Source organism: Pimephales promelas, chromosome 7 (genome assembly GCF_988280905.1).
Source record: "Pimephales promelas chromosome 7, fPimPro1.hap1.1, whole genome shotgun sequence".
Taxonomy (NCBI): Eukaryota; Metazoa; Chordata; class Actinopteri; order Cypriniformes; family Leuciscidae; genus Pimephales; species Pimephales promelas.
This window is the reverse complement of record NC_142775.1, coordinates 41,496,533-41,568,621: the sequence shown is the minus strand read 5'-3', so window position 1 is coordinate 41,568,621 and position 72,089 is coordinate 41,496,533. Positions and strand designations below refer to the sequence as shown.

The following is a 72,089-nucleotide window of genomic DNA, read 5'->3' as shown; positions in this document are numbered from 1 at the left end:
TATTGTTTGCAACAGCAGTAAACTAACATAATGCCTTTCCAAAAATATGTCCTTAAAAACTCATTTATAATAGCGTTTAAAAAAGTGGAAATGTTCAGTTAAATGATTTAATTTTTACAGTGAAATATAAAACATTTGGCATATTCGAAGGTGCCCGACTCGAGCATTTCCACGTTGTTGTTTTTTTTTTCTCTGCGACATTAGAGTCGAAGGTCTCCGCTCCTCTAAATCTCCTCTTCCCTCTCTTTTCTCGGCTCCGCTTCTCCGGGAAAGAGGCCCGACTGAAAGAACTTTGTCTCCCTTCACAGGAGCGTTTAGACAGTCGAGGAGGTTTTGTCTGGGAACAAACCCTGAGTTGCGAGGCCTTTGTGAGCCTGTTGTTTGTTGAAGTGGAGCTCAGCAAAAAGCGCCGGCTTTCTCTCATTGTGCTTAAAGCAATCAGTGGTATTTGGAAAACTGTTAGCATTGTGCACTTCTTCTGTGTTCATTGTTCAGGATTTCTTTTCACAAGGTTTTTTTTTCTTCCCCCCTTTTTTCCGAGCGCTCCAGCTGGCCGAGTGAATGGCGCTCGATGTGAACGCGCTTTGTCCCGCGAGTCCTTCAAGTAGCCCACACTGAATAGACTGAGTTGACACTGGATGACAGTGAAACAACATAATAAAAAATACATGAGCGCATGAATGGAGCCGGCCGCATAAATAAATAAAATGGGTGACCAAAACTGGATAAACTGAATGACAAAATGGTGAAAGGGGAACAAAAAGATATTTAACACGGCAGATTAGCATTAGAAAGCCATCGACAAAGCAGAACAATTGATGAATGCGTTTACAGGCCAAGAAAGGAATGAACTAAATGGCTTTTGAATAGATATATGCTTCTTGTTTCTGGAGAGCAGATCCAGTGGGAAAGGTAGAGGACAGCTTCTGCCGACTGGAGGAATGTTTGCAGACGCAAAGGTCACGAGTGTAACCGGGGTAAGTGTAGAAATGTGTAGAAATATTCAGCTTTTGCGGGTTAATACTCAGTGTTCCTCGTCCGGTCTGTCCAGCGTTATTAAAGCGAGCTTCACTGGTTTGGTCAGAAACACAGTATTAGAGAGACGGGATTTGTCGGTGTGTTTCACAGAACAGCGATGGTATCGGGAGACACGAGGAAAGCCACGGTCATCCTTTGAGGAACTCAACACGGGCGATTGCTCTTAAAGCGCTCATTGATTTTTAGAGATTTGATCCTTTTCAGCCTCAATAAACACTCCAGCCGTGATAATAGGAGTTTCCGCTTATGACCCAAAAATCGTCCGACACACACAGATCAGTTTGATCATGGTGTGTGTGTGTGTGTGTGTGTGAGAGAGAGAGAGATTCAGCGACTCGAGGAGCCGAGGCCTGAGACGGACAGACATCACCCGACGGCGAACCAGCAGCCTAAGATCACGCAAATATCTACATCGGATTAAATTTATCAAATATTTGCTGCCGAACATTAACTCAAGAACAACATCCTTCTGTCCTCACCACACAATAGCATTATTTTAAAATACTGATCGCTTTAAACTAGACAACTGAAGACATAATGACAGAGAGTGCCATTATTCTCATCAACTCAGTTCAGGGACGATTCAGTAAAACTCATAACAATAATGAACAACAAAGTTTATCATTTGATGAAACTGATGTGAACTCGAGACAAAACTGTGAAATAAACTCCAGGTGTATCGGACGGGAAATAATATAATAAATCGTATTGCCTATTGAACAAATAATAACAAAAAATTCCTTTATAATGGAATGTAAAAATAAGAGAACGACATTTAAGATGTTCAATTGTGCCTGATTGACAGATCCCGGATGGACTCGAGTTCTGCTCGATAACTCGGATCTCCGGAACCGGTGATGATGTAAGACCCTGTCACTTCCCTGAGAGAGAGAGAGAGAGAGTTTACCCCCTGTGACCCAGGCTCACTCCACCAGCTCATTTAGGGCCAATTAAAGTGTGAACGAGTGTGTCCTGCAGGCCTCGTGTGTGCGCGTGCGCGTGTGTGTGCGCGCGCGTGTGTGTTTATGGCCCGACGGACTGCATTACCTGTAATCTCAGACACATTTCCTTCCTCCGGTTTGAGGGCAGAAACCCTGAATGATCCCGCTGGAGTGAGCCGCACATCTGGACGTGTCGAATCGCAGCTCCACAACTGTATGTGTGTGTGTGTGTGTGTGTGTGTGTGTGTGTGTGTGTGTGTGTGTGTGTGTGTGTGTGTGTGTGTGTGTGTGTGTGTGTGTGTGTGTGTGTGTGTGTGTGTGTGTGTGTGTGTGTGTGTGTGTGTGTGTGTGTGTCGCTCAGCCCTCGGTCACGAGCCCGAATCACAGATGCGCTCGCAGAAACACTTCTGAGAACACTTTCAACAGCAAGTGTGTGTTCAGGTATTGAACAGGATAATCCACGGACGGCCGCAGAAACACTAACGGGACACACACACACACACACACACACACACACACACACTACCGGGAAGCAGTGCATTGTGGGACGCTCTAGCCTACACATACTGGTGCTTTTAAAAATCAAAAATGACCAATTGATAAACACATCAATATAATAACAGCATGCCCATACTCATCGTCAGGCGTGAGATGCATTAAAACAATAAATATTAATATTTACACGGCTCTATAGAACTCTTGAATGATTGCAGAATAATGTCATGTTTAAAATGATCTGTTTAATTAATATAATCAATTTAAAATAACAATGAATGAATTAAAACTAAATGCTTCTGTAAATGAAGCGTCTTTAAAGATGAATCTAAGATGCTGAGTTCAGGAGGATCAGGCCTTCGCTACTTAAACAACTCAAACGCCTTGATTTTAAAGACAGTATATCGAAGTATTACTGACAAAAATCAATCATCTCGATCTTCAACTTCTCAGGAAAACTGCAGAATATTTGCAGGATGTTGACACTATATTACGTTTACATTATTTACACAATAAAGGCTTTTTGAAAAAGCATCTTTTCACATGTTTATTACACAGATCCTCCGTGCGAGAGACTCGAGGTCTTTCCAAACGAGTGTGTAATATTGGGGAACACGTGACGGGTTAGTTCTGCTGGCGGAGATCAGATGGAGAATCAGACAAATACAAATAATTCTATTTGTTCTGTTCCGAATTGTAAAGTTCTGGCCCGAGCTGGAAGAGTCCGATGCGCACCTGCTGTCGTGGAGAATATTCCCATAATGATCCCGCAGGCCTTCATCATCATCATCATAACACTGATTATTATTGTGGGTGCAAAAAATCCTCACTGGCTTCAATTTGTACGGCTTCATTTATTCATATTTCTACAGGATTATTGAACACAGCCTGCTCTGAATCCCACATATCATCACTTACATACGGATAGAAACGTGGATTTGCCCTACAGCCTTTCTTAATGCTAATCTCTCACGGCACACACTATATATATATATATATATATATACACTGTATATATGTGTGTGTGTGTGTGTGCGCGTCATAATATATATTTCAGCAATATGGCCAGCAAAGCCGAATTTAGTCACATCTAAAATGTGTCTCATGATCCTATCCTAGTATATCATATCTAATCCTATTCAATCATATCATATATATTATATAATTTATTCTATCATATAATATCCCATTCTATTCTATATTATCCCATGTTATTCTTCTATTATAGTGTATATAATTTTCTTCAATTCTATTCTGCTTTTTCAAATATTCTATCATCATACCATATCCTATTCTATTCTATCAGATCATCTCATATTCTTCTATTCTATTCTATTCTATTCTATTCTATTCTATTCTATTCTGCTCGTCTGTGACCCAAAACTGCTTATCATCACAAATAATAAAAGGTAATCACACACTTTATAAATAAGCAAGCAGGGTGGAAAATACTTCCAGTTGTGTCCGTCATATATATATATATATTTAGCCGAGCGCTTGGAACCAATTCACCACTGGATCAATATATTTGAATATTTTTTTAATTATGTGAAAATCTACATATATAGCATTTAATAAAATAATATGCATCTCATATATTTAATCTGTAGGGTAATTGAGCTTGCGGTCTCTTAAACACTCTAGTAAATGTCATTCTCCAGCAGATGTGCAACACTGGCACACACTCGACTCGAGTAACACACTTAATCTATTAGGAACGCTGAATAATGTCCATACTGGGAATCACAACACACACACACACACACACACACACGCGCGCAAGGATAATTGCAGAAATACCAGAAACACTGATTAAAAACACACTTCAGTCCAGCGCCGGCGTATTGATTGACAGAGAAACTGCAGGTTATTAATATGAGGATCATAGGAATCTCTCAACATCGTTTCACAATTACAGTGTGTGTGTGTGTGTGTGTGTGTGTGTGTGTTTCCACACAGAAGATCACGAACCTGTTCGCTTTTCTCGACTCGTCAGTGTGTCAGACAAACTTCTGCAGAAACTTCTCCATCACACACACACACACACCAGAACGCAGAGTCTCGTATTGATCTTCAACTCTTCTCTAACTCAAGTGTGTTTGAAACCTGGAATAACCTTCAGCCCTTTCCAGCACACACTCATTCAGAAACACACACACTCACTTAAACTGGATCATTAGGATGAAACCAGCACAGAAATATCCTCGTGTGTGTGTGTGTGTGTGTGTGTGTGTAAACGCAGTCATTAGGCTGTTAATGTCAGACTCATTGCTCCGCACTGTCACTCGAGACACTCCTCCTGATATTAGTTTAACAAACACAGTGTGATGCAGGATAGATAAATGTTCAAGCGCATGTTCAGGTATTGAATCTCGGCACATCTGTGTGTGTTTCGCTAATTTGATTTACAATCAGAGGTGACAGACTGGTGGATCCGGTCGAGATAGACAGAGGGAGAGAGAGAGAGAGCGCGAGAGAGATAAAGAGAGAGAGAGAGAGAGAGAGAGAGAGAGATATATGAACACTTCTTCAGGTTTGATGATCCTCCGGTTTAGACTAACAAAATGACGCTATTTATATATTGTAAAAGTATTGAAATGTGTATTGAATCTTGTAAAGTTCCTGTGCTGAAATATCTATATTTAATTACAGATCTGACGTGCGTAACACCAATCTGAAGACAGTCGGAGAATACAGTTAAAAATATGTTAACTCTGTTAATCTATTAAAACTCAAAAACATACGATTTCTGATGTTCTGACACTACGTGTGTGTGTGTGTGTGTGTGTGTGTGTGTGTGTGTGTGTGTGTGTGTGTGTGTGATGATGTACAGTCAAACCAAAAGTTACTCACACACCTTCAACATTCCTCCACTCTTAAAATGCTTTGGGTCAAATATGGACAAACCCAAACGTTGGGTTAAAAATATAATTAAAAAATGTAACCCAATGGCTGGGTTTGTCCATATTTGACCCAAAGTTGGGTTAAAACAACCCATCATTGTTTAGAGCGTCAGATCATCAGTGTATTGGCTATTGTTATGAATATGAGCAGAACTCAGTGGATATGTGACTGGTTTTGTCCGTCCTTCTGTTGGACTCTCACACATGAATTATGTTGAATATCTGTCAGCTGTAAATTGAACTACAGAATTAGATAATACCAGTTAAGCTCAACCAGTGACCAAGCAATGCTTCATGTTGTTCAGTGTGTGTAAAAAGAGCATTAGCAATTACAGAAAACACACTTCAGCTCAAAGTGGAGGAGTCGTTATAGTTTATTAATGTTATGACGAGTTATTGTGTATAATATCTCTACAGAACTACAGTGTCCCGATCACACCAGAGGAACACGATCTGCTGTCGTAAGGTTTGGTTCGCCTGTATGTACTTGTTTGCATAATATAATCTTTTTATGGGAATTTTATAGAGTTGGCTCTATATAAATATAGTTTAGTTATTACGGATTTAAACAGCCGGATCACGTGCGCCGCTTCTTCTCAGCGCTTGTAAATGCTGAAGAGAGAATAGCAGCGAGTTGGAAACGGATCTCAGTTTTCTGGAGGGGAAGCGCAGAATTAAGCAGCACATACACCTACATGTGTGTGTGTGTTTCCAGGAGAGAGAGAGCGCAGTTTGGCACACACGCGTGACCCAGATCCTCTAAGACTTCTCCCGCTCGAGGGCCGGCGGATGGTGCCAGTCCTCCCATCGCACGCTTAATGAAGATCAGACGCCAGTATAAGTCTTTCTCACAGCAATAATTAGTGCGGATCGACTGCAACACTAATACCAGCCAGATTATGAGCGCTGGCACACACACACACACGCCGTCGCAAACACAGGAGCTTGACATCACATTAGCACTCGGTCAACGAGTTACAACCTCACACTTCATAATCTGCTTTCCTGCACAATTACTGCCGCAATAAGTGTGTGTCACGACGTGTGTGTGTGTGTGTGTGACACGGAGACGCTGAGATTAGGAGTCGCTGCGGGTCCCCAAGGGCCAAGCGTCTCACTTACCTACAGATGAGCGAGAGTGTGTGTGTGTGTGTGTGTTCTGAAACTTCAATATCACTCCTGAATTTGAGCTGAATGCAGAGTATAATTTACGGAAGAACATTTAAATATAAGGAATTTAAAGATTTTTTTTTTTCGTATTTTAAATTCATGTTAAAAAAACTCTTTTATTTACATATATATACAAATTTTAATTGCAGTTAATATTGTTACATATACTATTTATTTATTTATATATATTAAATGACATATGAAAATATATGTTGTATAATTAAAACTCACATAATAAAGACACTTACATTCTGGCCCCTAAAGAAACAATGCATATAAATATATTTAATTATTATTTTTAAAAGAATTATACCTGTATAAAGTGTATGAATAATATTTAACACTGTATTTATAGATAATGCGAATTGTATTTCATTTGTATTACATGAATCCTCTTTTTTTAATTGTGATGTAAATAATAGTTGATTATATTAGTAAGTATAGGCCACCTGAGGACTCGTGTTGAACGGATGACATTCCCAATGTTTCGGGATTCCAGGAGAATCCAGAGCCGAAACCCAGCCGTTCTCTCCGACACGAAGAGCTCCAGGAGAGAGAATGTGGAGAAGAATGAGACGACGAGGAGCGTAGACACACACACACACACACACACACACACACTCTCTCTCCCGGTTCCATTCTTCCGCTCGGCGCTGGCAGCACGGAAAGGCTAAGCTGGGAGCTGTAATGTCATTAAATTGCAAATGCTTTTTTTCCTCCCCTGCCGACACACACTGTTTACTTATCTGGCAAAAACATATGTTGGAAGGAATCCGTTAAATTCTGCCCATTGCCGTGGGTGAAAGTGCAATAGAAACGGACCCACTGAGCACCTTCAGTTGTCTCCGGTTAGCACTTCTTCTTATCTACAAGGCCGCTTAGCAGCAAACCAGCGCGTTCAATGAAAACTGAAGATACAGCGCCAGATTAGCCAGAACAGTGAGGGTCATCCCGGCACAAATCATTCCCACTCCCTCTTTTTCCATCTGCATAAATGACTGTTTTTAAGGCATCTCTCGCGCCTGTATATTTTTCCCACTCTGTCACACATTTAATTTCACGCCCCGTGTTCTGAATATGCTTAAATGCATATCTGCGATGCACCTTTAAGCCCAGGGAAAGAGGAGTCTGGGGGTGCCGAGAGATGCCGGGAAGGACTCGCCAAAATTAAAGATAAAATGGTGTGATTTGCACTACAAGTCTATTACTTTATGGCATTTACATAAAGTTTACCTCTGCAATTCCACCAGTTTTTCTTCCTCTTCTTCCCGTCGATCGAGCTCCAATAAATATGTATAAATCTTTGTTTGGATTCCCGAATCGACGGAAAGTTTGAAGGGCGTGAGCGAGGATCTGCACGTTACCCACAATGCCCTGCGGTCCGACTCGATGTTATTGATCCGATCGGAGAAACAGGAGCATTTTAATCTGAGCTGTTCTGATCCATTTATTTATTTGTTAATGTGTGTGTTTTTGGTTTATGATGAAATGGGATCTTGTATTTTCTGAGGAGTTTATTGATTGACGGATTTTTTAATTGATTGAAATATTTTTTTTTATTTCTGAAAAATATTAATTTAGTTGTTCTCTCCCTAAAATATTGTTATTCCTAATTAATGGATGTTTTTTTTTGTTAATGTGTAATTTTTTTTGTGTGTTTTTTTTTTTTTTTTGTTTTTTAATGTGTAAGTTTTTAAAAAAATATATTTTTTGAAAATGTTGACTTCATTTCGATGGGCCATTTTAGACGTCCTACTAACTAAGCTCTGAGCAAAGACAGAGTAAAGGTCAGAGTTGGGCTTAAGGTCAATGTTAGGGTCAGGGTAAAGGTCAAGATAAAGGTTGCATTGGGGAGGACGAGAGATTGGGAAATTCGGATCACGCTGCTCTTATTGTCAGCATACAGGTCAGGGTTAGGGTCAGGTCAGCATAAAGGTTAGGCTTAAGGTCAGGTATGAGTAAAGGTCAGGGTTAGGGTCAGGTCAGGGTGAAGGTCAGGGTCGGGTCGGTGAGGAGAGAGATTGTGATATTCAGATCATGCGGCTCCTCTTATTGTCTGGGTAAAGGTCAAGGTTAGGGTCAGGTCAGGGTAAAGGTCAGGGTTAGGGTCAGGTCAGAGTAAAGGGTAGGGTAAAAGTCAGGGTAAAGGTCGGGTCGGTGGGGAGAGAGATTATGATATTCAGATCACGTGGCTCCTCTTATTGTCTGGGTAAAGGTCAGGGTAAGGGTAAAGGTCAGGTCAGGGTGAAGGTCAGGGTAAAGGTCGGGTCAGTGGGGAGAGAGATTGTGATATTCAGATCACGTGGCTCCTCTTATTGTCTGGGTAAAGGTCAGGGTAAGGGTAAAGGTCAGGGTCAGGGTAAAGGTCAGGGTAAAGGTCGGGTCAGTGGGGAGAGAGATTGTGATATTCAGATCACGCGGCTCCTCTTATTGTCTGGGTAAAGGTCAGGGTCAGGGTAAAGGTCGGGGTCAGGGTGAAGGTCAGGGTAAAGGTCGGGTCGGTGAGGAGATTGTGATATTCAGATCACGCGGCTCCTCTTATTATCTGGGTAAAGGTCAGGGTCAGGGTAAAGGTCAGGGTCAGGGTGAAGGTCAGGGTAAAGGTCGGGTCGGTGAGGAGATTGTGATATTCAGATCACGCGGCTCCTCTTATTGTCAGGGTAAAGGTCAGGGTTAGGGTCAGGTCAGGGTAAAGGTCAGGGTTAGGGTCAGGTCAGGGTAAAGGTCAGGGTCAGGGTGAAGGTCAGGGTCAGGGTAAAGGTCAGGGTAAAGGTCGGGTCGGTGAGGAGATTGTGATATTCAGATCACGCGGCTCCTCTTATTGTCAGGGTAAAGGTCAGGGTTAGGGTCAGGTCAGGGTAAAGGTCAGGGTTAGGGTCAGGTCAGGGTAAAGATCAGGGTTACGGTCAGGTCAGAGTAAAGGTCAGGGTCAGGGTAAAGGTCGGGTCGGTGAGGAGATTGTGATATTCAGATCACGCGGCTCCTCTTATTGTCCGTCTGATCCGCGTATGAATACTCGGCCTCCTGCTTCCCCACAGATGAGAAAGGCTTAGGAGCCGCACGCCTTTCTCTCCACTCGCTTTTTATTTGCAATTAAATGCATTTCAAATGGAACAACTCTACAGAAAGCAATTTCGATAAGAGAAGAAAAAGCCATTGCTTTTCCCACCTCCATTGTTGGAGTTTCTGCATTTCACCCGCATTCTGCCATGTGAAATTGCACAATCAAAAACATATCTGGACAGTGGATGTGCCTCAAAAATTTAATAGTCCCATATTGAAAATTAAATTGCATCTTAGAAATCATTTAAGCCCTTTTCTGGTTTTCTTTCATCCATTCCTGCGCACTTTTCCCTTTGGCTTTTGACTAGCAACAAAGGTCCTAATTGTATTTCGCTAAAACTGAAACGTTATATTTTCCGCCTTGGCCTGATGGATAAGGTGAGGATATTGGAGTGAGTGGCATCTGGTCACGTCGAGCCGTCGCGTGTGTGTGTGTGTGTGAGAAACGCCGAGCCGTCGCGTGTGTGAAGCGTCTCCTCCCCGATTGCAACATCTTTGAGGGATTTCTGAAGCTGTAAATATCTCCAGCCCTCTCTCACAAGCTTTACCCCGCAGCACTTAGTAAGTTATCGGCTTGCCTTGTGCTCCTCTGTGGCATTATGCTGAAATGTAAATCTCTAAGCTGGAGATGTGGGTGTGACGGTGGCGCTCCGGAAAGCCAATCCTGTGTGCATTTCTCGGAGCCGTCGGAAAAGCTTCAGTTTAGCGACGCAGGAATCGGCCTCTTCCAGGTCCAAGAAATGTGATTTTAGTGCTGCTGATTTCCCCTTTACTGAAGAAACTCCCAGCGGGAGAGAAACAGTGAAACAGCGTTTTCTCCACTATACAATTTAAATATGCGTTACATTTATATAAATAAGTATCCAGCTTTTATTAATATGATATTCTAATATCAATCTTCTAGCTTACTGCAATGTGCAACAAGTACAGTAACGTTTTTATGACATTACTTTTTTTTTTGTGTTTTCTGTATCAATAATTTAAGTATGATTGTTTTGAGCAAGTCAAATTCATCAGATAAAGTGACCAGAATATGAGTAGTAATTCAACACTCGTGGCAGTTTCATCAGAATGAGATAAAATCATGCTATTTTAAGAGATTCAATGAAGGAAAGTTCAGGGAAGAAAGAGAATGCTAAACTTAACTTCAATTGTAAAATAAACATGAAAAACAGCAGCGGCGACTGCGGCATACACTCTAAAAAATGCTGGGTTGTTTTAACCCAATTTTGGGTAAAATATGGACAAACCCAGCCACTGGGTTACATTTTTAAATTACATTTTTAACCCAATGGCTGGGTTTGTCCATATTTTACCCAAAATTGGGTTAAAACAACCCAGCATTTTTTAGAGTGTACACATATAATAAACACACCATGCTTCGTAACACAGTAACATTAATAAAACTTCATTAAATTAACTCAAAGTGCTGTTGGATTGATTAATAAGTAATAAATATTTTCAATATAGAATCAAATATATTTATATAGCACTTTTCACAATATAGATTGCATCAAAGCAGCTTCACAGTATCAATCAAAACATAATAATGTTCATTTCTTAGTGGAAAAACATCCACGATTGGTAGAGCTGATCAAGGGGATTACTGATTGGTTAATATGGAATATGACTATATTAATATAACATATGCACACTACTGAGTAATAGTGTGGTGTCTGTAAGAAGTCTCTCTTCTGCTCGGCAAAGCTGCGTATAAAATACAGTAACAATCTTGAAATATTATTCCAATGTAAAACTATTTTTGGAATAAAAAAATATTATTCCAATGCAAATCAGCTGTTTTCTGTGTGAATATATGGTAAAATGTAATTTATTCATGTAAATCAAAGCTGAATTTCAAAAAGAAATCTTTCAAAAATACTACTTGCACTACTTATATTACATATACATATCTTTATGGCATGTGCGCTGCACGAAATGATATCCAAAGCAAGGTGATTATACTATAAATGATCAGATTTGTGCCACTGAGTGTCAGTCATGAAGTCAGTGTGTAACAGAGTTCTGCTGCCCTCTAGAGGCGGGGTGTGTGTGTGTGTGTGTGTGTGTGTGTGTGTGTGTGTGTGTGTGTGTGTGTGTGTGTGTGTGTGTGTGTGTGTGTGTGTGTGTGTCCTCTACACTCCAGGGTCCCTGACTCATTAACATCTACATCAAATCGCTTCTATAAGTAAGATTTCTTAAAGGATTGCATAATACTGTCATGTTTAACGGTTTATTTCAATTAATTCTAGTGATATATTCATAGTTTACGAGTATGTTTGTTACGAGTATGTCAGTATGTTTACGAGCTGCTTAATTCATAAAATAGAATTTAGTTAAACATGAATTAAAACTAAATCCATAAAAGGAACTCCTAAAAGGTTTTGCATTCGGAGCCTTTACAGGTCCACATAGAGCCTTTTCTGTGAGAGAGTCAGAATTTTATGTTGCCCACTTTTTACATGCGCATTAAATAACACAATACTAATGCGTCCTACAATCACCTGGTGCCCATTTCTAGTCAAGAATAAATTAGTGAATAATAAACTTTCTGCACATTTGAACTGATTGGCTAAATGCTACGATTTTATATCTAAACATAATAAAATTTAAAATTCAAAATATAAAAATAAATAAATCCTCTTGTCCGTAAACCCGGTGCCGGGGTCAGCACTGCGTTATACGATTGTCCTTTAATATTTATTGGTCCTGATGATCATTAATGTGACATCATTACAAAACTTAGACACTCTAGCCTACTTTTCACACAAAACCATGATTGTTTTATTAATTTTACATATCACAGCATTTTAATGTTTAATTTCCAGTTTCCATAACAAATACCGATTAAAAAAAACGCAGGACAAAGATTTTGCATATTTTTTCCAATATCATTCATTTTTGACTAACATAAGCAAACCAACTATCAAACAAATGCTTTCATTCTGAAGATCATTATTTTGTTGACATAATACAACAGGTCAACTGATTACTGATTGAATCGCGAAATACAGCTTTGAGCTTTTGTAAACTAACTCAGAGAATCTTTAAATTTCAGCTCTTACCTCCTCATCATCATCATCATCATCATCATCATCATCATCATCTCTGCGCTAAAAGGTGTCAGAATGATCCGTAGACTTCGACGCTGTTTGGGTTCAAAATGAGTCCAGTTTGTGAGTTTCGCTCGGTAAATCATCCTCCATCTTGTCGCACGCGAGCAATTCGTTCTGCATATCTCGTGAAAACACGTGCGCGATAGCGGATATCCGGTTGATGACGAATCACGATTCAAATAAAAGCTGATGATTAGCATTGCTCAGATTTGTAGATCTTGCCTCTAGAACCAATCAAAAGTTGTTCTGCGCGCGATAGAGGCGGCAGGCACGCGGAATAAACACACGACAGTTCAGATCACAGAGCTGTGAAACAGCGAAAATGGCAACAAATTAAAGTTTTTGTCAGTGCTAAGGTTGGTTTTGGATAAATGGGAACCTTTCAGACTCCCAAAAGCCCTTTTGCCTCACTTTACTTTTATAAAAATAACTTTTGGACCCGACATGATATGATTTTTTCCAGTCATTGCTGCCATCTGGTGGATTAAAACTAAACTTGCAAAAGAATGCCAGAGCACTCAGAGCCTTAGATGTGCACTTTCAAAGATAAGATCCCAAAACAAAAATACCAAAAGTGTCCAGGTTTTTATATTTTGGAGACATACATTAATATTACATTACATTACCGTTCAATAATGTGGGCTCAAGTCTCACCAAAACTGCATTTATTAGATAAAAAATACAGTAAAACAGCGAAATATTACTCCAGTGTAAATCATCTGTACTCTATGTGAATATATATAGTAAAGTGTGTGATCAAAGCTGAATTTATCATTATTACGCCAGTCTTCAGTGTCACATGATCCTTCAGAAATCACTCTAATATGAGGATCTGATGCTCAAGAACACACTAACACACATTCGACCATCCTTCTCTCTACTTTCAGAGGCATAATTCTCCAAACTCACCCATTCCAATCGGCCTACCAACTGTCCGCTTGATCCTATTCCCACTAATCTACTTCAAGCCATCTCTTCCTCAGTTGTACCCACACTCACGCACATCATAAACATCTCTCCACACACTGGTACCTTTCCCACAGCATTTAAGCAGGCTCAGGTAACCCCACTGCTTTAGAAACCCACTCTAAATCCAGCACATCTGGAAAACTACAGACCGATATCCCAAGAGTTGCGAAAACACTTGAACGAGTTGAGATCTCTTCCTTTCTTGCACAGAACAACCTCCTGGACAACAACCAGTCTGGTTTCAAAAGCAGACACTCAACTGAGATGGCCCTGCTCTCGGTTACTGAAGCTCTGAGGATCAAGAATCAATGGTTCAAGTCTTACCCCTCAGGGGTGGGCAGGTGAGGTATCCAAGATCCATTATCTACTGGAGTGCCTCAGGGCTCAGTGCTGGGACCGCTTCTGTTCTCCATCTACATGACATCACTAGTGTCTGTGGGGGAAAAAGTACACATACTGTATTAGATTAAACTGGGAAGGGTCATAGCGCTTTCATATTGTTCTATTGTTAGTTGTACAGCATCTATTGTTCTCATTTGTAAGTCACTTTGGATAAAAGCGTCTGCTAAATGAATAAACTGTAAATGAAAAAAAAAAAACATTTTTAATTATTCCATCAGGTGACCCAATGGTGTCCTAAAACTCCATCAGGCGACCCAATGGTGTCCTAAACTTCATCAGGTGACCCAATGGTGTCCTAAACTCCATCAGGTGACCCAATGGTGTCCTAAACTCCATCAGGTGACCCAATGGTGTCCTAAAACTCCATCAGGTGACCCAATGGTGTCCTAAACGTCATCAGGTGACCCAATGGTGTCCTAAACTCCATCAGGTGACCCAATGGTGTCCTAAACTTCATCAGGTGACCCAATGGTGTCCTAAACTTCATCAGGTGACCCAATGGTGTCCTAAACTCCATCAGGTGACCCAATGGTGTCCTAAACTCCATCAGGTGACCCAATGGTGTCCTAAACTCCATCAGGTGACCCAATGGTGTCCTAAACTCCATCAGGTGACCCAATGGTGTCCTAAACTCCATCAGGTGACCCAATGGTGTCCTAAAACTCCATCAGACGACCCAATGGTGTCCTAAAACTCCATCAGACGACCCAATGGTGTCCTAAAACTTCATCAGGTGACCCAATGGTGTCCTAAACTTCATCAGGTGACCCAATGGTGTCCTAAACTTCATCAGGTGACCCAATGGTGTCCTAAACTTCATCAGGTGACCCAATGGTGTCCTAAACTTCATCAGGTGACCCAATGGTGTCCTAAACTCCATCAGGTGACCCAATGGTGTCCTAAACTCCATCAGGTGACCCAATGGTGTCCTAAACTCCATCAGGTGACCCAATGGTGTCCTAAACTCCATCAGGTGACCCAATGGTGTCCTAAACTCCATCAGGTGACCCAATGGTGTCCTAAACTCCATCAGGTGACCCAATGGTGTCCTAAAACTCCATCAGACGACCCAATGGTGTCCTAAAACTCCATCAGACGACCCAATGGTGTCCTAAAACTCCATCAGACGACCCAATGGAGAAAAAAAAAAAACCTTGGGCGAACCCAGGCTCAGTCGGGGTCAGTTCTCCTCTGGCGTTTATGAACTGGAGGCCGGATTTACAGTAACTGTACGGTAAAAATGTATATGAATGTCTCTAAACAGACTTTAAACTGAGCCTGTGATAAACGCTGATGGCGTTCACATGCGCATTAAGAATTGATTCTATAGTTTTGTGCATTTGAAGAAATGTGCGCAGGTTTGTAATTCCCTCCAAAATCATGCCTGAACAAACTACTGGTCTATAAATTTGATTCAGAATTTGTTTTATCACTCATATGCAAGACTCAGCATGTCATAATTTCGACTCTCATAATTCTGACTTACCAAAGCCTGATTTTTGTTTCTTAATGTGGCAGAAATGGTCATCCGTATCACAGACACCATTTTAACATCAAATACATGTATTTTATCCAAACTAAGACACAGGGCGATTTAAAGGCAGATTATCCAGAGCCAGTTTGACCAGAAGCAGAGCGTCTTTGTGTTTTAATATCTGAGGGAAACCCTGAACCATGGCAAACGTGTCATAATGCCAGACCAATCCACGCTTCATTTAAAACATTTTACATTTTCTTCTCTGAAGCCTTGTGCTTTTGAAATGAAACTGAAGTGCTCTCAATTACAATCTGAAAGGCAGCCTTTCTCTGAATCGACACATTAGGTTCCCTAAAACGTGTGCGGTCCGGAGAGCCATTAGCAGGACTGATGCGTTTCCATCAACATCATCATCATAATAACAATAATAATACGCCGTTGCTTGTTACACAGAATTAAGCATCACCTTCATCTGGATGTCCCTTTGAAATGTTATTAATCGAGAATTTCTGATTGTGGCCGCTTCAAAGGATAAGCGGAGTCCTCAGCATATTTCATCTGTTTTTCATCACTAAAACAATAGTGTTGTGAGCGAGGCTTCGGCGAAGTGCTCTTTATGCCTCGGCTCATTCAGAGACGCCTGAAGCGTAGGCCACTCACACCGCAGCAATTAATGCAACTTAAATGAGTCCCATTAGCGGGCTCTCCAAACACACACACACTGTCAGGCAGACACACACATCTGTGCGCTTCATCACTGACTGAATTAGTAATTCTATTGTGTTTCACTCTATGTAGTGCTGGGAAAAAATAGGATTTAAAAAAAATGTAGTCTATTCATAATCTTGCATATATATATATTTTTCTAATTAAAAACATCATTTACTTGTGATGGTCCCCAACCCTGCTCCTGCCGATCGACTGTCCTGCACAGCTCATCTCCAACTCGAATCAAACACACCTGCCTTTAATTTCCGGGTCATTCTGAAGACCTCAATTGGTTGCTTCAGGTGTGTTTGAATAGGGTTGGAGATGCCTCTCGGTCAGTTTGTGAATAAAATAAGCTAAAGTAATTTAAAAAAATTAAAAAAAAAAAAAAAAAAACATTTTGTCACAACTTTGTGTTCAATCAAACGAATATTTCTATAACTGAAGTTTACTTAATTGGTGTGAAAACTACATGAATCATTTTTGATGCTTTTTCATTCCAGCATGCTTTGCAAGAGACTGCATTAAAGGGTAAATGTGGGGATTAAAGTGTTGTTTTATGTGTTTTTCAGTCTAATGCTAATGTTCAGTCATGTTTTTGAATTGTGTGGTTGTAATAATGCAGAAGAACTGTGTCATTATTCACTATACTGTTACGCATTAAAGGGGTCGCACACCGGACGAGAAGCGCAGCGTCGCGTCGCGCAGTGCCACGTCTTTAAAACTCGAACACATTATTGAGTGAACACACACACACACACACACACACACACACACACACACACACACACACACACACACACACACACACAGGAGGATAAGCAGCTTTCCTCACAGACCCTGGAAGTGCTGCTCCACAGGAGGACTGCACTGCAAACGCTGGCCGACTGCGAGAGTCATGTGTTCATCCACAGGGCAAACGTGCACCGAAGACCCTGAAGCCCATCAGATGTGGCTGTGCATTAGATCTGTACATTCCACAGGACATCACGCGTCTCATGATCATCAGTGTTATATACAGAACCAGTAAACTAGTTGGAACCAGCAGAATTGTTGCTACTGGTTTTCTCCAGGTCATATTTGTGCAGTAGTTGTGTTACTCACCGTATGAACTGGACGTTTGTACTGGTTACATAACTCTGGTCGGGGCAAGCTGTGACTCTTGTTAAAAAGATTTAGTGTTGAATTGAAGATAATCTAAAGAATATTTGCAACCTCTTTCACAAGATGTAAACAACACTGGTCCAGAAGCACTTCACGTTTCATTTTGTAACTGTTTTCTTTATTTCACATGTAAAGAAAACATCTTAAAGATGTTGTTTAACTTTTTGATTCAGTTTTACATGTTCTGTTGGTTGTATTTTATCCCAGCTTTTGTGTAGAGTTAAAAAACTGAAACAGGAAGTGTTTCTGGACCAGTGTTGTTTACATCTTGCAAAATGGTCTATACAAACATACACTCAAAAAAAGACGAAGCTAAACAAACTTAATTAAATCAAGGAAAACTTTTCCTCAAAATTGAATTATATTTTCCCCAAAAAATCTAATTGGTTTGAAATGATTTGTTGTAATGTTGTTGTATGAACTTAAATTTATTTATTCAAGACTACTTTTAAAAATTTCTACTAGATAAATTTTGCCTAATAGAGATAATTTTGTCAGGTTAACTATGTTTTGTCCTGCCTTGATGAAATTGCCAACATTATAATTTTAGCTGACCTGACTCTATACAGTTACTTCCAATGAAAGTAAAAATTGGTTCAATTAAATTAAAACCACTTTTTACATACTAACGCACACCGGACGAGAAGCGCCGCGCCGTCTATAGGACAACTCCAGCTATCGCACACCGGACGCGCACTTTCTCATCAGTTTCTCATCTTTCTCATCAGTGTATGGCCAGCAATATTGTTATGTTTAATGACATGAAATGAAGATAATGTCTGTTCTATGTTATGATTGTACTGTACAATTAAATACAATCGTTGCTGAGTCTGCGGTCTGAAAACTTTCCCTCAGATCATCCGTTACTGAATGAATTGAGAATCTCACCTAAAAAATCCAATAACAGCACTTGTCATTCAAGCAGCCGATTTCTGTAAATGACTGCAAAACTAAATGCATATCGCAGCATAGGGCGAAGTCAGGATCCATCAGCAACGATTTGAGACAAAAATAATTTACATTTTATATAAAACTATGTAAACGGCGCTCTGTGGCGCAGCAGGGTTTTGAACACGGCCCTGAGCCGGTGTGTGTGTGTGTGTGTGTGTGTGTGTGTGTGTGTGACGAGTGTTGCTGAGAGCATCCGAGTCTGAGGACTAAGAAAGGCTTTGGTCAGTGACCCGGTCAGTCACGAGAACGACCCGCAGAGACCCGGAGGAATTCAGAGAGCAAACACCCCCACACACACTCTCTCTCCCACACACACACTCTCTCACCCCCACACACACTCTCTCTCCCACACACACACACATTCAATTCAGCTCAGTTCAAATGAACAGTTGTACAGTACCGCCAAAGCATTGGGCATTACATGGGAAATGAAGAAAATAATGATCATAGACCCCATCAAATATGAATAAATCAACAACACGAATAGATTTTTTATAAAGAAGAAAATAATGCATCTGAAATCTGTTTCTTGTTCCAGACTGAAACTGGATCATGAGTTGCGCAGAAAGCCCTCTCACCGAACCACAGAAACACACTGTGACACCATAAATCATAAACATCTGAAACATAAACTGTGGTTATTTGCTCCTGAAGAGTTGAACCCATTGAGGAACAGGCTTCCCCCCGGGGCTTTAGTGTCAGGTGACGGCCACGGGACGGCGAGTAATCCCGGCGCACCGCGTATAAATGCAGTGACGGGAGAATGAGCATGTCATGTGTGTAATGACGGCATTATACGCGTGTTCTCCTTAAACACACACTGATTGGGTGTGCTTGTGCTCGCTGTGGGGTCTGAAGCTGCAGAGATGAGGAGATGGCTCGTGTTGGCTCTGTTGGGTCTGGGATGGATGAACCTGACGGAGGCTCAGTTCCCCCGGGTCTGCTGTACCGTCGAGGGAATCGTGTCTAAAGAGTGCTGTCCCGCGCTGGGATCCGAGCCGGAGAACCGGTGTGGAGTTCTGTCGGGTCGGGGAAACTGCAGTGACGTTCCCATCGACTCCCGACCGTGGGGAGGACCGTACCGGCTGAGGAACGTGGACGACCGGGAGAAGTGGCCAACCAAGTTCTTCAACCGGACCTGCCGATGCTTCGGTTTGTGTGACACTAAACCATTTTAATTGTCTGTCAAGCTGCAGGACTTGTAGTAGTAACCCTTTCATGACTGTTTACTTACTTCTGCGTGACATATCTGGATATCAACCTTAAATATATATTATGATATGGATCAGAAGTCTTTTTTATAGTATATATATATATATATATATATATATACACTACCAGTCAAAAGTTTTGGGTTGGTAAGATTTTTTTATGTTCTTAATGGACGTCTCTTCTGTTCACCAATGCTGCATTTATTTTATTTAGAATAAAACAACAAATAAAACCCAGTACTATTGTGAAATATTTTTACAATTTAAAACAATAACAGTGTGAATAACAGTAAAGTGTCATTTATTCCTGAATTTACCATCATTACTCCAGTCTTCAGTGTCACATGATCCTTCAGAAATCACTCTAATATGAGGATCTGATGATCAACAAACATTTTTTTTCCAGGATACTTTGATGAATAGAAAGTCCAAGAGAACAGCATTTATTTGAAATGGAATCTTTTGTCCAAAAACAAAAATCTTACTGATGCAAAATCTTTAAATGGTAATGTATATATATATATATATATATATACACACACGTACAAACCTATACTATAAACTTATGTCTAAATGAACTTGATCAGGGAACTTCGCTGGCTATAACTGTGGCGAGTGTAAGTTCGGCTGGACCGGGTCGGACTGTGAACAGCGTAAAGCTCCGGTTGTGAGGAAGGACATTCTCTCTCTGAGCGCCGACGAGCTCCAGGAGTTCCTCAGTGTTTTGGACCGGGCCAAGAGCACCGTTCACCCGGAGTACGTAATCGCCACTCAACACTGGCTGGGTCTGCTCGGACCCAACGGCACCGAACCCCAGTTTACCAACATCTCCATATACGACCTGTTCGTCTGGCAGCACTACTACTCCGTGCGGGACACACTGCTAGGTGAGGAACTAACTAACCCGAACCCTAACTCAAACCCGAACCCGACGCTGCTAGGTGAGGAACTAACTAACCCGAACCCTAACTCGAACCCGAACCCGACGCTGCTAGGGTAGGAACTAACGAACCCTAACCGCTGGATTAAACCATCAACATTCCTCAAAGAAGAGTCAGAAACATAAAAAACAGAAAGGTGGTTTCATTTCAAACCTTTTCATTTTTCTCTATCATTCCTAGCCAGTGTTTTATAGTCACTGTTATGATTTCAGTGACATTGAAAACATTTTGAAAGATTAATTAAATGATTCATTTGTAAGCCTTCATTTGATTACAATCTGTTTGAATGATACATTTGTATTAAATTTCAGCTCCAGAAAAAGTAAAACACATAATTTCTAAAAAAAAAAATAATAATAAAAAAAAATAATCACATTTTAAAGGACCCGTTAATTGTAAAAATAAATAAATAAATAATTTTTTTTTTTGTCATTAAATCAGTTGATTAACTATTAACCAATTGATTGAGCATTAAAATGGTCAGGGTAAGGGTTAGTTTAAAAAAAATTGAGCTACTAAAAAATTTAACTGGTGGGGAAAAATTGAATTTGGAGAAATATATTTGTTTGATTGGGCCCTACTAATGTATGATGTGGTTATGTGATTATGATATTGACCTGTTTCTGCTGGCAGGTCCAGGACGCCCTTTCAAAGCCATCGACTTTTCCCACAAGGGTCCGGCGTTTATCACCTGGCACCGATTCCATCTGCTTAGCCTGGAGAGAGAACTACAGGTCAGAACTACACTAACCCTAACTACAGGTCAGAACTACACTAACGCTAACTACAGGTCAGAACTACACTAACCCTAACTACAGGTCAGAACTACACTAACCCTAACTACAGGTCAGAACTACACTAACCCTAACTACAGGTCAGAACTACACTAACACTAACTACAGGTCAGAACTACACTAACCCCAACTACAGGTCAGAACTACACTAACACTAACTACAGGTCAGAACTACACTAACACTAACTACAGGTCAGAACTACACTAACACTAACTACAGGTCAGATCTACACTAACACTAACTACAGGTCAGATCTACACTAACACTAACTACAGGTCAGAACTACACTAACCCTAACTACAGGTCAGAACTACACTAACACTAACTACAGGTCAGATCTACACTAACACTAACTACAGGTCAGATCTACACTAACACTAACTACAGGTCAGAACTACACTAACCCTAACTACAGGTCAGATCTACACTAACACTAACTACAGGTCAGAACTGCACTAACACTAACTACAGGTCAGATCTACACTAACCCTAACTACAGGTCAGAACTACACTAACACTAACTACAGGTCAGAACTACACTAACACTAACTACAGGTCAGATCTACACTAACCCTAACTACAGGTCAGAACTACACTAACCCTAACTACAGGTCAGAACTACACTAACACTAACTACAGGTCAGATCTACACTAACACTAACTACAGGTCAGAACTACACTAACACTAACTACAGGTCAGAACTACACTAACCCTAACTACAGGTCAGAACTACACTAACACTAACTACAGGTCAGAACTACACTAACCCTAACTACAGGTCAGAACTACACTAACCCTAACTACAGGTCAGAACTACACTAACACTAACTACAGGTCAGATCTACACTAACACTAACTACAGGTCAGAACTACACTAACACTAACTACAGGTCAGATCTACACTAACCCTAACTACAGGTCAGAACTACACTAACTACAGGTCAGAACTACACTAACACTAACTACAGGTCAGAACTACACTAACACTAACTACAGGTCAGAACTACACTAACCCTAACTACAGGTCAGAACTACACTAACACTAACTACAGGTCAGAACTACACTAACCCTAACTACAGGTCAGAACTACACTAACCCTAACTACAGGTCAGAACTACACTAACACTAACTACAGGTCAGATCTACACTAACACTAACTACAGGTCAGAACTACACTAACACTAACTACAGGTCAGATCTACACTAACACTAACTACAGGTCAGAACTACACTAACCCTAACTACAGGTCAGATCTACACTAACCCTAACTACAGGTCAGATCTACACTAACACTAACTACAGGTCAGAACTGCACTAACGCTAACTACAGATCAGATCTACACTAACACTAACTACAGGTCAGAACTACACTAACAGTAACTACAGGTCAGAACTACACTAACACTAACTACAGGTCAGATCTACACTAACACTAACTACAGGTCAGATCTACACTAACACTAACTACAGGTCAGAACTACACTAACACTAACTACAGGTCAGATCTACACTAACACTAACTACAGGTCAGAACTACACTAACAGTAACTACAGGTCAGAACTACACTAACCCTAACTACAGGTCAGATCTACACCATCACTAACTACAGGTCAGAACTGCACTAACACTAACTACAGGTCAGAACTACACTAACCCCAACTACAGGTCAGAACTACACTAACACTAACTACAGGTCAGAACTACACTAACACTAACTACAGGTCAGATCTACACTAACCCTAACTACAGGTCAGAACTACACTAACCCTAACTACAGGTCAGAACTGCACTAACCCTAACTACAGGTCAGAACTACACTAACACTAACTACAGGTCAGAACTACACTAACCCTAACTACAGGTCAGAACTACACTAACACTAACTACAGGTCAGATCTACACTAACACTAACTACAGGTCAGATCTACACTAACCCTAACTACAGGTCAGAACTACACTAACACTAACTACAGGTCAGATCTACACTAACACTAACTACAGGTCAGAACTACACTAACACTAACTACAGGTCAGAACTACACTAACCCTAACTACAGGTCAGATCTACACTAACAGTAACTACAGGTCAGAACTACACTAACACTAACTACAGGTCAGAACTACACTAACACTAACTACAGGTCAGATCTACACTAACACTAACTACAGGTCAGAACTGCACTAACGCTAACTACAGATCAGATCTACACTAACACTAACTACAGGTCAGAACTACACTAACAGTAACTACAGGTCAGAACTACACTAACACTAACTACAGGTCAGATCTACACTAACACTAACTACAGGTCAGATCTACACTAACACTAACTACAGGTCAGAACTACACTAACACTAACTACAGGTCAGATCTACACTAACACTAACTACAGGTCAGAACTACACTAACAGTAACTACAGGTCAGAACTACACTAACCCTAACTACAGGTCAGATCTACACCATCACTAACTACAGGTCAGAACTGCACTAACACTAACTACAGGTCAGAACTACACTAACCCCAACTACAGGTCAGAACTACACTAACACTAACTACAGGTCAGAACTACACTAACACTAACTACAGGTCAGATCTACACTAACCCTAACTACAGGTCAGAACTACACTAACCCTAACTACAGGTCAGAACTGCACTAACCCTAACTACAGGTCAGAACTACACTAACACTAACTACAGGTCAGAACTACACTAACACTAACTACAGGTCAGATCTACACTAACACTAACTACAGGTCAGATCTACACTAACCCTAACTACAGGTCAGAACTACACTAACACTAACTACAGGTCAGATCTACACTAACACTAACTACAGGTCAGAACTACACTAACACTAACTACAGGTCAGAACTACACTAACCCTAACTACAGGTCAGATCTACACTAACAGTAACTACAGGTCAGAACTACACTAACACTAACTACAGGTCAGAACTACACTAACACTAACTACAGGTCAGAACTACACTAACCCTAACTACAGGTCAGAACTACACTAACCCTAACTACAGGTCAGATCTACACTAACAGTAACTACAGGTCAGAACTACACTAACACTAACTACAGGTCAGAACTACACTAACACTAACTACAGGTCAGAACTACACTAACCCTAACTACAGGTCAGAACTACACTAACACTAACTACAGGTCAGATCTACACTAACACTAACTACAGGTCAGAACTACACTAACACTAACTACAGGTCAGAACTACACTAACCCTAACTACAGGTCAGAACTACACTAACACTAACTACAGGTCAGAACTACACTAACCCTAACTACAGGTCAGAACTACACTAACACTAACTACAGGTCAGATCTACACTAACACTAACTACAGGTCAGAACTACACTAACACTAACTACAGGTCAGAACTACACTAACCCTAACTACAGGTCAGATCTACACTAACAGTAACTACAGGTCAGAACTACACTAACACTAACTACAGGTCAGAACTACACTAACACTAACTACAGGTCAGAACTACACTAACACTAACTACAGGTCAGAACTACACTAACCCTAACTACAGGTCAGAACTGCACTAACCCTAACTACAGGTCAGAACTGCACTAACCCTAACTACAGGTCAGAACTACACTAACCCTAACTACAGGTCAGAACTACACTAACCCTAACTACAGGTCAGATCTACACTAACCCTAACTACAGGTCAGAACTACACTAACCCTAACTACAGGTCAGAACTACACTAACCCTAACTACAGGTCAGAACTACACTAACCCTAACTACAGGTCAGAACTACACTAACACTAACTACAGGTCAGATCTACACTAACACTAACTACAGGTCAGAACTACACTAACCCTAACTACAGGTCAGATCTACACTAACACTAACTACAGGTCAGAACTACACTAACCCTAACTACAGGTCAGATCTACACTAACCCTAACTACAGGTCAGAACTACACTAACCCTAACTACAGGTCAGAACTACACTAACACTAACTACAGGTCAGAACTACACTAACCCTAACTACAGGTCAGAACTACACTAACACTAACTACAGGTCAGAACTACACTAACCCTAACTACAGGTCAGAACTACACTAACACTAACTACAGGTCAGAACTACACTAACACTAACTACAGGTCAGAACTACACTAACCCTAACTACAGGTCAGATCTACACTAACCCTAACTACAGGTCAGAACTACACTAACCCTAACTACAGGTCAGAACTGCACTAACCCTAACTACAGGTCAGAACTACACTAACCCTAACTACAGGTCAGAACTACACTAACACTAACTACAGGTCAGAACTACACTAACCCTAACTACAGGTCAGATCTACACTAACCCTAACTACAGGTCAGAACTACACTAACCCTAACTACAGGTCAGAACTACACTAACACTAACTACAGATCAGAACTACACTAACCCTAACTACAGGTCAGATCTACACTAACCCTAACTACAGGTCAGAACTACACTAACCCTAACTACAGGTCAGAACTGCACTAACCCTAACTACAGGTCAGAACTACACTAACCCTAACTACAGGTCAGAACTACACTAACACTAACTACAGGTCAGAACTACACTAACCCTAACTACAGGTCAGATCTACACTAACCCTAACTACAGGTCAGAACTACACTAACCCTAACTACAGGTCAGAACTGCACTAACCCTAACTACAGGTCAGAACTACACTAACCCTAACTACAGGTCAGAACTACACTAACAGTAACTACAGGTCAGAACTACACTAACCCTAACTACAGGTCAGAACTACACTAACCCTAACTACAGGTCAGATCTACACTAACACTAACTACAGGTCAGAACTACACTAACACTAACTACAGGTCAGAACTACACTAACCCTAACTACAGGTCAGATCTACACTAACCCTAACTACAGGTCAGAACTACACTAACCCTAACTACAGGTCAGAACTACACTAACCCTAACTACAGGTCAGATCTACACTAACACTAACTACAGGTCAGAACTACACTAACACTGACTACAGGTCAGGTCAGGTGTTAAAGTTTTTGTAGAATTATTGTTTTTAAATTATCAATAAGTCAGAGTGACATGCTTTTTTACAAGAAAATACTCTTTTATTCTTCCTACTTCAAAATTCCATGTTGAATTCAATGCGTTACTTGCTGAAACTGTAATTAATTGAGATATTTACTAGCGATTACTGTGTGTAACTTGTTTCCACACCCTATTTTTTGTATGCTTAAAAATTTAGTTTAACTTATAAAAGTTAAACTAGGTGCATTTTTCAAACACTATTGTGCCTTCGTGAGTATGTTTACATTTTTATTGTGAGAAATATAAGTCAGAATCTAGATTCCTTTTGAGTGAATTCAGCAGTTGCTTCTTCCCCTCTCAGAAGCTGACGGGGAACGAGAACTTCGCCGTGCCATACTGGAAGTTTGCGACGGGTCGTCAGGAGTGTGACGTGTGCACAGACGCTCTGCTGGGAGGACCACACCCCGAGGACCCGTCCCGGATCAGCCCCGGATCCCGCTTCTCACGCTGGCCTGTGGTGTGCGACAGGTGCGTTTCAGAGGATAGCCCCACTCAACTCAACTCTAACCTAACCCTTCATCTGGGACAGTCTTTTGGAGGCTCTTAAAAGTATAAAACAGACTTGCAATCTGGGGTAAAAGATCATATTGGATTATTAAGAAAAAAAATAGTTTCACTTTTCTTTGATAGTCCACTTTAACCATTCTAACTATAAGTAACTTTGAAACTACATTTCAACTAACTCTCATTAAAGGGTTCGGGTTAGTAGAACAAGTTGACTTGTAGTTGCCAAGAAACTTATAGTCAGTAGAATATCTTTTGGTGGACAATCAAAATAAAGTGTAATCAGATATTAAGCAAACAGTCTACCAACACTATCTAGAGTTAGTTAATACGGAGTTGCAAAGTTACTTATAGTTAACAGAATGTCTAAAGTGGACTATCGTAATGAAGTGTTATCAAATAAATTAACAGGAACTACAACATCCTCAATGCAAAACACGTCCGGTTTTATTTTAATTGTAGTTTTAGTCATTTGATGTACTTGTCCCTACTTTTATTACTTTAATTATTTTTAAATATTTCTGTTTAGCTTAATTTATTTTTCAGTTTTAGTAATTTTAGTCATTTTAACTTTTTATTGCTGATGCAACAAGTCTAATTGTTTTCATCTAACAATTATATATTATTACATGTATTTCAAACAGTCTTAAACAGTGTTTCAGTACACGACACAGAAACACCAGAAGATGAATTTGATCAAATCAACAATTAATGACTAAAAATATATGCTTTAACCTTTCAGAACACAATGGCATTCAGACAATTATGCATACAAAAAAGAAACGCACAAAAAGTTGGGGACACTTAATATTCATCAATAATATTCAATCTCCTGCAGAACTGAACTGAGCTGGACGATGACGTCACGGTTTTCTCCAGAGTGGCTCTATATATATATATATATATATAAATTAAGTAAATTAATAACTTTTATACAGCAAAAAAACATCACTGAACTTACTTAAGCTGGACTATGACGCTATTTTATTATAAACTAACTGTAAAAGAGAATCTTAGTATTGTAAAAAGTGCTATATAAATAAAGGTGACTTTACTTGACAAAATGGCCATCCAAAAAACAAACATCTGTTTTTGTGCGATAAATTGCACGATAAAAATAATTCATGCTCTAGATACGCACTTTCAAGAGATCGGGGTGGAAGTGCACTTACTTCTCAGTAGAATGAGACACTGTGATGCGTTCCTGCTCCAGAATACTGACGTTCTTCATCGTCTTCTTCCTCCAGTCTGGATGAGTATAACCGTCTGGTGACCCTGTGCAACGGCACTAGCGAGGGAACACTACGCAGGGGACTCACACAGGGCACGAATGTGACTCTCCCAACCATGAGTGACGTGAGAAGCTGCCTGAACCTGCGAGAGTTCGACAGCCCACCGTACTTCACCAACTCCAGCTTCAGCTTCAGGTGATCTCGCAAACACGCACAGAACAACTACATATAATAATGCCAACTCCACTGACATTATTTGAAAGTACGGTTTGACAAGCACAAAAGGGCAGTGTGGGAGAAACAAAAGTCTTAGTAAAACAATTGAACCGATTCCTTCACAAAATGATTCTCTGTTTCAAAGCGTTCAAAACGGCCCTCGCTGGCGACCCCTGCTGGTCAGTGGAGAACTCAGACCAGACATGATTAAAACAAACCCTAATGTTCTCTCTCTGCAGGAACGCTCTGGAGGGATTCGACCGGCCCGACGGTGAACTGGACTCTTCGGTCTCGAACCTTCATAACCTCGTGCATCAGTTCCTCAGCGGGACCAGCGCTCAGTCCCACTCCGCTGCCAACGACCCCATATTCCTGGTAACATTACAATCACATTCAATAATCTGAACTCGGATCCAGACACACGTTCTCTCACAGAGAGGTCCTGAAAACCACACTTGAGTGAAAGTACAGATACATTACAGCCAGTGGTGTAGTCTAGTTTTTTGTAGTGAGTATACTGTGATATACCAGCAGCACCCCCCCACCCCCCCCCCCCCACCACCACCACCCATTTGCGAAAAAATTTCAAAACTTGTGTGATATTCCTTTAATGTTCTGTCTTAATAGATTTGATTATTATTACTTTATAAATTACATTTTTTACTATGCAATTTCTTTCATTATTCCATCGAGTTACTTTATTTATCTCTATAAACTGTTGTATATTAAAGACATTTGAGCTTCTGTGTGTTTTAATAAACTATTATTAATATTATTAGGCCTACTTGAAGTACTCTGCTGTGCAATAGTAACATATTTCTTTTAAACTTCGACAGGTTGCATGAAGCAGGGGCGTCACTAGGTTTAGTTTAGGATCTAATGCTCACTATTAACCGGTTTCATTACATGCAAAAGGCAGGGTTTTATAATCACTGTTGTCCCAAATGTGAGGTAGGTTAGTTAGGGGAGTTCAGGGTTTCCCTGAGAAAATTTTTATTTCTCTGATCTACACATGTGCATTTTAGGATGTTTTGAAGGCCAAAAAAATTAGATAACAGCTTTAAAACCAGTGGGCACTGGGCAGCTGATTATTTCTCTCTCCTCATCAGCATCACCCTCTTTTTCTCTTTGTTTTTATCTTGCCCTGTCTCTTCCCCTCCTAAAGATGAGCTGTGACTGATATAGGCTTTTCATTTTTGTCTGTCAGTAAAGAAAGTAAACATGGGGTCAACTGATAAGTGGATTTTCCCTATGAATAATTTTTCTCGGACACGTTTATTCACTGAAAGCTACTAAAGCTAGGTAATTAAGTTTATTAAATACATTCAAAACATATAGGCTACACATTCATTATTGATCTTATGACTAATACAGGGCCGTAGACAGGGCTTTATAATCAAAGAGGTCCTAAATTTGAGGTTGGTGCTTCAATTTTTTTGATTTCTCTGATGTGCATTTCAAGACGTTTAAAGAAAAAAATAATAAGAAATAGCTTTAAAACCATGTCAGTGGGCAGTAAATTCTCTCCCCCTCCGAAGGCTGAGCTTTTTTAATGTAATAAAGGCTACAATTTTTATTATATTCTCAATATGTACACATTCGTTATTAGTCTTGTGGCTAAAATGATGAAAACGGCTTTGTTAATGTTTCTTGTCCCCTCGCAATGACAGTAAACTATTAAATTGCATGAGTCACGTTACAGGTCTATTTATTTCACTTCAAAATGGCGAAATTACACAAAACTATAGTTTGCCTGATTATTTTTTGTCATTTGTTTAACATTCATGACCTAAAAAATGTACAATATGAAATGTTAAGTTTAGCCACTTACATCTTTTCTCGCACTTGCCTGTAAACTGAAGCGTCGAGTCACTCTGCTGAAATTCGCGCTCAGCAGCGTCTTTGAAATAAAGCCCGCCTACTTTGATTTGATTTGTCATCTCAAATATTCTGACATTGACGAGCAGTGACAGACCAATGAGGCTCAGATGAACACGAACACACAAACATACCCTGCGTCCTCTGTTTTTGACGTGCTCGCGCGCTGAATCTAATAAGATTAGGGAACACGAAATTCGGTCGCCTTACGTTGTTACGAATCCTCACGCTTTTTAAAGTGGGCTGTGGGCATACGGAGATCTTTGACATTTCCTAGTGGGCATACGCAAATCCTTGACATTTTCTAGTGGGTATACGGCGTATACCTGCGTATCACGTAGACTACACCACTGATTACAGCGGAAATTACTCCATTTTACAAGTCACCAGTTTCAATATGATTTGAGAAAGTCTGACTGAACAGTCCTTAAATATTTTACTCAAACTGAACATAGGATCAGAGATGAACTAGTCCTCCACATGTAAAGAGACCAGAAACAGTTGATCTGTGAGGAGAGCGATCACTAAAAGTAAACCAATATCCGTCAAAAAAGCATCTTCATAACATAAAATAATGTCAAGTAAAATGAAATAAAGCTTGCACTAGAAGTGCTGGTTTCGGCCTCATCTCCAGTACGAAACACCTGCGAATGAGCTCACAGTTCCTTCAAAGCCCTTGATTATAATAAACTGCAGCAGAATAAGTTAAGTGTGGCTACAACGTGTAAGAGTAATGTCATCACCAATGTATTAGAGTAAGAAGTACTGAACTGCTCCGGCAGGTGCTGCACTCCTTCACCGACGCCATCTTCGAGGAGTGGATGCGGCGCTCGCGGGAGAACGGCAGCTTCCCGGACGAGATGGCCCCGATCGGACACAACCGCCACTACAACATGGTGCCCTTCTTCCCGCCCGTCACCAACGAGGAGATCTACGTGGTGGCGGAGCAGCTGGGCTATGCCTACGCCATCGACCTGGAAGGTGTGTTAGCCTTTCATCGTAGCCACCAGAACACGTGATTCGCTCATGGTTAATGTCGGCTCTGACTCATACGCTGATATTCTGGAAGAACAACTTCCAGATACAGATAACAGACCAATAACCCTAACGATGAGGACTTAACGAGCTCATAATCACAGAATACTGCTGTGGAATGACATCAGGGTGAATAAATAATGACAGAACTTTCATTTTCAACTATTCTTTCAGACTGATCTCATGGAGTAGCGTGTGTATGACACGCCAATTCGTATTTCCATTTTTGGCGTGCTATCAAGACGCATAATCGCCTTTCAGCGTGTTTATGAACGCCGTTGACTTAACGTTATATAAATATATGACTTACCTCAACCCCATCCCTAAACCTAACCGTCACTGGGGTTAATGGCATTTATGACTGGAGATTTGACTGCGCGTACAGACACGCGGAATGACGCGGACGTTAATGGCGTAGACATACACGCGGATAGCTCAAAATGCGTAGAGATGACACGCCACCTGACTCGAAAGTGGCGTATATGTTTACGCAAAAGTCATGATGTCATGTTGATTCTTTAAACAATTTATCCTGAATCAACAAGATATGATGTGCATTACCGTCACGATTATTAACTATTAAGATTTGTCAATGAAAGAGTCTCCAAAGCTGTGTTTATCTGATCATAAATACAGTAAAACAGTGTAATATTACTCCAGTGTAAATCACCCGTTCTCTGTGTGAATATACAGTAAAGTGTCTTTGATGAACTGAATTTGATTTCTGTGAAAATTGTGTTTTTACTGTATTGTTGATCAAATAATTTCAGCTTTGCTGAGCAGAAAAGACCCTTGAAACACTGAACAATCCTAATGATTCCAAAGTTTGATGGCTAGTGTGTGTGTGTGTGTGTGTGTGTGTGTGTGTGTGTGTGTGTGTGTGTGTGTGTGTGTGTGTGTGTGTGTGTGTGTTCCTCCAGACACAGACAGTGGACCTGCAGTGGTCGTGTTGGGTTGTTCACTGGGAGGAATCTTCCTCGGACTTCTTCTTCTGCTTCTGTACGTCCAGCTGAGGAGAAAACGCCAGTTCCAGCCGCTCCTCAGCGCCGAGTTCAGCAACACCAAATACACTGAGGAGGCTTAACACACACACACACACACACACACACACACACACACACACACACACGTGTCCAAACACTGGGTTTGGAACAGATGCGGTGAACTAACCACTCGAAGATTATGATAAACCCCTTCAGTGAATCACAGCCTGTTCTGCATTGAAAATCTCACTGACCCCAAACTTTCGAACAATAGCATGAATCTTTGATTAATCAAAAAAGAAAATAGTGAAAAATCAGAAATGAAACTGTGTTTCATGTTTTTAAATAAAAGTTTAATTGTTAACTTTACTGTATGTGTAATTTTCATAACTCTACATTACAGATTGATTTTCGCTTTATTATGGTACAGGTTATGTTTAAGAGTTCATAGAGAAAGGCATTAAACTGTCGACAGTAGTTCATTCGACTCGAGTCTGCAGTCATGTGGTGTTTTATGTAAAGAACAGATTAAAACTAGTCATGTGACTGTCAGAAGTTCAGCTCAGACTGAGAAAAACCCAATCTCAGACATCCGGCACAGCTCTCAAACTAAACATCCAAATGATTCCTGCAAATGAACTCCTGAACGCCGTCGAACAATCACGCAGATTCAAGAACGGCTTGTGCTTGACCCGAGTCCTGACGTCATCGTCGAGTCAAAGATCCGTGCTGACATCGATCACAAAGTCTTTTCACAATAGTTTAAATTAGCTTCTGGTAGCAAACCTTTAAAACAGCAACAGGCCATCATTTTTTTACGAAGTTGATGAATTGATGTTTAAACATCAGATTTCCCCGTTGGTATTTGAGCATTTCATAATAAGAGTCACTCAAAACGACTTCGTTCTTAAAGCTACAGTTCTTATACGACTTTTTGTTCTTATGATTATTCTAGCAGATTTTTTGTTTGTTTGTTTTAAATGTGTCCTGATTTCTTCAACATCTTTAAGTATTTTCTATGTGCTGGTTTAGTCAACACTGTTTCCCCCGTATTATATATAAAATAATAAAAACAAAGAGCATTGCACATCTTAATATCCTCACATTATATTCTTAAAACATTTGGGCAAAAATGTAAATTATTAGAGATTAATATTTGTACAACGTTATTAAAATCAGTTCATGATCAATATTTGTGTTTTTCAGTCAAATAGTAAAATAATCTTTAAACAAGATTCATTTTAAAATGGAGTAGATTGGTTAAGACAAAAAATAAATGTATTTCTCTGCTTCAACACACTGTTGACTTTTCTTAAGTATAACATATATTCAGAGTGGGACTATTTAAAAGAGAAACTTCTCAGTGGTGTAAGAAACGCATCACTAAAGTCTCAAACAATCGTGCTTCTTAATAAAACTATTCTGAGTTTTAAATCTGAGTTTTGCAGCACAAGTGTATAAGTCTATAAGAATAATAGTGGAAGGTAAGAGAGTATTGGCAGGAATGACAACGGAAAACTCAAGTAACATTTTAATCATCTATATATAAAAATAAAACCATTCATAATTATAACTTGATCCTCCACTGACAGATTCACACTGATGTATGAAGGGTTTTTGACCAATAATTAATAGTTTTTTAGGAACCACAGTTTTACATCTAGCTCATTTAGGTAGAAAAGATGATAAAAACATAATAAAAGTCCCACAAATCTATATTTCTTTCCATGAAAATGCATTATTGTTTACAATCTTCCATCTTCTACATACACACAAATCTCCCAGAAAAGCCAGTTGACCGTTCAAACAATTCTGAATCTGAAGGATGAGGTTTCACAAACTATAATTCATAAATTAGTGAAGATAAAACATCTGAAATGAAGGGGCCTCGTTTATAAACGTTGTGTACACACAAAAGAAGGCGTACGCCGCTCTCTACGCAATAGTTGGTATTTATAAAAAGCAAACTTGACGGTAAAGTGTGCGGTCCTTCACGCAAGCTCTGACCCAGGCGTACGCACACAAACGGGTGAAATGAGAAATGGCGACACCGTCAGCGGATGGAAAAACACGTGAAAGTGTGTGAAACTGTAGACCGTTGTGTAAAATAAATGTCAATACTGCCTCTGATAAATAACACGAAGACTTCACAAAGCAAGTCTTACAATTAACAGCCTACTCGAACACCCGTTTGATCGATCTGCAACAGAAATGCAAATTAACACATATTTCCAAAAAGAAAGTGAAATATGTTCTGCAATAATATTGGCATATACAATTCATCCTCATAAATAAGACGGTAAACAGAACGAAATAATGTACAAACTGATATTTCCGTCTAACGGAGCAGATATAGCAATTAGATAGTCAGTCAGATAGAAAGCTGCACTACATTTAGGATTGATTGTGATTTATGAAGGGAAAAATGTGTAGGATGTGTTTTATAAATCCGAATATTTCTGTGCGTACGCACGTCCTATGTTTCATCCATACGCCACTTCTGACGCAAATCCTACGCAAAGTTTTATAAATGAGGCCCCTGGACCGTACGGCTTCAGTGTGTGTGTGTGTGTGTGTGTGACACTATCTGACGGCCAGCGCGCTGAAGAACAGCAGCAGAACCTCCGGCCGGACGCTGGACGCTGAAGACGTCTCGTCTCTGTTCTCCTGAACCGGAGTGTGGGTCGGGTCGGTCCTGAAGGAGTCTGACTCTGTGACGCCGGAGCCGGAGCCGGAGCCGCTGCTCTCTTCATCTGACACTGAAACGGAGGAAAAGATCACATCATACACCCGCTTTATGCCGACATTCAAAGGTCTGGCTACTGAAAACATCTCGGGTTAGGTGCTAGGGTTAAGGTTAGGGTTAGGGGACGAGACTGGGTCGGAGCGACACGCTGGGGAACGAGTTTAGGGTGGAGTTACGGGTGGAGTTGTTTAGGGTGGAGTTGTTTAGGGTGGAGGCGTTTAGGGTGGAGTTGTTTAAGGTGGAGGCGTTTAGGGTGGAGGCGTTTAGGGTGGAGTTATGGATGGAGGTGTTTAGGGTGGAGTTATGGGTTGAGTTACGGATGGAGTTGTTTAGGGTGGAGTTGTTTAGGGTGGAGGCGTTTAGGGTGGAGTTGTTTAAGGTGGAGGCGTTTAGGGTGGAGGCGTTTAGGGTGGAGTTATGGATGGAGGTGTTTAGGGTGGAGGCGTTTAGGGTGGAGTTACGGATGGAGTTGTTTAGGGTGGAGTTATGGGTTGAGTTACGGATGGAGTTGTTTAAGGTGGAGGCGTTTAGGGTGGAGTTATGGGTGGAGTTGTTTAGGGTGGAGGCGTTTAGGGTGGAGTTATGGGTGGAGTTGTTTAGGGTGGAGTTATGGGTGGAGTTGTTTAGGGTGGAGTTACGGATGGAGTTGTTTAAGGTGGAGGTGTTTTTAGGGTGGAGTTATGGGTGGAGTTGTTTAGGGTGGAGTTACGGATGGAGTTGTTTAAGGTGGAGGTGTTTTTAGGGTGGAGGCGTTTAGGGTGGAGGCGTTTAGGGTGGAGTTACGGATGGAGTTGTTTAGGGTGGAGGCGTTTAGGGTGGAGTTATGGGTGGAGTTGTTTAGGGTGGAGTTACGGATGGAGTTGTTTAGGGTGGAGGCGTTTAGGGTGGAGTTATGGGTGGAGTTATGGGTGGAGTTGTTTAAGGTGGAGGCGTTTAAGGTGGAGGCGTTTAGGGTGGAGGCGTTTAGGGTGGAGGCGTTTAGGGTGGAGTTATGGGTGGAGTTGTTTAGGCTGGAGTTGTTTAAGGTGGAGGCGTTTAGGGTGGAGTTATGGGTGGAGTTACGGATGGAGTTGTTTAGGGTGGAGTTATGGGTGGAGTTGTTTAGGGTGGAGGCGTTTAGGGTGGAGGCGTTTAGGGTGGAGTTATGGGTGTAGTTACGGATGGAGTTGTTTAGGGTGGAGGCGTTTAGGGTAGAGTTACGGGTGGAGTTGTATTTCCCCTCAGAGAGTCCTGCAGGGGCGCTAGTACTTCTTCAAATTCAGGAACTTTTGGGTTTGGGACTCGGGTGCTCAAAATGCTGATTGGTTGAGTTCACAACGCATTTTGTTTCAGCCACCATTTTTTTCTGAAATCCAGTAGGAGTAAACTACAACTGTACACTAGAGCGCAGTCCTACGTCACCGGACTAACTCGGCTGATCTTTAGACTGCGGTGGAAACGTAGTCTGGGGAAAGTTCCAGGGATAAACTGTTCCGGGTAATTCCGGTGAAATGCTTCGAACGGGATACGACGCTTCAAGCTCGACTTCTCAGAAAAGTTGATCATCGCACAGATAATTCTCAGATCAATACGACACATCTGAACACATCGGTGCGACTCACCGGAGTCCTGGAAGTGGAGGTCAGTGCCGTGGTAAGCGTTCTTCAGCTTGTTGCTCATCATCCGGAGAGCCACGATGTGCCGTCGGACCACAGCGTCGGTGCTGTTCTTCTCCTCAAGGACCCATGCGTCTCTCTGAAGCTCAGGGTCGAATCTGGAGCAAGTTCAGCAAACCCATGCATCATTTACACATTTAGCGCACATGAATATGAATATGAAGATGCGTGATGAGCGTTACCCGCCCCGCTCGAGGCCGTTCCAGCAGTTCTCGTTCTCCGCCGCGGCCGCGTGCTCCTCCTGACAGATGGACTCGGGGACGGACGCCCAGAACCTCCGGAACCGCTTCAGCTTCTCCTTCACCTCCGTCACCTGATGATCAACAACTCATCACATATCTTTAGAGTTTTATTCAAGTTTGAATTTTGTTTTTATACTTTTTGTGATTTTTTTTCTCTATATAGTTTTTATTGATTTTTGTTTATTTTGACTACATCAAATGTAAACGTTAATACATTGTTATTTTATTTCTGAAAATGTTTATTTTATATCAAGAAACAATAGTTTTGTTAACTATAATAAGCAAATGTTCTTTTTCTTACCAACTGATTTACTTTTTCTTTTTTTTTTCTTTTTTTTGGGACTAGTGTTTGAGGGCGTGGCTAAGAGATGCTGCTCAGCCAATCAAGACCAGAGGCTGGTATTATGCTAATGTGACCTGCACTAAAGCATCATCCACATGTGTGTGTGTGTGTCCTCCACTAGAGGGAGCACATGCTTCAGTCCAGGAACCAGAAACTGCTCGCTGAAACTCAAACACATGAGATGTGCTCGTGTGTGTGTGCGTGCGTGCGTGCGTGCGTGTAAGACATAAGGAAAAAATTAAATAAACACAGCTAAATTCACACCGCTATCGATTGATACGTCCCGTAGCTTTGGAAGCGAGTTGATCTAATGAATGAACTCACTGAAGCGTTTATTTGCTGAAGAGTAAATGTGTGTATACATCAGACCAATCGACTGCACAAGCCGATTAAACCAGAGCAGAACTACATTATTACACACTGAATACTGAACATAACAAAACACACTGCCGTTCTGAAGTTCTGGGGCTGTACATTTTCTTTCTCTTTTTTTTTGTTTTGTTAGTTTTTAAAAATAAATTCATGCTTTTATTCATCAAGGACGCATTAAATTGATCAAAAGTGACAGTAAAGACATTTATAATGATACACAAGATTCTATTTCAAATAAAGGCTGTTCTTTCTGTTCATCAAAGAATCCTGAGATATCAACTGTATAACTTCACCCTTCAAAAAGCGTCTTTCTCCATGACGGAAAGAAATATTAATACGAACAGATTATATATATATATACAGCATATATGATGTGTTTAACCGTCTACAGGCCTGAACTGGAGACACCCGCTGGCTTCTGCTGATGATGTATGTCTGGTGAACGCTGTTTGTCAGGCTGCAATCAGCACAGCACACGCCTTTACACACACACACACACACACACACACTACACAAGTCTGACCTCGTCATGTTTACTTTGTGTGGTATGTCTTGAGAGTGATAATTACACTCGCGCATGTATAACGCATTTGATTTGAGCTTGAGTAAACACTAACATGGCTAGAAAAGAAAGATGAACGGCCTTCGTTCTGTTTCCATGAAAAACTATTTTAAGTCACCAGCATTTTAGAAAGTAAAGATTGATCATGATGTTCTATCCTTAACTTCAACAGAATACACATACACTTCTAAACACATAATCAGAGATATATTTATGCCTCTAAATTCAATATATTCACACACACACACACACACACATATATATATGTATGTGTGTGTGGTGTTTCTCTCTCACCAGGCGTTGCAGTCGGGATCCGGTGGTTGCGGTGGGCAGATCCTCACGGTGTGTGTGTGAGTGTGTGTGTGTGAGGTGTGTGAGATCCTCATGGCTGTCGGGAATGAAGACGAACGTGTTCGGGGCGCTCCGGGAGGATCGGCTCATTCCCGAGGGATTCGGCTGCCCACATCCCTGGAAAACCTGCAATTACACAGAGATCTAGAGCTGGGCTGAAACACACACACACACACACACACACACGCTTCGCACTCCAAAATAACACGAGGAATGAAAACGAAACGGTCTCGTCCGAGTCTAAAGTTAGGCCGGCTCTCGACCACATGTAACTCACAGCAGGTCTGGAAGAAAGTTCACAATTTGGTTTCCATTTTGGATTGAAATATGAAAAATGCATAAAGGTGATGCAGAACATGTCTAGGCTTGTTTTAATCCACATCAAGATTTTAGGTTAAATGTAAATGTAGATTTTGGACTGTGATTGATTTCATCATCTTAATCAACTTCAGCTCAGTCTGACAACCCACCAATGACTCGCTTATAATCATCGCCATCTGAAAGTCACGTGACTAGTATCTGTAAAACTGCATTTTTAAATCTTAACAAGATCTCTAAATTACTCCATATGTTCTCGTTGACGAATGCGGGACAGTTAGTTGATGTCATCAAGGCTGGATGACTGTAATGCTGTACTGGGTGTTTGTCCTGCACTCTTAATAAACAAACTCCAGCGAGTCCGAAACGCAGCCGCTCCAGATCTCACCAGAACCAGGAAGATTGACCATATTAGCCCGATTCTGTCAACGCTTCCTCCACTGTTGGCTTTTGGCTGCTTAGTTGGGGACATTTAATATTCAACTATATTATTGATCCGCCTTACTTCATGTGGACATTGATGACGCAATTTTCTTCTAGAAACAAACTTGTTGTATTATTTTCCTGTTATCACCGTGAAGCGGCTTTGATATCTGTGTTGTAAAAAGCCCTATATAAATAAAGGTGACGTGACAGCAGATTATTGAGTTTCCCGTGAAACCCCTTTCTATTCAAGTTTTTAGCCATTTCTTTATTTGTGAAATATACAGTACTATAATAGGGTTACATAATCAATAGGTTTCTAGGAACTATATAGTTCATCAAGTTCAAATTATTTTTTGCATACTGAGAGTTTCCAATTATTTCTAATTTGGAAAATATGTGAAATTAATATACATTTTGTTGCAGGAATTGTTATGCATCTGCTATTTCTGGTCTTCAAATACAAAATCTCACATATAGCTAATATCAGATCAATATCAGAAAACAAAAAATTCTAAAGGATCATTCGCTATTTAGCAGATGCTTTTATCCAGAGCCACTTATAATCACAGTAATGATTCAGGTCATGCATGATTCATGTGTTTGACCTTTACAAGACATTTTAATTAAGTGAAATATTTTGCATAAATGGGCCAAAAGTCTCATATATACAGTGATTTAAACATATTAAAACTAAACTAAATAGTGCCAGATGTATTATTAGACAGAAAGCAGAAAGTGCTGTGACATCTGAAACTGAGACATCACCTTGAACTGTCCCCGCGAGCGCAGCAGAAGCGGTTAGCATTCCAGAAACCGTGATTAGCGGTGGACAGCGCTGGACCGCACGTCTGACCATCGCAACTGTGCCGTTATAAATAACCCTGAAGCGGGAGGTTGAGGTTTGGAGGGATAAAGCTGGCGCTGAACATCTCAGAACATGATTATGGAGAGATGAGAACATGAGAACCTGGTATGAGATCTGCATGCTGTTCTCCTGCATGTTCATGATGGCTTCGGAGATCTTCACGTCCACGGGCTCCATCACAGACTCGATGTTGAACGGTCCCTCGAGCCGCTCCGTCACCAGGAGCATGGCATCTGTCCAACACACAGATCCAGTCCGTTAACATCGTCTCCGTCTAATGAGGAAACAACAGCTCAAAACGCAAAAATAATGCAAAATTGGTGCTTAAAATAGGCTTTATTTTCTTTCAAAGCAAAAAAAATATTTTTTTTAAAAGGAAAAAAATGAAAAAGGACTGCACAACATATATATATATCATCCTAATTGTATCTGTCCATCATAAAAGTGCATCTGTCCATGTTTCTGAGGTTTAATTAAGGACTGTATATTACTGGAGTAGGTGGATTTGTATCCGCACTGGTGTGTCGGTAAGAACACATACGACTCAGAGTTTGCAGCAGAGTTTGTAGTTTACTCTTGATTCAAGTTGAATAGGAACAGTGATTGGTAACAGTAAGTGGTCTGAAAATAATACAGAATAACAATAATATTAGAGATACAGCTAAATCAATAACATTTATCAAGGCAATAGAACTGGTAACATTATTGAAGTTATTAAAGTTCTTATATAATCCGCAAGGTGGCGCTCAAGGGACGCACATGGAATTAGTTGTTATGTAGGACGCCATTACAGTGTCATTTCGGGCAGTAACGTATATGAAACATCACATAACACAATATTTACGCAAATAACCATATAAATCACCATCCAGATATCTTACACTATGAAAGTACTCATGCATTACTTATATTAAACTTAAAGGATGAATTTTGGCGCTTAGGCGCTAACGCGATGGTGCGCAAACAAGCTCGTGATAACTCAGTAAAGTACACAAATCTGCTTTAAACGCATATAACATCATAAGATAAAAGTAAATAAACAACTTACATTTTGTCATTAACTCACTCACATAAAACCACTTCTGAAGGAACGATTGAGCTATTAGTCTTCTGCATCAGAGCATCCCTATTTCGTTCATCTCTTACTGACTAGGGCACTGACTGACGTCATTCAATAAACGACTCTCTGATTGGCTGAAACCTTCTTAACAGTCCATCATAAAAGTGCATCTATTACCATTAAAATGCATATAAAAGTGCATCTATCCATTTTAAATTCATAAATAAATAATATTCCCTGCTCTTAATCTGCGCATTCACACACACCAGCGACGTTGGGTTGGGCGACGCCAACAGAGCCCAGTTAACGCACTGGAGAAGATCCAGCTGAGCCTGAAACTGTTCCGACTCTGAACACTACATGTGACCAGCGCTGTCTTATAAACACTTGTGTTAGAGTTGAACATGATGATGAGATGATCAGTGTTTCTCCACAACAACTACACAAACGTCTCCGCTAACATTCAGAAACGTGTACAAGTGCAGCTCTCCCCGAGTCTCTCCGTTACTCCTGATCCTGGATCAGTCAGATCCGCCTGTGTGAAGGCTCCACCCTCTTCTCAATGGAGGCGGAGCTAAAGCTCATTTGCATTTAAAGGGACACACGTCAAAACGGCATGTCTTTCTCATACCCAAAAAGGGGCAAATTTGACGAGCTGTAATAAATGATATGGCATTTATCACACACACATCCTGGCGACACTGTAGATTTATAATACATCTGGTGAAAAAGGAACTGAGAACTGAGAATCCGTGCCCTGGATATGACTGAGAGTCCGTGTCCCGAACACCAGCGGGGTCACAGCCGGACTCTCCTTCAGCTCAGCTCTGACCGCTGTACAGAAACGCCCGAGACGCCGAAGCCAAACCAAAGCGCTGCCAAACACAGGCAGAGACATTCCCAAACTTCCTTCCTCACATGAGCAGATGTGTGTCGGATATGGGAACATCTAGTTCACCCGAATCAAACACACACTCTTAAACTCAGAGTCCAGAAGGGATGTTTCTCAGTGATGATCTCTCTGGGTTCCCCAAACACACGGATCTGGAAACCACCATTTACTCGTTTCACTAGAAAGACACAGTTGGGGTTTCGTGGACGTTAAAAGTTCTTCAAGGAACGTCGACGCCAATGAAGAAGCTTTACTTCCAGAGACCGTTAATGAGCACATCATCATGTATTCATCTACGACCAGCGAACCCTGACCCTTAACATTAAAACTACTGTCAAACACATCTATAATGTGTGTGTGTGTGTGTGTGTGTGTGTGTGTGAGAGCTGGTACCGGTGTAGCGGGTCCAGTCGGGGTCCAGCTCGGCCCGGTCCGCGAGGCAGGTCTTCATCAGCTGTAGACAGTATTCGCTGCAGGGCTTCAGAGTCGGCAGAGCCACACACTGAGAGCAGTACAGCATCCGTGTGAAGCCCGAGACACACACCGCACTCATGCTGACCTGACACACACACACACACACACACACACACACACCTCTGAAACCTGAAACACACTGATACGCTCACCCAGTGCTGCTGGAAACAGGGACTACACACAACTAATATTATTATTATCATTATGCACTGATGTGGAAAGCAGTCCTGTAATACGTGAATAACGTGTGTTGATAAGTGGAGTATCTCCTAAAACTGCAGTGAACCAAAGACAGTCTCAAAAACACAAAATCGCTGGAGTTTCTGACGTCACAAACCACCTCGTAACCAATCAGTTCAACGCTTGATCGTCCACCAGTGGATCTCTGAGGGAGGGAGTGAGTGGAGGCGGGGCTCATCTGCATATTCATAGAGACGCGCATACTAAATCAGGCGAGGGTTTTGAGTTCAAGGCATGACAAAAAAAATTTCCAAGGAAAAAAATTGTAAATTTGTAATTTTTGAAATCAAAGATGAGTTTTAATGGATATAATTATTGACTAATCCTCCAAGCTCTGTTATAAGAGCAGCAGACGATCTCATTTAGTTCACACTTGAAGTAAAGTCGTGCGAAGGACTTGTAAGTTAAAACGGAGCGATTCTCTATTCATTTTGATAATATTTTTTCTAATTTCATGCATTTTTTTAAATATATATATATTCTTTATTTACCTTTAAATTACTAGATTTAGTCAATAAATAATAAATTAATATTAATTTAAGCACATTAAGCACAACTTAAATTCAAAATAACTCACAATTTCAAGAATAACTCTTAATTCAGCTCTAAATATCTTCCATTGGGAGTCTTTGACGTCTTGTGGAAAAATAATAACATGATGTTTCAGGACTCTAGATGGGCTTATATCTTTATATGGAGCAAATGAGATGTTCCGCTGGGTCCTAAAGTCACTTCTGTATCCATTCAGATACACATAATATAGAGTATTTTTTAGTAAGGTTTTAGTTTGATTGTTGAGCATTTTTTGGTTTTTCTACGTGACCTGAAGCATTCCTCGCAGTCCATGAACTCCTCAGGGGGTCAGATTGACCCGAGATTTGTTACTTTTTTAAATATCAAACCACAAAACTTTCAAATCCAAAAAAATACGTTTTTTTTTTTTTTTGTGGATTCGTGGTTCAAGTGCGACTGAAGTCATCGGGTCTTGGACCCCCACAATGAACACTCTTTTTTTTTTTAAATAAAAGGGTCAAAATGAGCAGAGGGAAGGATGAATCAGATGCCTGGATAAACAGCCTCACACACACACACACACACACACCTCGGACACCCTGTCGGCCACATCCCGCCCGACCGCGAGGCCCTGGACGAAAGCCCGCGCTGAGACGAACGCTCGCGTCACCTGAGTCTTCATCTTCTTGGGGACGTCTCCGAAGGGCTTGAGCTTCTCCGTGAGCTTCCCCACACACTCCAGATAGTCCTCCGTGAGGAGATACTGCGAGTTGAGCAGCGCGAACATGCGCTCCAGCAGACGAGACCAGAAGTCGCTCAGCATGTCCTCCAGATGCACTCCTCCAGCCGTGTAGTATCTCCTCAGCTCCGAGAACAGCTTCTGGAAGACCTCGGCGTTCTGCAGGTACGGCTTCCCGTAGGTGCGCAGGAACATCTCGTTCAGGGAGCGCTCCGTGCTCTCCAGCAGATCCAGGACCAATCCTGTCGAGCAGCAACGTCAGTGAACTCAGGAGTGACTCTGACCTTTGACCTTTCAAACTGCAGCCAATGATTACTCGACAATTAGCATAACGTCTACAATACATGTCTGTGAACGATCGCTTCTTATTGAGTGTTTGTCGTACCGTCGAGTCTCTGATGCGCGCTCATGAAGGTGTTCCTCATCTCCTCGCTGGTGTCGTCCATCAGCTTCTGGAAGTCCCGAGAGCTTCTGTTTCTGAAGATCTGCTCCATCTCTGGGTTACAGCAGGATCTCGGAGCCGCGCAAACCTGCAGATCAGCTCCTGAGACGACACAAATAATGCAAACATGCTTTCAGCTCATCAGACACAACACACCTGCTTAATCATATCTCAAATACATGCTGAACTTTCTGTTCATCAAAGAATCCTGAAGAATAAGATCTCCACAGAAATCTGAAGAAGTGCTTTCCACACTGATAATAATCATAACTGTGTGTTGATCATCAGATCCTCATAATAGAGTGATTTCTGAAGGGTCATGTGACACTGAATTTCAGGAATAAATGACACTTTACTGTATATTCACACAGAGAACAGATGATTTACACTGTCATTACAAGCTCAAGTTGTCATCGTGCTAATTTATTATAATATGAGCGTATGAAACACTGAAAGCTGCTTTGGAATAATGTGAAATGTGAAAAGCCCTATAGAAATAAACTCGAATTGAACAGAGTTGAAGAGATCTCTGGCCTCTTATCAGCAAATCCAAATAAGGTGATTTGCAACATATGGCAAATATTGAAGACTAATTAAATAAACAAACTTTACTATTGCAATATAATGAGGACAGCAGATGTTGCATGCATCCACATATGAAATACAGTTTAATTTCATAAATTCCATTTTTTCTAGATTCAATTGTAATGGTTAAATAAAATTTTCATAATCAAAAAGTATTTCTAATTAATTGAAATTGTAACAATTTATTAAAAGTTTAACACAAATTCAATTTTTAGGACTGTGTTAGCCGTTTTAATTTTCTGGATTCAATTTGAATGGTTTTCTTAATAATCAAACAGAATGTCTAAACTTTAACAATTTAATATTCTTTTACAGTTACAAAAATAGGGCATAAAGTATTTTATGATTTATTATGTATTGTCAATAAATCTTCAAACGAAAACGTAACAAATCCTCTTTTTTGGGGTTTACTGTGAACATTAAAACATGGAGGAGAAAAGGAGTGAAATTCCTTAAAAGTTTTATTTCAGTTTTACTGTAAGTGACATTCACGTAAACTCTAAGAAATCTCAGGTCCTTCATCGCTGACACACTTTCAGTCCATCACACATTACAGCCCCAAATCCTCACAAACCACAAAATTATGTTTATAGGAGCCTTTAGAAGGAGACAGCCTTGAGATCTTTTATTTTTAAAACAAACCAACAATTATAGCCATGAGTCATAAATAAGGCCTTACTTATATATTTATATATAAACAGCATGAAAGTCTGCTAATATATGCAAAATAATAGCATTATTCCCTGTCTATCGATCGATATATCTTATAGACTTAGTAGGATCGCTGAAGCAAATCTGCAGTTTGCAGGGTCAGAAATATTGTGTTATATAGAGAGGGAGATTTTAATGATTCGTTAACAATTATTGGTCCATCTGATCACTTTATGGTTCTCAGTATTTCAGTTATTTGCAGCTGCTCAAATAAACCCGACAGACAGCTTTCCTAAAAGTTGAACTAATGCATAATTAACATTATTAGATGCCAAACTGCAGCGGGAAACGACCATCTACACAAAGTAACATACATTTCCACCAATATGCCACACTATACGGGGTAAGTTGTCACAACGATTATGGGTTTTTCAACAAAATGACTATGAAACAAGACCATTCATGAAAAACAGTACAGTGCAATAGCCAACTCTAAATGCATAATTTAATCATATATATGAAAATCACTTCATTGTACAGTGACATTAATGTTTTATTGTGTTCACTTGTAAATGGACAGTTGAATATGATTCTGTAACTTCACCAGGAGGACAGAATTAAATATTATATCATTAGTACTTTAAAACAGTTACAGAGTGAAACCAGCATACCTGGAGATTGTGACAACTTGCCCCATCTCCTGTATTCATTCACATTGTATGATTAAACTTTTGTACCTGATGTTTCCTCGGCGGGAAAACTGATGACAGGACTCAAACCCAGAGCCGTGAACGCGTCCTTCACCTGACTGCAGTTCAGCGCGTGCACATCCGCGGCGACGGGCACACGCAGGACCAGGAGCGCACACAGAACCGCGAACATCCCGAACTCCACCAGTCTGATGCTTTACTCCGGCTTCACTCCTGCTTATAACTCGTGTTCACTCCGGATTTACTCCTGCATCACTCCTGCTTAACTCCTGAGTCACTCCTGAGTCATTCCTGGGTCACTCCCGATTAACTCGTGTTCACTCCTGACTTACTCCTCAGAGATGAACTTCTTCACTGCAGTTTTTGTGTTGTGACTGACTGAGAGAAAACAGATCCTCCTCAGAAACTGCACAGTTTTTGGGTAGTGAGTGACTGAGACCGCAGACAGTGTGTGTGAAACGTTATAGAAATGTCCTGAAAGTGCATCATTCAACAACATCATTACAGTGCAATGAAGACTAACTGCAAATCAGTCACAATCTACTGGGGACATTTAAATAAAACATGAACCCCATGACCTCTTGGGGAATTTCTGAAAACTTTCATCCAGAATTGGGTCTCTTCTCTCGAGATCTGCAGAAGCCACTGAAATATTGTTTATCTTTTTACACAAACTTCCAGAAGTTTGCAGCAGTTTCTATTGTTGTTCATCATCCTCTTCTTTTTGATATTAACAGATGACAGGGAATGTTCTAGTAAGGACTCAGCGTTATGAACCAACATTATTTTACATTAATCAGGTGTTTAAAAATGTTCTCACAACTTTAGAACAAACATAATATTTATACATCATTCACGGAGCGTTTCTTTTCTGAAATGTTTCAGTTGGACCGGACGTTCCTTGGATGTTTTTTAAATGTTACTTGTTTCAGAAATTCTGAAAAATTTAAAAAGTAACAATCAGAGAAGATTCAAAGGAACGCTCGATGAACATTCAAAAGTAACTTTCAGAGAATTTTAAAAAGTAACATTCAGAGAACATTCTAAAGTAACAATCAGAACATTCTAAAGTAACGTTCAAAGAACATTCAAAAGTATCATATTTCAGGATATGTAATTAACAGATTAAAATCTGTCCTGTTGCTAGATAAAGGAGAGAAAAAAATCCACTTAGCCTATAGTTCTTTCACAATTCAATTCAGTTTCTAAATTTACTTACTTAGGAATGCATAATCCTTTTAAATTTAGATTTAATTGTTCCGCTTAATTAGGAATCGATTATTAACGAAATTGAGAGAGATTGTGTCAACAGATGGATTCTTCTTCCCATGTCTTTTATTGGCCGAATTAATATTTACAAAATGAATATACTTCCAAAACTGTTGTATCAGTGTAGAGCTGGATATGAAAGGGTTAAAAACTACTAGCCTATTCCAAACAGAAGTGCTTTTTTAATATAGTCATGTCATAAAAGGAGCATCTGTACCTCAGGAAACACATCTACGACTTCGAAACAGAGTACTGAAGGGTTAATTCATCCTCATTAGCCTATATCATCACACACAGGCCTAGTTCTCCAAAATATCTGTGTTGAAATCAATACAACAGCGAAAAATAAACAGTAAAAGTAAAGTTTGCCCAGACCTTGACTGTGTAGAGATCGCCATCTGCTGGCCTCGGGTATTCACACATGTGGGATATTAGTACGGCTATGTGTTATCAACAATTACCCAGGTATTGTGTTATCAATATCAACAAGTACCCAGGTTAACATTAGTTGTTATCAAGTCAACATAATGACTGATCCATTCATACATCATAAGCGGTTATAGTAGAAAATGTGCAATAATGATAATATGAACAAACCAACGCTTAACTGAAGGGATCTGATCATCTGTCAATCAGGCTGACAGCTGTCAATCATTATCACACATGTTGACATATCAAATGTTGACATTAATAACTTGAACTAATCAACTAATAACTTAACTTATAACTCATTCAATCCATTGACTTGTGTTTGTGCTGCTGCTTTCCCTCCAAAATGATGTCACTTCCTGGAGATTGATGATTGGTTCTTATTTGTCATGTTTAAAAAAAAAAAAAAACTTTTTCACAAAATAAAACAGTATTTTCTAATTTCTGTTTGAATTTTAATTCGATTTAAAAAAATCATACTTTGTCAATTGTCACAATTATTTATAATTTACCCATATTTTGGTCATTTCTTAATTAATTAAAAAAAACACGATCTTTATTTGAACGGTGACTGAGTCTAACATTTTATTCACACACCAGCAGACAAGTTTGGAACCAATAAGCTTTTTATTATAGGTTCAGTACAGTAAAACAGTGAAATATTATTATAATGTAAATCAACTGTTCTCTATGTGAATATACAGTAAAGTGAAATTTATTCCTGTGATCAAAGCTGAATTTATCATCATTACTCCAGTCTTCAGTGTCACATGATCTTTCAGAAATCACTCTAATATGAGGATCTGATGCTGAACAAACATTTATGATTATTATCAGTGTTAAAAACAGTTATTTACATTTTAATAGCAGGATTCTGATGAATAGAAAGTTGAAAATAACAGCATTTATCTGAAATAGAGTATTTTGTACCATTATAATGTCTTCACTGTCACCTTTGATCAGTTTAATGAGTCCTTGATGAAGTCTTGCTGATAAATTCAACTAGAATTTTATTACACCTATTCTAAATGTAATTAAATATTTCCACAGCGCACAAAGATTGTTCGATTATGATTTTGAACATGTTCAAAAGTGATTGTAAAACAGACACTTTATAAAACGAGACCACACAATAAATAAACAAGTGAGCGCATTGTTTCCCTTTAAGACATTTTGTAATAATCTTGAAAATATATAAATCTAAGGCGAAATCAATCCATGATACAGCAAAAAATGTAATAGTTAATAATAATAGCTAATATTAATGCAACTTGACAGAAAAGGCCTGCCTAATAAACGCAGGTTTGAGTTTCACCGCTCGTGTGGAGAATAGAGTTTAAGCTCATCGAGCACAAACACGAAATAAAAATTAATAACAGACACACATTGCATTTTTTACAGTAGTGTGTGTTTGTGCTGATGTTCTCCCTGAAGACGAGCAGTGAAACTCAAACATCTCCATCTACTGTTCAGAATGAAAGTCACATCAAAATAAAAAAACATGAGTTTTACCAACAATCTTAAAAACACACAATAGTTGCTTCAGAAAACATGCAAAAAAAAAAAAATGTCCATACAATCGTACTTGAATAACTGAACACAAAACAAATGTAATTCAACTTACAAAATAAACCACACATATTATACAAAAACAAACTTTTATTTTGGATGGGATTAATCGTTGCACAGCACTACACCTGATAAACCTCATTAACCAATAACACTGTTTTAATTAATCAATACCATATTCAATAAACACAACATAAAGCAGTAAGTATGTAATAACCCTTTGTCACAGTCATTGAAATTGGTGAACCGGAAAACCCAGTAGCTTGAATTATTGAAATACAAACACACTTTAACATTTACATTGAGATGAAACTCCAGCAACAAGTGTGTGTGAGTGTGTGTGAGTGTGTGTGTGAGTGTGTGTGCGGAGCTGAAGTATTCCTGATCTCTTCACAGGCCGGGACAAGTGCAATACTTCCAGCCGGAGCATTGCTGCCGATCCCAGCCGGAGCAGAGAGGGACACTGGGATCCGGTGCTGGGAAGAGGAGACTCGCTGGGACACTGGGAAGCGGATCCAGAGCAGAGAGGGACACTGGGAAGCGGAGACTTGCTCTGCTATGATCAGTTTTGCATGGATTTGCACAGCCATGGTAGGAACGCTGACAGCAAACCAGCAAAACTAACCAGTGCAGAGAAACACACACACACACACACACACACACACACACACACACACAGCGTTAGGAGCGGCGCTTGCGTCTAGAAGTACTAGAAGTGCTCACACTGCAGTAGATGAGAGATTCAGTACACTACCTGCACTATAAGCACTTTAATACTGCTGGAGCACACACACGCACACACACACACACACACACACGCACACACACACACACACACACACACACACACGAGCAGAAGCGCTGGGGAGACGGGGAGCAGGCCACCATCAGTTTTGCATAGATTTGCACAACTCAATATTTCTTGTAGTGCAACCAGGCAAAACTAGCAGAGATCCGCAGGACTAGGGTTGGGGATCGGAGACTTGATGTAAAACTAAAATACTGATTCCTATGTGACCATCTCAAAATGACTAAACCAATCAGGCACGAGAGATTTGTATCAGTTTATTGGAGCCGTGCAGCTCTTAAAGTGACAGCACTAATATTCCTGCCACCAATCACACAACAGAAGACAGAAATTCACTGTTCTTGACTGGATAACATTTGAAACTATCAGAGTCATTTAAGTTAAACCGATACCCAACCCTACATGAGCCGCAGCGGGGGAGCAGCAGAGGTCAGGGTTCGCTCACCCTTGTGCCAGAAGGGGCACTTAGGGCAGTAGGTGCTGGTCTACTCCACTATCTGCACTAAATGCACCTTAGCACAAGCCAGAGCCGGAGTCGTCAGAGCAGAGACGCAGTGGAGTCGTCAGAGCAGAGACGCAGTGGAGTCGTCAGTGCCGAGACGCAGTGGAGTCGTCAGAGCAGAGACGCAGTGGAGTCGTCAGTGCCGAGACGCAGTGGAGTCGTCAGAGCAGAGACGCAGTGGAGTCGTCAGTGCCGAGACGCAGTGGAGTCGTCAGAGCAGAGACGCAGTGGAGTCGTCAGAGCCGAGACGCAGTGGAGTCGTCAGTGCCGAGACGCAGTGGAGTCGTCAGAGCAGAGACGCAGTGGAGTCGTCAGTGCCGAGACGCAGTGGAGTCGTCAGAGCCGACACGCAGTGGAGTCGTCAGAGCCGACACGCAGTGGAGTCGTCAGAGCACTGCAGTTAGTCGTCAGAGCAGAGACGCAGTGGAGTCGTCAGAGCAGAGGCGCAGTGGAGTCGTCAGAGCCGACACGCAGTGGAGTCGTCAGTGCCGAGACGCAGTGGAGTCGTCAGAGCAGAGACGCAGTGGAGTCGTCAGTGCCGAGACGCAGTGGAGTCGTCAGAGCCGACACGCAGTGGAGTCGTCAGAGCAGAGACGCAGTGGAGTCGTCAGAGCCGACACGCAGTGGAGTCGTCAGAGCACTGCAGTTAGTCGTCAGAGCAGAGACGCAGTGGAGTCGTCAGAGCAGAGGCGCAGTGGAGTCGTCAGAGCCGACACGCAGTGGAGTCGTCAGTGCCGAGACGCAGTGGAGTCGTCAGAGCAGAGACGCAGTGGAGTCGTCAGTGCACTGCAGTTAGTCGTCAGAGCAGAGACGCAGTGGAGTCGTCAGAGCCGAGACGCAGTGGAGTCGTCAGAGCAGAGACGCAGTGGAGTCGTCAGAGCAGAGACGCAGTGGAGTCGTCAGTGCCGAGACGCAGTGGAGTCGTCAGAGCAGAGACGCAGTGGAGTCGTCAGAGCCGAGACGCAGTGGAGTCGTCAGAGCCGACACGCAGTGGAGTCGTCAGAGCAGAGACGCAGTGGAGTCGTCAGAGCCGACACGCAGTGGAGTCGTCAGAGCCGACACGCAGTGGAGTCGTCAGAGCAGAGACGCAGTGGAGTCGTCAGAGCCGACACGCAGTGGAGTCGTCAGAGCAGAGGCGCAGTGGAGTCGTCAGAGCAGAGGCGCAGTGGAGTCGTCAGAGCCGACACGCAGTGGAGTCGTCAGAGCAGAGGCGCAGTGGAGTCGTCAGAGCCGACACGCAGTGGAGTCGTCAGTGCCGAGACGCAGTGGAGTCGTCAGAGCAGAGACGCAGTGGAGTCGTCAGTGCACTGCAGTTAGTCGTCAGAGCAGAGACGCAGTGGAGTCGTCAGAGCAGAGACGCAGTGGAGTCGTCAGAGCCGAGACGCAGTGGAGTCGTCAGAGCCGACACGCAGTGGAGTCGTCAGAGCAGAGACGCAGTGGAGTCGTCAGAGCCGACACGCAGTGGAGTCGTCAGAGCAGAGGCGCAGTGGAGTCGTCAGAGCAGAGACGCAGTGGAGTCGTCAGAGCAGAGGCGCAGTGGAGTCGTCAGAGCCGACACGCAGTGGAGTCGTCAGTGCCGAGACGCAGTGGAGTCGTCAGAGCAGAGACGCAGTGGAGTCGTCAGTGCACTGCAGTTAGTCGTCAGAGCAGAGACGCAGTGGAGTCGTCAGAGCAGAGACGCAGTGGAGTCGTCAGAGCCGAGACGCAGTGGAGTCGTCAGAGCCGACACGCAGTGGAGTCGTCAGAGCAGAGACGCAGTGGAGTCGTCAGAGCCGACACGCAGTGGAGTCGTCAGAGCAGAGGCGCAGTGGAGTCGTCAGAGCAGAGGCGCAGTGGAGTCGTCAGAGCCGACACGCAGTGGAGTCGTCAGAGCAGAGGCGCAGTGGAGTCGTCAGAGCCGACACGCAGTGGAGTCGTCAGTGCCGAGACGCAGTGGAGTCGTCAGAGCAGAGACGCAGTGGAGTCGTCAGTGCACGCCAGTTAGTCGTCAGAGCCGAGACGCAGTAGAGTCGTCAGTTAGGGTCAGAGCAGAGCTGTAAGAGCCGGAGCCGCAGGGTCAGAGTAGAGCTGTAAGTGCCTGCACTGCAGTAGACCAACTCACTACCTGCACTGTAAGCACTTTGACCCTACACTGACCGACCCACACACACCAGGAGCCGGAGCCGGGCCGGACACAGATCCACCGCAACGACCCACACACACCAGGAGCTGGACTTCCTGAAATCAGAGGGAAGAGATGTGGGATTACAGCCTTGTTTTTATTCAGTTTATCATTGACAATGTTTTGGAAACAAGCTATTAGAGAGAAAGAATTTTTTTTGGCTACTTTGTAAATCTACGACAAAAGTTTTAAAAGGGGCCACAAGGAAATGCTAAGGGTCCGTGGAAAGATTTAGATAAAAAAAAATAAAATGATAAGAAGAGATAAAATTAATCTAAATAAAATGGATAAAATAAATAACATCTTACAGTACTATAAAGAGCAGATGAAAACCAGAGTCACCATCAAAAATAACAATCTCACAGTATAAAATGTGTTTCATAACATAACCTTGTCAGATTGGAGGATATCGTATATAAAACACTGTAAAGTCCATACTCATGTTTATTACAGTTATTCTTTACCATTATGTTTCTTGGACCCCCAGAGGCCTCACGGAAGAGTTTAAGAGAAAAACCTTCATCAATACAGTGATAAAATGCACAAAAAAAGGTTACAAAATTCTCATGATTTGTTATGAACATTTTTTGTTTTGTCAAATCAAATTGGATCATTAATGTGGTCCAGATAACACTATTCTGAGATTCTGATAATTAAACCAATCTCCTTCATTGTATTAACTCAATTTTAGGGCAACCAGGCAACTTTAAGTTAAACCAACAATAATATTGAACAGTCTAGGGACCAAAGGACCCTCAGGGGCCTCACGGAAGAGCTAAGGGTCCGGGGAAAAGTTTGAGAAACAGTGATCGAATGCACAAATAAAAAACACCTAACATTACAGAATTATAAAGAGTAAGAAAAAATAAATAAATCTCACAATGAGGTCACTGTTTTATCCAGAGCGGTTATATATGGCCGACCCCAATAAATACACACGCACATTTATATAAATAAACTAAATTACTGACACAGAATGAAGCATCACTGACTTGAGCTAGACTGTGAGACTACTTTCTTCTGGAAAAAAACTTTGTTGCATTATTTCATTATATCTCTGTTGTAAAAAGCACTATAACAAATAAGAAGCAAGGACTTTACAAAATACATACATATATAAATGTTTTTAAACTTGTTGATTTGTAAAACCATAAAAGTAAGGATGGAGGTCTATCTATCCGTGGCATATAAAACACTGAAGAGGCCTGACAGAGTCTGTCACTGTATATTGGTACACACGTCCACGCGCCTCACCACACGTATATTTATTAATGAAAACAACAGAACTGAAGATCTGATCATAACACGCGTGCTCCTCCGCGCATGCGCAGACCCTGCACACCCCTCCACGATGCGCGCCAACATGGTTGGCAGTGCACAATGTTGTGTTGCAGAAACACCCCGAACACAAGCGCAACTCCAGCGTTCTCGGCTCTCCTGCGGGTGTAGTGTGCACATGTGACGCTAGCGGGTGGGAAAGGGCGTTCAGCCCCAGCCGTTCTCGCTCGTGATTGAACACATTTAGGTTTGATGTGTTCAAAACAGTTCCATTAGCAGCGTTAGCGCCCAAACCCCTTTATGACTACGAGAACGCTTCGAAATTCTGTTTTTGAACGCGACCGGCCCAGTGTGCGCGTGCGCGCCACCGCACATGCAGCAGCAGAACGCACGCGCGCGGGAAACCGTTCAACAACAACCGCGGTGAACGAGCGCGCCCGCGAGAGTAGTTCACGCAAGTGTTCATGTGCACGTGCAGGGCTCGAGTCGTTGGACGCTAGCTAGCTTTAGCAGTGATGCTAACGCCGAAGCGCGCGGCCTGCAGATGCCCATGTGCTGTTGCTGCTTTGTTCTGCTCGAGCACGAGTGTTCCCACAGCACACAGAACCACTCAGCGCGTGCGAGAGGAGTTCTGGAGGAACGGCTCGGAACGCTTAGCGGCGTGAACGGTGACTGGCGCGAGCTCACGCACGCTGTTCAAATCTCCCTCATTCCCACTACTATGGAGGACGAGCACGCGCCGCACGAACTCTAAACTGCTCCTCTCCGCGTGATGTAATAAATCAAGCGTTCACACGTTTAAACACGGGCGTTCTGGACTGAACCGGGTCTAAAGAGGCAACAACAGGTTTCATGTCAGCAAGGCGCGCGTAGTAACCCACTGGAGTGGGGAATCCACCATCTTCACTCTCTCTCACACACACTCACCGTTCTCTGTGGCCGTTCCGGGCATCTTGTCGGAACTGGACGGCGAACTCGTGAGAAATAAACCCTGTAGACCCTCGCCACGCTCGCGACGCGTCCGAGCACGAGAGCAACAGAAGCGTAGTAAAGATCGCAAAAGTGGCGCGAACGCGCGGAGCTTTTAACCATGTGCTGAAGGGCGCTCCCGCGGAACGTAAATATCACGAGCGCGAGTCCTCATTAGCATATCAGCAAACTACTTCCGCTCTCACACACACTGTACACAGCCGAGCCTTTAAACATCACCGAGACCCCCCTACATCTCTGTGTTATTCTAACGCATACTTATATTAATTCTCCAGAATTCACATTTTTATACTTTTTTTTGTTGCACTTTCTATTTCTTTCTTTATGTGTTAAAGTGGAGTGAAATATTTCTAAAAGTAAAATACATTTAAAAAACAGTTTCTTTGTTTTAACATTTGTATGATATTAATAATATTCAATTTCTTGCCTATTGCGTCTGCTATAGTTGATTGTTTGCATGAAATTACCGTTGGAATTGTGTATATTTTTGCACATATTTATCTTATATTTTGTAAGGTATTAAATGAGTATTTTGTGAACAATTATAATAAGCTATATTGTCTTATTTAATTTAATAATCATCAGAATTCACATGTTTGAAAAATCTTTGTTTCCTCTTTTGCTAAAGCGAAGTATAGCCTGTATTGATTATATTTGCACGAGATTGTTTTTCAGACAATCTTTTTTTTTTTTTTCAATTCTATCATCATTAAATCTCTTTCATGATTAAATATTACATGTAATTTATCTGTGGATTTGTTCTGAATGTTCTTGATGTTTTTATGGTCGTGGTGCAATTTTTTGTGATGAAAATAAAAAAAATATATTTAATAAACAACATATTCTCTGTTGTGTAATTATGTACCTGTTTCAAATATATATATATATATATATATATATATATATATATATATATATATATATATATATATATATATATATATATATATATATATATAATTCTGAGGTACAAATAAATTCCACTATCTGAAATATCTATAGAGGAAGTGACTGAGGAATGTGTGTGTGAAACGGCAGTGGTGTGGATCAGTGGGATTCATTCACTTCGGGACAGTGGGAGGAGCCTCTGGGACAGTGGGAGGAGCCTCTGGGTCAGTGGGAGGGGCCCCGGGGCCCGGGATTGTCTTCCTGCTGGTCCAGGCAGGGTCACCTTTCACCTCCAGGCCATTGATGTATGAAACTTCAGAAGAAGGAAAGACACCGGCAAACCTTCCCGGCTAAAACTTTGAAACGTAGCCTACATAACATGAATGAAAAAGGAAAAAAATAACCAAGTAGTTGTGTTTTAATGAAGTGTTTTGGTATAATTGACTGCAATTGGTTAAATAAAAAGCTAAACTAGTTTGTTGGATTTGCAGTGTTATGTGTTAGTTTTTAATGACGATTCAAGCTCAATTCAAACATCAATATATGAGGGAAATATTCAATTTTTAAAATAAATATTTTATACGAGGGAAGAACAAAACAAAACTTGGTCAAGGTATCTGATGACGTTATTAAAAAAGGGAGCAGATTTTCATAGGGACAATGCATGTTAATGAACATTAGTATAAAAACCAATATTTACATCCTAAAGAATATTTAAACAATATTCAATTTGTGGAACAAAAAATCATTGAATGTAAAAACATAATATAGCAGCACCAAAAGTCTAATATGCTTACAATTCTTTAAATTAAATTTTACAATATTACACAAATTATTTTACGAGACTTTTAAAAGATTTGTTGATTCAGATTCAAGAACCGGATGATCAACGATGACAAAACACACACTCTTACCTATTATTAGTCTTTCATCTTTTCAACAAATGTTCATTCAGCTGATATTGAATAATTACTGCGAAATTCAAACTTGATAAAGCCATTATAGAAGTAAAGGCAAAGCCATTGTTTTAGATGTTTAGTCAAACCTCTCTCTACCCCCCTCCCCTAAACCTAACCCAGGGTTTTTTAGTGCGTACCATATACACGAAAAAAACACTTTTGGCGTATAAATGCCACGAGAAATGACACTCGTGGTTTAGATACGCATTTTCATGAGACTGTGTTGCAATGTCGCAGGAGGAAACGTAAAGGCAAATGCAATCATTTTCAAACATAAAAAGAAAAAGCCACTTCAGAGTTTTTCATGCACTTAAAAAAAATTATACGATCAATAGGCCCTAAGCCATGGAAACATATTTTTGCATTACTGTTCAACTTTCAACAATATGAACTTTCTTTTATAAGTTATACGAGATTCAACTTGTTTAAGTCTTCTAATTAATTTGCGTTAACTGATGTGTATAAGAACTATTTTATCTATTTTATTTTTAGATAGATAGATAGATAGATAGATAGATAGATAGATAGATAGATAGATAGATAGATAGATAGATAGATAGATAGATAGATAGATAGATAGATAGATATGCGCCGCCAGCAGAGGGCGCTCCCGCCATTCGTGAACGCGCACTGACACACTTCAACTTCAGTTGTGCCATATTAACCATAAGCATAATCATAACCTGCGCACTATAAATACTGTGCACTGTGCCAGATTCACTGTGAGAAGAAGAAGAGCTAGCAGGTGTGTGTGTGTGTGTGTGTGTGTGTGTGAGAGAGAGAGAGAGAGAGAGAGAGAGAGAGAGAGAGAGAGAGAGAGAGAGAGAGAACAGGGTATCATTTACAAACCTTTACGCCCTCATTTGTAAATCTGATATAAAAAATAAAGTATTTAAAGGTTCGTTTTTTGAGGGGAGGGGGGGGGGGGGTTAGTTAGTGTGTGTGTGTGTGTGTGTGTGTGTGTGTGTGAGAGAGAGAGAGAGAGAGAGAGAGAGAGAGAGAGAGAGAGAGAGAGAGAGAGAGAGAGAGAGAGAACAGGGTATCATTTACAAACCTTTACGCCCTCATTTGTAAATCTGATATAAAAAATAAAGTATTTAAAGGTTCGTTTTTTGAGGGGAGGGGGGGGGGGGTTAGTTAGTGTGTGTGTGTGTGTGTGTGTGTGTGTGTGTTCACAGTTAAACTGTGAATGAGAAGCAATAGTGTACAATCCTCGGCTCATTCGCATTTTAATTCTCATGTGTTCTCCTCCTCGAGGATCCGGATCTGTGAATGAGGACAGTGTCTCTCTCTCTCTCTCTCTCTCTCTCTCTCTCTCTCTCTCTCTCTCTCTCTCTCTCTCTCTCTCTCTCTCTCTCTCTCTCTCTCTCTCAGGAATAATCACGGCACTCGGCGTCTCTTAAATGCTTATTTTTAAAGCCATTAAAAACTCAAACTTTTAAAATCTGTCTTGAAATATTAATCTTGACCACTAGGAGGGAGCCTTCAGCATCTGTTCGTTTCATCTTATAATTATTGGTTCCAGTAATCTTTAATAAGCGTATATTATACTTGTAGTATTTATAATCTTGCTTAAAGTTAATCCTAATATATTTTTAACATTAAATTTTAGTATTAGTTAATGCACTAACATGAGTTTAATTAACCAACATTACACAGGTTAAATATGAAGGCTGTGAACATATAATGGTTAATGTAAGTAATGCATGAATGTTAACAAATGAGACCTTATTGAACTAAATATTGACATTTCAGACACACATTCATGGTTACACTTTACAATAAGGTTTGATTTGGTAATATTAATTAACTCTATTAGATAACATGAACTAACACTGGAATATTAATATAGCCTTCTTCATCATTTCTTATAATCAGAGAGTCTGTTATTTCTGTTGATATATTGCATGTTCAGATGTTCATATAATGAAATACTCGTGACAGTTTAGTAAAAATAATCCAGAATGCTGGAGTTCACTGGCAACATAACAGCTATCACCTTGTGTCCATGTAATAACTCAGTTTGCATGCTTAAATATTAAAATCTACAGCTGCTGCACGAATGTTTACTTTGCTTTGAATATTTACACAACTGAAGTTATTAAAGTTAATAAAACCTAAACACATAGAAATGACAAAGTTTCAAAAAATGAAGAAAAGTGAAGCCTGATTGCATCTGATTTCATGATCTGAAGCGGTGGTGAAACGGAGCGAGTGTGTGTGTGAGTGTGTGAGTGAGTGTGTGAGTAAGTGTGTGTGTGTGTGTGTGTGTGTGTGTGTAAGAGAAAAGCATAAAGATGAAACAGACCCAGCGCTTTAGAAGCAGATCCTAATATACACTGGAAACATTTACTTTAACTTCACATACCAAAACTGAAATACATTAATAAAAAATGTATAGATATATTTAAAAAATGATAAAGGAAAATAAAACAAACTACTTCAAATTAATAATAACTCCTCAATGACACTGATATCAGTCTGCAATCAAAATATCCAATATGAATCATGTTAATATCATATTCTCCTGTATCTAATGATCATGTTGCATCTTTAAATCTGTGACAATCATTGACTCATTTGTGAGATTTTATTTGTCATAAAGAATTTCATAAATGAAGCAAATGAGGCTCTCTAAAGTCTCTCAGTCTATTATAATGCCATTACCAATACTTATATTCTTCTTAAAATGCAACAAAGTGTGTTCAATATGAAGCCGGCGTGTTGAGGATCCTTAATCTTAATCTCTCTCTGATCATTTCATCTGCTCAATTATAAATCTCTGCGACTGTCATGAATAATCGTGTCTCAACACTGGCTGTTAATATTTAATATCAGCGTCCTGCTGTGGAAACATGAAGAAACACGCTGATCTAAATATTAAAACACACCGAGATCTGAAACCCCGTGTGTGAATTACAATGATGCATTTCTGATCTTTATATTACTTTATATTATTAATAACACTCATTAGTACAGGTCTACATCCCTAGCAGAAGCCTACGATCAGTTCATGAGCGACGGCCCGTTTTGTGTTGTTCTTTGGATAAAAGCGTCTACTAAATGTAAATGTATATTGACTGTGCAGTCAAAACACACACAGAACACACACACACACACACACACACACACGCACGCACACACACACACACACACACACACACACACACACACACACACACAGAGAACGCTCTGAACGCTTGTCAATGCAGGGGAAAGATGTTTCTCACAGAATCCTGCAGTTCTGATCTCAACCAGCAGGAAACACACACACACACACACACACACACACACACACACACACACACACACACCAGCAGAAGTCAGCACATGTATAATGGATGTGTGGAACAGTGAAATGGTTTTAGCGTGTCGTTCTCTTCGACCGAACACACACACTCTCTCTCTCACACACACACACACACACACACACACACACACACACACACACACACACACACACACACACACACACACACACACACACACACCGTCCCGTCAGGTCTAGAGTACTGAGCTCACGCTTCGGACTGATTGGCTCATTATTTGAATATAAGTCTATACATTTCACATAGTACACCTTTAAAAGGATTTGTGACTTTAATAAAAGCAGTTGCATGTTTATGGAGTTTGAACTAGTGAGAAACATTAAGAGCACTTTAAGTATTAACATAAAATCACTATAATTGGTTTTCCAGAGAATATTTCCATGGAGTAAACAGTTAAATGCCCGTGTTCTCGCTCAGGTGTGTTATAATCAGTATGAGGGGCCTGTTTAAAGTAGAGAAGGCTGAGAGTCGCCTGGGGAACATGACCTTTGACCTCAGCTCATATGTGTCATGTGCTCGACCTCGGCGTGTCATGATTAATACATCAGTTATGATTAATACATCTCTGCAAACCTGAGTCACTTCAGGAGGACTTGTTTACTTTCTTCAGCTTCCTCGTTTATTTATCTTTGCTTACATTTATTTTTTATATATTAAATTAGACTTCTATTTCTAAAATCTCCTGATTTCATTTTAATTTCAGTTAAAGTTTTAGTCATTTTGTTGTGTGTTTTGTCATTTTTTTAGCGTATTAGTTTTTCCACTGTAACATGAAGACTTTAAAAAGCCGTTTGTTTCCTGTACGGGTGATTATTGATAACCGCACATCATCAAGATCTGCTTCTGATAATATCAGTGTGTTTATGCATTGATGCATTAATGATTAAGTGGTAAACAGTTGTATTAGTCAGGAGCGAGACTCTGAACATCTTCATCCCCTGAAGCGTTCGCTGACGTTACACTACAGAAACATCTGCAAATTAAACAGACTGTTAGCATTAGCAAACAAGATGAGCGTTAATGCATGCATGATCATATCTGAGCAAAAGAATAACATTAATATGATACATTAAATATTAGAAATGTATTGATGTTCATGACGTTCAACATATATGATCTAAAATCAAGTCTTATCTGAATGTGTTCTCGAGCATTCGTCACATTTCCCCGTATTTTTATGATCCTCTAGAAGACAGAAAGCACTGAGTGATAATAAAGATGAGATGGTTTTGGTCACGGCACACCCGAGCGAAGGAAACGTGAATTATTTACTGTAATCCTGCAGCTTTACTTTATGAGTGTGAATTATGCATCCGGTGTGTTTGTGAGATCAGAAGTTAGTAATCTGTATATGAGTGTAATTCTGGCACATGCATTCTGAAATATACCATATCAGCTCACGGACAGCTCACATACATCATTTTACATATGAATATAGGAATCTGATGCATTCTGTGTCCTTCGTCTGTGCGTGTGTGTCTAGGTGATAAAGTGACACTAATTATCACTATCATCAACATGAGAGAAAACACAACCGACAACACAGTCCGTTTCCGAGGACAGAACTCTAGTCCGTTTCCGAGGACAGAACTCTAGTCCGTTTCCGAGTACAGAACTCTAGTCCGTTTCCGAGGACAGAACTCTAGTCCGTTTCCGAGGACAGAACTCTAGTCCGTTTCCGGGGACAGAACTCTAGTCCGTTTCCGGGGACAGAACTCTAGTCCGTTTCTGAGGACAGAACTCTAGTCCGTTTCCGAGGACAGAACTCTAGCCCGTTTCCGGGGACAGAACTCTAGTCCGTTTCCGGGGACAGAACTCTAGTCCGTTTCCGGGGACAGAACTCTAGTCCGTTTCCGAGGACAGAACTCTAGTCCGTTTCCGAGGACAGAACTCTAGCCCGTTTCCGGGGACAGAACTCTAGTCCGTTTCCGGGGACAGAACTCTAGTCCGTTTCCGGGGACAGAACTCTAGTCCGTTTCCGAGGACAGAACTCTAGTCCGTTTCCGGGGACAGAACTCTAGTCCGTTTCCGGGGACAGAACTCTAGTCCGTTTCCGAGGACAGAACTCTAGTCCGTTTCCGAGGACAGAACTCTAGTCCGTTTCCGAGGACAGAACTCTAGTCCGTTTCCGGGGACAGAACTCTAGTCCGTTTCCGAGTACAGAACTCTAGTCCGTTTCCGAGGACAGAACTCTAGCCCGTTTCCGAGGACAGAACTCTAGTCCGTCTCCGAGGACAGAACTCTAGTCCGTTTCCGAGGACAGAACTCTAGTCCGTTTCCGAGGACAGAACTCTAGTCCGTCTCCGAGGACAGAACTCTAGTCCTTTTCCGAGGACAGAACTCTAGTCCGTTTCCGAGTACAGAACTCTAGTCCGTTTCCGAGGACAGAACTCTAGTCCGTTTCCGGGGACAGAACTCTAGTCCGTTTCCGAGTACAGAACTCTAGTCCGTTTCCGAGGACAGAACTCTAGCCCGTTTCCGAGGACAGAACTCTAGTCCGTCTCCGAGGACAGAACTCTAGTCCGTTTCCGAGGACAGAACTCTAGTCCGTTTCCGGGGACAGAACTCTAGTCCGTTTCCGGGGACAGAACTCTAGTCCGTTTCTGAGGACAGAACTCTAGTCCGTTTCCGAGGACAGAACTCTAGCCCGTTTCCGGGGACAGAACTCTAGTCCGTTTCCGGGGACAGAACTCTAGTCCGTTTCCGAGGACAGAACTCTAGTCCGTTTCCGAGGACAGAACTCTAGCCCGTTTCCGGGGACAGAACTCTAGTCCGTTTCCGGGGACAGAACTCTAGTCCGTTTCCGGGGACAGAACTCTAGTCCGTTTCCGAGGACAGAACTCTAGTCCGTTTCCGGGGACAGAACTCTAGTCCGTTTCCGGGGACAGAACTCTAGTCCGTTTCCGAGGACAGAACTCTAGTCCGTTTCCGAGGACAGAACTCTAGTCCGTTTCCGAGGACAGAACTCTAGTCCGTTTCCGGGGACAGAACTCTAGTCCGTTTCCGAGGACAGAACTCTAGCCCGTTTCCGAGGACAGAACTCTAGTCCGTCTCCGAGGACAGAACTCTAGTCCGTTTCCGAGGACAGAACTCTAGTCCGTTTCCGAGGACAGAACTCTAGTCCGTCTCCGAGGACAGAACTCTAGTCCTTTTCCGAGGACAGAACTCTAGTCCGTTTCCGAGTACAGAACTCTAGTCCGTTTCCGAGGACAGAACTCTAGTCCGTTTCCGGGGACAGAACTCTAGTCCGTTTCCGAGTACAGAACTCTAGTCCGTTTCCGAGGACAGAACTCTAGCCCGTTTCCGAGGACAGAACTCTAGTCCGTCTCCGAGGACAGAACTCTAGTCCGTTTCCGAGGACAGAACTCTAGTCCGTTTCCGGGGACAGAACTCTAGTCCGTTTCCGGGGACAGAACTCTAGTCCGTTTCTGAGGACAGAACTCTAGTCCGTTTCCGAGGACAGAACTCTAGTCCGTTTCCGGGGACAGAACTCTAGTCCGTTTCCGGGGACAGAACTCTAGTCCGTTTCCGAGGACAGAACTCTAGTCCGTTTCCGGGGACAGAACTCTAGTCCGTTTCCGAGGACAGAACTCTAGTCCGTTTCCGGGGACAGAACTCTAGTCCGTTTCTGAGGACAGAACTCTAGCCCCTTTCCGAGTACAGAACTCTAGTCCATTTCCGAGGACAGAACTCTAGTCCGTTTCCGAGGACAGAACTCTAGTCCGTTTCCGAGGACAGAACTCTAGTCCGTTTCCGGGGACAGAACTCTAGTCCGTTTCCGAGGACAGAACTCTAGTCCGTTTCCGAGGACAGAACTCTAGTCCGTTTCCGAGGACAGAACTCTAGTCCGTTTCCGGGGACAGAACGCTAGTCCGTTTCCGAGTACAGAACTCTAGTCCGTTTCCGAGGACAGAACTCTAGACCGTTTCCGAGGACAGAACTCTAGTCCGTCTCCGAGGACAGAACTCTAGTCCGTTTCCGAGGACAGAACTCTAGTCCGTTTCCGAGGACAGAACTCTAGTCCGTCTCCGAGGACAGAACTCTAGTCCTTTTCCGAGGACAGAACTCTAGTCCGTTTCCGAGTACAGAACTCTAGTCCGTTTCCGAGGACAGAACTCTAGTCCGTTTCCGGGGACAGAACTCTAGTCCGTTTCCGAGGACAGAACTCTAGTCCGTTTCCGAGGACAGAACTCTAGTCCGTTTCCGAGGACAGAACTCTAGTCCGTTTCCGGGGACAGAACTCTAGTCCGTTTCCGAGGACAGAACTCTAGTCCGTTTCCGAGTACAGAACTCTAGTCCGTTTCCGAGGACAGAACTCTAGTCCGTTTCCGGGGACAGAACTCTAGTCCGTTTCCGGGGACAGAACTCTAGTCCGTTTCCGAGGACAGAACTCTAGTCCGTCTCCGAGGACAGAACTCTAGTCCGTTTCCGAGGACAGAACTCTAGTCCGTTTCTGGGGACAGAACTCTAGTCCGTCTCCGAGGACAGAACTCTAGTCCGTTTCCGAGGACAGAACTCTAGTCCGTCTTCGAGGACAGAACTCTAGTCCGTTTCCGAGGACAGAACTCTAGTCCGTCTTCGAGGACAGAACTCTAGTCCGTCTCCGAGGACAGAACTCTAGTCCGTTTCCGGGGACAGAACTCTAGTCCGTTTCCGAGGACAGAACTCTAGTCCGTCTCCGAGGACAGAACTCTAGTCCGTTTCCGAGGACAGAACTCTAGTCCGTCTTCGAGGACAGAACTCTAGTCCGTCTCCGAGGACAGAACTCTAGTCCGTCTCCGAGGACAGAACTCTAGTCCGTTTCCGAGGACAGAACTCTAGCCCGTTTCCGAGGACAGAACTCTAGTCCGTTTCCGAGTACAGAACTATAGTCCGTTTCCGGGGACAGAACTCTAGTCCGTCTCCGAGGACAGAACTCTAGTCCGTCTCCGAGGACAGAACTCTAGCCCGTCTCCGAGGACAGAACTCTAGTCCGTTTCCGAGGACAGAACTCTAGTCCGTCTTCGAGGACAAAACTCTAGTCCGTCTCCGAGGACAGAACTCTAGTCCGTCTCCGAGGACAGAACTCTAGTCCGTCTCCGAGGACAGAACTCTAGTCCGTTTCCGAGGACAGAACTCTAGTCCGTTTCCGAGGACAGAACTCTAGTCCGTCTCCGAGGACAGAACTCTAGTCCTTTTCCGAGGACAGAACTCTAGTCCGTTTCCGAGTACAGAACTCTAGTCCGTTTCCGAGGACAGAACTCTAGTCCGTTTCCGGGGACAGAACTCTAGTCCGTTTCCGAGTACAGAACTCTAGTCCGTTTCCGAGGACAGAACTCTAGCCCGTTTCCGAGGACAGAACTCTAGTCCGTCTCCGAGGACAGAACTCTAGTCCGTTTCCGAGGACAGAACTCTAGTCCGTTTCCGGGGACAGAACTCTAGTCCGTTTCCGGGGACAGAACTCTAGTCCGTTTCTGAGGACAGAACTCTAGTCCGTTTCCGAGGACAGAACTCTAGCCTGTTTCCGGGGACAGAACTCTAGTCCGTTTCCGGGGACAGAACTCTAGTCCGTTTCCGAGGACAGAACTCTAGTCCGTTTCCGAGGACAGAACTCTAGTCCGTTTCCGGGGACAGAACTCTAGTCCGTTTCCGAGGACAGAACTCTAGTCCGTTTCCGAGGACAGAACTCTAGTCCGTTTCCGAGTACAGAACTCTAGTCCGTTTCCGAGGACAGAACTCTAGTCCGTTTCCGGGGACAGAACTCTAGTCCGTTTCCGAGTACAGAACTCTAGTCCGTTTCCGAGGACAGAACTCTAGTCCGTCTCCGAGGACAGAACTCTAGTCCGTTTCCGAGGACAGAACTCTAGTCCGTTTCCGGGGACAGAACTCTAGTCCGTCTCCGAGGACAGAACTCTAGTCCGTTTCCGAGGACAGAACTCTAGTCCGTCTTCGAGGACAGAACTCTAGTCCGTCTCCGAGGACAGAACACTAGTCCGTCTCCGAGGACAGAACTCTAGTCCGTTTCCGGGGACAGAACTCTAGTCCGTCTCCGAGGAAAGAACACTAGTCCGTTTCCGAGGACAGAACTCTAGTCCGTCTCCGAGGACAGAACTCCAGTCCGTTTCCGAGGACAGAACTCTAGTCCGTTTCCGAGGACAGAACTCCAGTCCGTCTCCGAGGACAGAACTCCAGTCCGTTTCCGAGGACAGAACTCCAGTCCGTCTCCGAGGACAAAACTCCAGTCCGTCTCCGAGGACAGAACTCCAGTCCGTCTCCGAGGACAGAACACTAGTCCGTTTCCGAGGACAGAACTCTAGTCCGTCTCCGAGGACAGAACTCCAGTCCGTCTCCGAGGACAGAACTCCAGTCCGTCTCCGAGGACAGAACTCCAGTCCGTCTCCGAGGACAGAACTCCAGTCCGTCTCCGAGGACAGAACTCATTCCGTTTCCGAGGACAGAACTCCAGTCCGTCTCCGAGGACAGAACTCTAGCCCGTCTCCGAGGACAGAACTCCAGTCCGTTTCCGAGGACAGAACTCTAGTCCGTTTCCGGGGACAGAACTCTAGTCCGTTTCCGGGGACAGAACTCTAGTCCGTCTCCGAGGACAGAACTCCAGTCCGTCTCCGAGGACAGAACTCCAGCCCGTCTCCGAGGACAGAACTCCAGCCCGTCTCCGAGGACAGAACTCCAGTCCGTTTCCGAGGACAGAACTCATTCCGTTTCCGAGGACAGAACTCTAGTCCGTTTCCGAGGACAGAACTCATTCCGTTTCCGAGGACAGAACTCCAGTCCGTCTCCGAGGACAGAACTCCAGCCCGTCTCCGAGGACAGAACTCCAGCCCGTCTCCGAGGACAGAACTCCAGCCCGTCTCCGAGGACAGAACTCCAGCCCGTTTCCAAGGACAGAACTCCAGTCCGTCTCCGAGGACAGAACTCCAGCCCGTCTCCGAGGACAGAACTCCAGCCCGTTTCCAAGGACAGAACTCCAGTCCGTCTCCGAGTACAGAACTCCAGCCCGTCTCCGAGGACAGAACTCCAGCCCGTCGCCGAGGACAGAACTCCAGCCCGTCTCCGAGGACAGAACTCCAGCCCGTCTCCGAGGACAGAACTCTAGTCCGTCTCCGAGGACAGAACTCCAGTCCGTTTCCGAGGACAGAACTCCAGTCCGTCTCCGAGGACAGAACTCCAGTCCGTCTCCGAGGACAGAACTCCAGTCCTTCTCCGAGGACAGAACTCATTCCGTTTCCGAGGACAGAACTCTAGTCCGTTTCCGAGGACAGAACTCATTCCGTTTCCGAGGACAGAACTCTAGTCCGTTTCCGAGGACAGAACTCATTCCGTTTCCGAGGACAGAACTCCAATCCGTCTCCGAGGACAGAACTCCAGTCCGTCTCCGAGGACAGAACTCATTCCGTTTCCGAGGACAGAACTCTAGTCCGTTTCCGAGGACAGAACTCATTCCGTTTCCGAGGACAGAACTCTAGTCCGTTTCCGAGGACAGAACTCATTCCGTTTCCGAGGACAGAACTCCAGTCCGTCTCCGAGGACAGAACTCCAGCCCGTCTCCGAGGACAGAACTCCAGTCCGTTTCCGAGGACAGAACTCATTCCGTTTCCGAGGACAGAACTATAGTCCGTTTCCGAGGACAGAACTCATTCCTTCTCCGAGGACAGAACTCTAGTCCGTTTCCGAGGACAGAACTCATTCCGTCTCCGAGGACAGAACTCCAGCCCGTCTCCGAGGACAGAACTCCAGCCCGTCTCCGAGGACAGAACTCCAGAACTCTAGCCCGTTTCCAAGGACAGAACTCCAGTCCGTCTCCGAGGACAGAACTCATTCCGTTTCCGAGGACAGAACTCTAGTCCGTGTCCGAGGACAGAACTCATTCCGTTTCCGAGGACAGAACTCTAGTCCGTTTCCGAGGACAGAACTCATTCCGTTTCCGAGGACAGAACTCCAGTCCATCTCCGAGGACAGAACTCCAGTCCGTCTCCGAGGACAGAACTCATTCCGTTTCCGAGGACAGAACTCTAGTCCGTTTCCGAGGACAGAACTCATTCCGTTTCCGAGGACAGAACTCTAGTCCGTTTCCGAGGACAGAACTCATTCCGTTTCCGAGGACAGAACTCTAGTCCGTTTCCGAGGACAGAACTCATTCCGTCTCCGAGGACAGAACTCCAGCCCGTCTCCGAGGACAGAACTCCAGCCCGTCTCCGAGGACAGAACTCCAGAACTCTAGCCCGTTTCCAAGGAGAGAACTCCAGTCCGTCTCCGAGGACAGAACTCCAGCCCGTCGCCGAGGACAGAACTCCAGCCCGTCTCCGAGGACAGAACTCCAGAACTCTAGCCCGTTTCCAAGGAGAGAACTCCAGCCCGTCGCCGAGGACAGTCTCCGAGGACAGAACTCATTCCGTTTCTAGCACTCAGTAACAGACTGTTGTTTTATTGTTTTATTGACTGAAAGGCTCGGTGTGTGAAAGCTTCAGTCGTTCTCAGTGTGTGTGTGTGTGTGTGTGTAGAGAGAGAGAAAGGAACGACACGTCCTTGAATCCGCAGCTGGCGTCAGCTGATAAACTGCCAGATTCATTAACATGCAAACACACACCAGACGATTACATGTCAGAGAGCGAACAGTGTTACAGCGACTGAAGGAACGAGCGGACACTCAACTCAATTACTCTGAATCAAGGCTTAAGTAAGAATCCGTAATTATGAGTTATATAAAGACCTGTGTGTGTGTGTGTGTGTGTGTGTGTGCTTAAATACTGAGTTCAGAGTGAAGTTAAAGACAAAGTTTTTCATTAATTAACTGCTGATTAAATAAAACACTACTGTTAAGTTTGGGGTCAGTAAGACTTTCTTTTACTTTTCTTTTTGTTTTTGTTGAAAGAAATTAAATACTTATTTATAAAGGGCACATGAAATGTTTATATAGTTAACTAAAAGCACAATACTCCACACTGATAATAATCATAACTGTGTGTTGATCATCAGATCCTCATTTAAGAGTGATTTGTGAAGGGTCATGTGACACTGAAGACTGGAGTAATGATGATAAATTACACTTTACTGTATATTCACACAGAGAACAGATGATTTACACTGGTAAGAATTTTTACAGTATATTTTTTTTTAAATCAAACGCAGGCTTGGTGAGCAGAAGAGACTCTTTCAAAATCATGTTAAAAATGTTTCTGAGCCCAAACTGAGCAGTGTGTGTAGATGCTCGAGCTTCGGCTGATGGGTGTGTGTGTGTGTCCTAAAACACTCGATGCTTCAGTGTATACGGCGTCCGGTTTCGACAGATTACTCTGGCATCTCTACACCTGCACTCGGCAGATTCTGCAGTGATTGTAATCTCCTCTAATCTGAGGGAGATGCGAGTATTTCTCAAGGTCGTGAGCAGCACGTCTTTACCTGAGATATTCTCAGCCTCAATCTGTCAGGATAATTCTAACCGGAGGAAGCCTGACAGGAGAATCAGGAGACAAATATAACAAGAAATGAGGGTTTTAAAAGAAAGATTCTTCCTTATACGATCTCCTCTCTGCTGGAATAAGCAGATGGATATGAAACAACACTAGAAATATCTTCCAAGAGGAACACGGTTGTGTAAGGCGTTGAGCTGAGGTGGAGAGCAGAGACAAACACACACACATATTTTATTCATAAGGCACTTTTCACGAAACAGGCATTTTAAATGAAGTCATTTTTCTTTTTCAGCAAATAATGGATGAAACTTAACCTTCAGAATATGCTGATCATGCACTTCAGGAGGCAAGATTTTATGGGTGGTTTTATATACCAGTTTATATATACACACACATTGCAAAAGTGCATATGTTTTTGGTAAAAGAAAAGGTAGATACGATCATGTAAAGATAACAACTATACTCGTACAGCCAAACTGCACTGTTGTATTTATTAATTTACTGTCAGTGGGCTCGATCCCGGCGCTGATGACTTTATATACATTTCTATTTTGCACCCCTCCACAGACGCATGTATATATACTAGCTTATAACACTAGTACATGGGGCAGAGAGTAATGAAAACAAAAATCACTAGTTAATACCACTAAAAAGGCTCAAAATAGCCCCACACTAACACTGTAGCATAATCAGGGTCCATACATGCAAACCGAAGCATTGAGAACGTTGTAAGTGTACAGACCGTTTAATAAGAAGCAACTTTATAAAGACAGTCCACTTCGCGAATACAGACTGGAGCCATCTTTGGAGAACATCACGAGCAGTCGAACCCCGAACGCCGAGCCGAAGTGAGATGTGAACGAGTTCGACTGCTCGTGAAGTTTGCAAAATTAACTTTTTTTTTTTTACTGTGAAGCTGCTTTTAAAAAAACCTCTACAGTCCTGGTGTATAAGCGCTATAGAAATAAATGGGATTTGACGGTGGTTTGAATGGCTGTCCATGGAGAAACATGCGGGTGTAGTTACGGCATCCACCAGTAGAGGCAAATCTAACCAGTTAAACCACCTTGCTACTTGGCTGTGTGTTTAATCGGTCTGATCTAAAACAATTGAGAAAAATCGCTCAACATTTTTAAAGTAGTTTCAGCACAGCAAATAAATGTTTTTTAAACCATTGGCCCAATCAGACGAAACTGGAATATTCACAATAAACATCTTTGATTTCTTCCTCTCGTACGCTCAGAGCAATGCTGCGCGACGCTAGTGTGTTCTGCTAGTTTCAGCCCGACGCAGTTTTCATTTTCACGTCCTGCGCCATGTTGTTTAAATAGTAAATGCATTTCCTCCATCTGTGGCCGTCTGAGACGAGTGTGTGTTCAGGTGCATTGTGGGAGCGCTGCTGTTTGACGGACCGTTCCTGAACCTGCTCTAGTCAACGGCGCAGCGTTTCAGCTTATTTAAATAATTTTATGTGAGTGTGTTAGTAATGTGAGCCGATAGGTGGGTCCACGATGCACACACACACTGCTTATTACACACACACAGCAGCAGCACACAAACATGCCAAATATTAATCATAAAAGGATTACAATGTAAAAGATCCGCTGTAAATAGCGAATCCGCCAAGGAGTGCGAGCGCGACTGTCTTTTAAGGGAATGGGAGACGAGACTATGATTGGTTTATTGCACGTCACGCCTGAAACACACACATCACTCATTAAATAGAGTGCCGAAGCTACGACGTCACTCTGTAGGCCGAAACGCGGAAGTGAGTTAGCATATTAGCACTACGGTTCCCTCGCTCTAAAGCCTATGGGATTTTTGAATGGGTTTTTGCTAAATGGCCTGAAATAAGGTCTGTGGTGAACAAAGCCTCTAAATATTTTCACGTTTTGATCTATGACATAGAACACACAGTTATAACCTGCTTGTGTTTTTTTAAACTTTATTGTGTTTTTTAAAATCTTTAAATATAGGCTTCAAAATGTATA

General features: G+C 42.0%; 3 protein-coding genes and 2 long non-coding RNA genes across 5 annotated transcripts in view; 2 read left to right on the top strand and 3 right to left on the bottom strand.

Moving 5' to 3' along the window:
• The window catches only part of sox21b (SRY-box transcription factor 21b), a 2,636-nt gene extending 2,617 nt beyond the window's left edge, over positions 1-19 (top strand). The window contains exon 1 of the mRNA XM_039671434.2: positions 1-19. This exon is cut by the window's left edge and continues 2,617 nt beyond it. The gene's annotated coding sequence lies outside the window, so the exon portion shown is untranslated.
• Positions 20-18,959: 18,940 nt separating this feature from the next.
• dct (dopachrome tautomerase) lies at positions 18,960-32,689 on the top strand. Its single transcript, XM_039671447.2, has 8 exons — positions 18,960-19,549; positions 20,196-20,495; positions 21,183-21,283; positions 26,774-26,940; positions 28,224-28,403; positions 28,664-28,799; positions 31,085-31,283; positions 32,258-32,689. The coding sequence occupies exons 1-8, from the start codon at positions 19,264-19,266 to the stop codon at positions 32,419-32,421; spliced, it is 1,533 nt and encodes a 510-aa protein (XP_039527381.2). The 5' UTR covers positions 18,960-19,263; the 3' UTR covers positions 32,422-32,689.
• LOC148978411 (uncharacterized) lies at positions 26,792-31,185 on the bottom strand. Its single transcript, XR_016169367.1, has 3 exons — positions 31,074-31,185; positions 28,149-28,796; positions 26,792-26,924 (listed from the first exon to the last, which is right to left on the bottom strand). It is a non-coding gene; the product is annotated as an uncharacterized LOC148978411 (long non-coding RNA).
• A 1,155-nt stretch (positions 32,690-33,844) lies between the features above and the next one.
• On the bottom strand, positions 33,845-46,763 carry gpc6b (glypican 6b). The gene is made up of 9 exons (XM_039671446.2): positions 46,534-46,763; positions 44,504-44,662; positions 43,969-44,360; positions 42,546-42,711; positions 40,303-40,433; positions 38,535-38,717; positions 36,904-37,034; positions 36,668-36,819; positions 33,845-35,079 (listed from the first exon to the last, which is right to left on the bottom strand). Exons 1-9 carry the CDS (start codon positions 46,676-46,678, stop codon positions 34,904-34,906), a joined length of 1,635 nt encoding a protein of 544 aa, XP_039527380.2. The 5' UTR covers positions 46,679-46,763; the 3' UTR covers positions 33,845-34,903.
• A 3,081-nt stretch (positions 46,764-49,844) lies between these two features.
• On the bottom strand, positions 49,845-55,638 carry LOC148978410 (uncharacterized). Its single transcript, XR_016169366.1, has 3 exons — positions 55,450-55,638; positions 53,234-53,300; positions 49,845-50,393 (listed from the first exon to the last, which is right to left on the bottom strand). It is a non-coding gene; the product is annotated as an uncharacterized LOC148978410 (long non-coding RNA).
• Between the last annotated feature and the right edge of the window lie 16,451 nt (positions 55,639-72,089).

Bases quoted from the DNA above. Each gene is read 5' to 3' on its own strand.
- gpc6b (XM_039671446.2), bottom strand. From the start codon at position 46,678: ATGTTCGCGGTTCTGTGTGCGCTCCTGGTCCTGCGTGTGCCCGTCGCC. The intron at 42,712-43,968 runs GTGTGTGTGTGT...TGTGTGTGTCAG, and splicing joins TGGCCGACAGGGTGTCCGAG to GTCAGCATGAGTGCGGTGTG. The intron at 40,434-42,545 runs GTACCAGCTCTC...TGTGTTGGACAG, and splicing joins CGACTGGACCCGCTACACCG to ATGCCATGCTCCTGGTGACG.
- dct (XM_039671447.2), top strand. From the start codon at position 19,264: ATGAGGAGATGGCTCGTGTTGGCTCTGTTGGGTCTGGGATGGATGAAC. The intron at 26,941-28,223 runs GTGCGTTTCAGA...TTCTTCCTCCAG, and splicing joins TGGCCTGTGGTGTGCGACAG to TCTGGATGAGTATAACCGTC. The intron at 28,800-31,084 runs GTAACATTACAA...CTGCTCCGGCAG, and splicing joins CCAACGACCCCATATTCCTG to GTGCTGCACTCCTTCACCGA.